We start from the raw sequence: 72,089 nt of genomic DNA, 5'->3' as shown, positions 1-72,089 counted from the left end.
GGTATGGGAGGAGGAGCTGGTAGAGGAGTGTAGGCAATTACTTAATGGTGTTGTTTTGCAGTCTGATATTTCTGACAGGTGGCTATGGGACTCCAACAATGATGATGTTTACACAGTGCGTGGGGCCTATCAAATTTTAACTACTATGGCCGATCCTCCAAGTGTTGGTGTCGGCGAACTTGTCTGGCATAAGCAGGTTCCTTTGAAGGTTTCTATTATGGCTTGGCGTTTGTTACGGGATAGGCTCCCAACTAAGGTCAATCTTGTGAGGCGTGGGTGTCTGGATGTCGAGGCAGTTGGGTGCATGGCTGGATGCGGTATTGCAGAAACCGCAAATCACTTGTTTCTTCATTGTACTACTTTTGGTGAAGTTTGGCATCATATCCGTGCGTGGATTGGCGTGTCCGGTGTTGATCCTCATGATCTCAGTGACCATTTTATTCAGTTTATTAATTGTACAGGTCACTCGAAGGCGCGTAGATCCTTTCTTCAGCTTATTTGGTTACTTTGTGTGTGGATGGTTTGGAATGAACGCAACAACAGACTTTAATAATATCCACACATCCATTGAAGGTTTATAGAAAAAGTAAAATTACATTCTTTATGGTGGCTAAAAGCTAGTAAAGCCACATTTGTGTACGGTTATCAAAAGTGGTGGTCGGACCCTATGCTCTGTTTGGGTATCGACGCACCCGGTTTTGTGTAATTACTACATTTGTTTGACTCTTTTGGGGTGACTTCTTAGCACTTCTTGTGCTAAGGAGGCTTCACCGCCTTTGTTAATATATACCATTTTTGTTTCTTCAAAAAAAAAGTTTTCCAACACCGTATATATACGATACACACTATATATACGATTTGGTTTTTTAATTCTCTCTCTCTTCAAGTCACATTAATTAATAAATTAATAATTTTAGTTATAAGTGACATATTTTTCCTCTAAAAAATGTGTATTTTTATATGATGTTGAAATACGATGTGAAATTTTAGTTGGTCGAACAACACTACTCAACTAAATTTCTGCAAAACATAGATACAATAGTTAAAATGAAGGTGTCAATACAAACGCCCATGGAAGTACCCGCTTCTTACCTCTTTTATTGTCTTTCTTTCTTTTTGTATTGTCTCTTAGACTACAACTCGATTTATTTATTTATTTTGTTTTAAGATATGTGAATATAGTTATATTAATCTTTAAACACTCTTGTAACAACTACAACTCGATTTATTTATTTATTTTGTTTTAAGATATGTGAATATAGTTATATTAATCTTTAAACACTCTTGTAACAAAAAAAAAAAATCTTTAAACACCCCATGTATTAATTTTTCCTAATGATTATATTTTTTTTGGTTACAAAGATAATAAAAAGGAAAAACCTAATGATTATTAATATAACAGTTTTTCTTTTTTTTAAATATAACATAACAGTTTCTTAGAATTCTTAAAGTTGAGAATTATTTTGATTTTAAATCAAAATGTTCGTGGCTATATTTATCATGGTGATTTTAAGGAGTGTACAAGAAATTCATTATATAGCACCTAGCTACTTTATATAACTTCCTATAAGGTTCTCTTCAAAAAAAAAAAAAATTCCCTATAAGCTTCGTTCAAACAAAAAACCACCCTATAAGCTTTATAAAAAAAAGTGTTAATACCTCTTTTGGTGCCCTGTAATATGAGCGAATTCCAGTATTAGTCCCTGTAAAAAAAAAGTTTAGATTCTATCCCTAACATTTCAGATTCTTCCACTATTGGTCCCTTACTTAAACCAGTCAGCAGAATCTGGCCACATGTCACGCTGACTGTGTAATTTTAATATTTTTTAATCCACCATAAATTTATAATTATTTCATTATTCAAAAAAAATATAAAAAACAAATTAAAAAATAAAAATCAACTTTCTCATCATTCCTCTCATCTTTCTCCCTCTCTCTCTCAGCGTCTTCCCATTCTTCATCATTCTTCTCATCCATCCCCTTCAAAATTCATAATTTAACCATTTAAATTCGCATCAGATTTGACGATGTTTTGTTTTGAAAACCCCTAACATTTTATATTTGCATCAAATTGTGAATTTTGGTTAAAGAGATATGGGTTTGGAAAAAGAACCTGCTAGAGGAATGATGAGAAAATTAAAGGAGCCTTGGTGAATTAGAAAAGGTGAAGAACCTGCTAAAGGAGTATGAAGAAGAAGAAGAAAATGAAGAACGCTGGGGAGAAGAAGAAGATGAAATTTAATTGGATAATTTAATTTTAAATACTTCAGTTCTTATTTAATTTTAAAAAATTCCTTCAAAAAAATTTAACTTTAAAATTAAAAATCATTTTAATCCAAATGGCATCTGAAACCAATTAAAAAAAAAAGAAAAAAAATAATTACACAGTTAGCTGGACACATTAGCAGATTCTGCTGACTAGTTTAAGTGAGGGACCAATAGTGGAAGAATCTGAAATGTTGGGGACAGAATCTAAACTTTTTTTTACAGGGACTAAAATCAAAATTCGCTCATATTACAGGGACCAAAAGAGGTATTAACCCTAAAAAAAATTAAAAAATTTCCTATAAGCATACCACTATTCTATACAAAGGGTTTCAATGGTAGCGAATCAAACATTAGAGTACAACCTATGACATCAATGTTTGATAATCATTTTGTGTGGTATTAGCTCGACTTAGACGCTTCTTCCTGTATCTCCATGCAACCCTAATTCTGTTTCCTGCAAGTGATCTCCAATAGGTTGATCCGTACCTAACATATCATAACAACCAAATAATTATGAGTCATGGTTTTGAAGTAGATAGTAGGCATATAAATAACACACTATAGGATTTGTATCATATATGCAAATTGTTACGAGTCCCACATTGGATGAGATAAGATTTGTATCAGATGATTAAGAATGGTTTTTATTCAAATGAAGCATGGAGATATATATGCAATGTAGAGAAGTTATAGAAAAAATGAACCAACATTCTTCATGAAAGATAATGCAGTTGAATTATAAAAGGATGAACACATGTTGAAGTATCGACACAGACAACACGGAAATGGAAGGATGAATAAATAAATAACCTTATAACTCCTTGAACACGAGGGCTTCGCAAGAATCTTGCGAAAAGAGTTGTCACTTCTTCAATGTCTTTAGCACGGAGTGAAAATGCCTCGACATTGGTTAAGCATCTTACTGTTTTGTCACTAGTCAATCCTTGTCCTTGAAGCTTTACTTTTTTACCTTCTACAAGAGAAACCACCTTGGTTAAAAGTGTTGTTTCTCAAATTTTTTATTAAGGCTATGTTGCTGATAATTGCTAGTTCTTTATGCTATCACTATATCAAGTATAGTTGTACCTTTGCTTTCAACACACTGTTCAAGATACCATCTTAGAAGTTCTTCACCACAAGCATCCCTTTCTGATAATGAACCGGAATTCGATCTTCTCCGAAGCTCTCTAACATTCCACGCACAATAAACACCATATTCTGTACGAGACCACCCTGACTTTAATGTATGTCGTCTGTATTAGTCTCTCACGAATGGCGTCTAATATAGGTTCATCCTCATCCATGGAAAATATTCGAACCTGTAGAAATGTTAGATCATCATAGAGAATTAAATCTTCATTATAAATAGTGTGTGGCTTGTTTAATATAATTGGTTTTAGATGTGTAATTGTTTTAGTTTCATTATGAATATGCACAAAGCTTTGTCTTGAAAATTGTTTGCTCATTCGACTTTTATTGGATTCCTGCAAGTTACATGCAAACATTATAGGTGAGAATTTAAGGTTCACATAACATCTGAACTAGGTAAATAAAATCTACTTAAAAGTATATCATGAACTATTTTTAAATGATTGAATGTATACTTTTTTTACAAATTTGAAGAGATGGCGTCTTATTTCTGTTTGAAGATCTTTTGACAAATTTTCTAGAACCATTTCCTCAGGAACACCCCTTGTTGCAGCCCAATTATACCGTTCAGCCTCCCGTACTCTCCTGCATAACAGATAAAGTATCCATCATTTGTACATTATACGTAATCCATTATTTGATAGATGTGTTTTGGCAATGTTGATGTGATTTGTTAAAAGAATTAGAACCTTTCATACCTCTTAAGATCTTCTAGTAACCGAAGATGACTCATCCATTGCTCAACATCACGACCTCTAAGTTGCATTTCTACCCTCCTGTAATTAGGATGGAACAAAATGTATCACGTTTGTTACAACCCTAAAGATGAAACAAATCAGAAATTTACTAACAAAGTTGCATTATTAGTCAAAACTTGCATCTTTAGATAAATTTAGTCAAAATCAATTTTTGTTATCGCAAAACCAAACACACACGACAAAGCATTGTTGTCACTGACAATTAACGGGCACATATATAAAGTAAGAGAACCACGTTCTACCTCCGTCCAAGAGCCTGAAGAAAGTTATGTATGTTTCCAATGAGAAGCGCATAAAGCAAGAGTCCCAATCCTATGATGGACATTGGAAAGAGAACTTCCCACACAAAATAGCTTGGAACTTGATTACCAGCCATAGTACTGATTTGTTGTATTAAAGATAACATGGGAATAATTGGTAAGTAATATCAAACCATTCACGTGTCATTTTGCGTTAGTTCAAGTTAGCCCTTGACATGATATTAGACAACATTTGATCATGTTTACCAAAGTTCAATCTTTGTCTTCCCCTTTTTTCTAATATTAAATGTTAAAATGGTATAAATGTGATTTTCTAAAACTGCATACGAAAATTAAAAGGAGGAAAACAATATAGTTTTGTTAATTACCTATTTACTTTTATATTGTGAGAGTTAACTTAAAATCAGGTTCAGAAATCAGGAGCAACGTGCCACGATGGAGAGCAACGTGCCACGATGGGTTGAAGCAGATCCTGAGGAAAGCACTGGAAAAATCGTGCCACGATGGAATCGTAACGTGGCACGATGGTACGCTGAAGGAAATAAAGAAAACGTATTTTCAGTGCAGATTTGTTCCAAATTTTAAGCAAAACTTTTACTATAAATATAGGCCTTGTATCAGACTATTTTGAGAGAGATAGAGGGGCTGAAACAAGGGTTTAGAAAGGCAACAACAAATCTAGGGTTTGTGTAGAGTTTGTCTCTTTGGAACAAACACTAGGGTTTGAGGGTTGATTCACCTTGGGAAACACTATTAGGATTGAGTCTCTTGGTTACGAGAAGAGGCTGGGATTTGGGTAGAATTAGGCGGGAGACTTATTCTTGTTATCCATCTCTTTTGTAACGTTACTCATCATATAGTGAAAGGGAGGGCTGCTCTCTCCCCCAGACTAGGTCAATTTGGACCGAACTAGGTCAACAAATTCTTTTGTGTTCTCTTCTTCTTTTCTCTCGCTGTTGTTTTCTACTTTTGGCTTGTGATTATAACTGTTCCATACACTTTGATTTTGGTTGCTTAATTATCCCTTGCTCCACACATCAAGTTGTTATTGGTGTGGTTTTCTCATCGGAATCCGCAACAATTGGCGCCCACCGTGGGGCAAGGGTCAAAGGATAATCAAGTATCATGGGTTCAAAGTGGGATATTGAGAAGTTTACCGGCGATAACGATTTTGGGTTATGGAAGGTAAAGATGGAAGCGGTCTTAATACAACAGAAGTGTGAGAAAGCTTTGAAGGGTGAAGGTGCTTTACCAGTCACCATGTCACGAGCGGAGAAGACCGAGATGGTGGACAAGGCCAGGAGTGCCATTGTCTTGTGCCTCGGGGATAAAGTTCTGAGAGAAGTAGCAAAGGAACCAACCGCGGCATCGATGTGGGCAAAGTTGGAATCTTTGTATATGACAAAGTCTTTGGCTCATCGGCAATTCCTAAAGCTATACTCTTGTTGTGTGCTCTACCAAAATCTTATGAATCGTTCAAAGATACCATGCTCTATGGCAAAGAAGGCACTGTTACCTTGGAAGAAGTTCAAGCGGCTTTGAGAACCAAGGAGTTGACCAAGTCCAAGGACTTGAGAGTTCATGAAAACGGTGAAGGCCTAAGTGTCTCAAGAGGGAATGGTGGAGGTAGAGGTAACCGGAGAAAGAGTGGTAAGAAGTCAAAGTCTGAATGCTTTAACTGTCACAAGATGGGTCACTTCATGAAGGATTGTCCGGAGATTAATGGTAACTCCGCACAAATTGTCACTGAGGGTTATGAGGATGCAGGTGCTCTGATGGTGTGGTGTTGTTTGGAGGATGAATGTGATGTTGGTCACCTTGGGATTGATGCCTAGTGGAGCGGTGTTCGTCTGGAGAGACGTTAAACACTCAACATCAGCCTGGAGAGGCGGTGGTAAGAATACTCATGATCTACCTGTGGAGGTGGAGTTTCAAGGTTGAAGACATAGTGGGATGTACGCATTTGCTAGTTGAGGTAGAGTACGCTCAGCTTGAGGTGGAGTTGAACACACCGGTAATGGTATGACTATGGAGGACCTTGGGTGCTATGCTCTATGGTGAGCAAGGGATTTCTTCATAAGGTTGAAGAATGTATAGCACAACTTGCGGGATTACTCTAAACGAATGCCAAGGGTGATTGGATGCAAGAAGATCTTCAAAGAAGCGGGAGATGTCCTGTGTTGAAGATGTCACGGTGAATGCTTGTGGAACTACCTAAAACTCCTAGTGTAGTTAGACTGCAAGGACTCTTCGAGAAGACGGAAGACGTTCCGATGGCTGAAGAGGTTGAGGTAAAGGCTTGTGGAACTACCTAAAATTCCTAGCGTAGTTGGACTGCAAGTACCTTCAACAAGGCGGAAGACATTCTGATGGCTGAAGGGATTAGGGTGTAAACTTGTGGAGCTACTTGGTGTAGTGGGAAGCAAGGGAAAGAGCAGCAATGATGGTTGATGTTAAATGGGCATCACTGATTTGAAGTCAAGGTGGAGAATTGTGAGAGTTAACTTAAAATCAGGTTCAGAAATCAGGAGCAACGTGCCACGATGGGTTGAAGCAGATCCTAAGGAAAGCACTGGAAAAATCGTGCCACGATGGAATCGTAACGTGGCACGATGGTACGCTGAAGGAAATAAAGAAAACGTATTTTCAGTGCAGATTTGTTCCAAATTTTAAGCAAAACTTTTACTATAAATATAAGCCTTGTATCAGACTATTTTGAGAGAGATAGAGGGGCTGAAACAAGGGTTTAGAAAGGCAACAACAAATCTAGGGTTTGTGTAGAGTTTGTCTCTTTGGAACAAACACTAGGGTTTGAGGGTTGATTCACCTTGGGAAACACTATTAGGATTGAGTCTCTTGGTTACGGGAAGAGGCTGGGATTTGGGTAGAATTAGGCGGGAGACTTATTCTTGTTATCCATCTCTTTTGTAACTTTACTCATCATATAGTGAAACGGAGGGCTGCTCTCTCCCCCAGACTAGGTCAATTTGGACCAAACTGGGTCAACAAATTCTTTTGTGTTCTCTTCTTCTTTTCTCTCGCTGTTGTTTTCTACTTTTGGCTTGTGATTATAACTGTTCCATACACTTTGATTTTGGTTGCTTAATTATCCCTTGCTCCACACATCAAGTTGTTATTGGTGTGGTTTTCTCATCGGAATCCGCAACATATATAAATTTATTTTGATACAAAAATCCGAATCTTCACAGCTCAATAATAGAGGACAAAATTTGCATATTTTTACAAAAGGCATACCTGGAACAATCGTTGGCACCCTTATCATTCCTCCATGTAGCATTAGAATTACAATCAATCAATTCCATGCATCCAGTTAGATTAGCATTACGGCAAGCATCACGCAAACATTGGTTAACCCTCTGCAAGAAGCTCAAAACATTGGTTAGCATTATAAGCTGTTTTCATAAGCTATCATGGAAACAAGCTCAAAACAACTTATGGACATGTATAAGCTCTTTCCATAAGCTTGTCCAAACAATCTCACAAATATTCAAGTGAATCAATTAATATTTCTTCTTTTTCCTTTCATTAAGTGAGATGCAAGGATATTTTTTTTTTAATGCAAGGTGAGAATTTAAAGCAAAATGTGAAATTTTAATGAGGAAGAAAAAATTTATTTTCTCAAATTGAAGCTTCAAATGCCTTTTTTACTCACCTATTGGCCAAGGAGGTACCAGCATGAACCACCAACATGGCCGGATAGCATAAAAATGAGAAGATTTATGATGAAATTTGCCTGGCTTACTCGAATATGAATCCGGTTGGAGAATGACCAATTAGCAGAGGAAAAAATCTGAATAATTTGGGAATATATTGTACAAGGATCCCTAGACGTAGAAGATTCTTAGCATAATTTGCTCCTGATGACCCCAAGGAATTTGGTAGGATAAACATTATCATTATCTGCAAATATTTCACGACATAAACCATAAACTCAATCTTTTTTACACAAATTAAAATCCATTTTCTTTCGTGTCAAATACATATCGTCAAGCACTTGTTCAATTCCACATATTATTTATTAAGGCATCAACACAACACCGAGGTAATGTGCACAAAAAGTATTGGAATGTAATCGCATGTGTCGGTGTCAACAACTAACATGGAGAGATAGGAAGATATATACTTGAGGAATAGGTGATACAACAAATACGTCCAAGAAAAAATAGCTCTTAAAGTAATGAATAGCTATTTTGTTGGGATGGTTAACTAAATCTCCAGCACCAACAACCCTTGACTCAGGAGAAACATAAGCCAACCTAAACTGCAAATAAAAACAACTTATCTTTAAACTATGAAAACACAATAAACTAGACATAAAACTCGACAACCATGTTTAAGATTCAAGACACATGCACTTTTTTCTTTCCTTAAGTAAACAGGGCCGGCTCAAGGGGGCTGCCACTAAAGCAAGGGCTTTAGGCCCCAAGTTTTTTAGGCCCGTAGACCTCATTTTTTGTTTTTTGAAACTATTCGCGTTTGCCAAATTTTATAAAAATGTTCACTCGAAACTCAAGTGGTATCTAAATGATGAATCATAATTCATGATGCAAGTTCGATTTCAATACTAGATATTTTATTGGTTATTTGAACCTTAAATTCTTTTTAATTTTATATTTGTATCATTTAAATATTAATTTATTATTTTAAGATCTCTAACATTGGTTATTTGAACCTTGAATTCTTTTTAATTTATATTTGTATCATTTCAATATTATTTTGTTATTTTAAGATCTCTAACAATTGATAAATAATTCATGTATTAAATATTACTTTCAGCGCAAGCACGCACGCACGCTCGCCCACACACACACCCTCACACACGTGCTTGCTCATGCACACATACACACACGCATACATATATTAAAAAGGTCAAGCACTAACGGTGTTGACCATAGCGAAAGATGATATACTCTAACAATGTGACAAACCAAAGTTTGATTTTTAACGGACAAAATACTCATATTTAGTGTATGACACACACACACATCATATAGAATTATTTTCAATTGAATAAACTTATTGAAATTTTTAATTAATTTTGTCTTATTCTCTCTAAACGTACTTAAGAAACCTCTATTAAAATTTTGCTTTAGACCTAAAAAATATATTGGACTGACCCTGTAACTAAAGAGAGACCAATGAAAATTCATTATATAGCACCTAGCTATTTTTATCATGGTGAATTTAAGGAGTGTACAATAGATTCATTATATAGCACCTAGCTACTTTATAACTCCCTAAGGAGTGTACAATAAATTCATTATATAGCACCTAGCTACAATATAACTCCCTATATACTTCCTTAAAAAAAAATAAAAAAAACCCCTCCCTAAAAGCTTATTCTAAAATAAAAAATTAAAAAATTTCCTATAAGCATATCACTATTCTATTCCAAGGGCTTCAATGGTAGTGAATCAACCATTAGAGTTATAGCCTATGACATCAATGTTTGATAATCATTTTGTGTCGTATTAGCTCGACTTAGACGCTTCTTTCTGTATCTCCATGCAACCCTAATTTTGTTTGCTGCAAGTGATCTCCAATAGGTTGATTCATACCTAACATAACATAACAACCAAATCATTACGACAGAGTCATGGTTTTGAAGTATATAGTAGGCATATAAATAACACATTGTAGGATTTGTATCATATATGCAAATTGTGACGAGTCCCACATTGGATGAGATAAGATTTGTATTAGATGATTGTGAATGGGCTTTATTCAAATGAAGCATGGAGATATATATGCAATGTAGAGAAGTTATAGAAAAAATGAAACAACATTCTTCATGAAAGATAATGCAGATGAATCACAAAAGGATGAAGACATGTAGAAGTATTGATACAGACAACACGGAAATGGAAGGATGAATAAATAAATAACCTTATAACTCCTTGAACACGAGGGCTTCGCAAGAATCTTGCGAAAAGAGTCGTGACTTCTTCAATGTCTTTAGCGCGGAGTGAAAATGCCTCAACATTTGTTAAGCATCTTACTGTTCTGTCACTAGTCAATCCTTGTCCTTGAAGCTTTACTTTTTTACCTTCTACAAGAGAAACCACATTAGTTAAAAGTGTTGTTTCTCTCTTTTTTTATTAAGGCTACGTTGTTAATTATTGCTAGTTCTTTATGCTATCATTATATCAAGTATAGTTGTACCTTTGCTTACAACAGATTGTTCAAGATACCATCTTAGAAGTTCTTCACCACAAGCATCCCCTTCTGATAATGGAACCGGAATTCCATCTTCTCCGATGCTCTCTAACTTTCCACGCACAATAAACACCATCTTTTGTACGAGGCCGCCCTGACTCAGAATTCTACTGCCTTTAATGTATGTCGTCTGTATTAGTCTCTCACGAATGGCGTCTAAGATAGGTTCATCCTCATCCATCATGGAAAATATTCGAACCTGTAGAAATGTTAGATCATCATAGAGAATTAAATCTTCATTATAAATAGTGTTCGGACTTGTTTAATATAATTGGTTTTAGATGCGTAATTGTTTTAGTTTCATTATGAATATGCACAAATCTTTGTCTTGAAAATTGTTTTCTCATTCAACTTCTATTGGATTCCAGCAAGTTACATGCAAACATTATAGGTGAGATTTTAAATTTCACATAACATCTGAACTAGATAAATAAAATCTACTTAAAGAGTATATCATGAACTATTTTTAAATGCTTGGATGCATACTTTTTTTACAAATTTGAAGAGATGGCGTCTTATGTCTGTCTGGAGATCTTCTGGCAAGTTTTCTAGAACCATTTCCTCAGGAACACCCCTTGTTGCAGCCCAACTATACCGTTCAGCCTCCCGTACTCTCCTGCATAACAGATAAAGTATCCATCATTTGTTCATTATACGTAATCCATTATTTGATAAATGCATTTTGGCAATGTTGATGTGATTCGTTAAAAGAATTAGAACCTTTCATACCTCTTAAGATCTTCAGGTAAGCGGCGATGACTCATCCATTGCTCAACATCACGACCTCTAAGTTGCATTTCTACCCTCCTGTAAGTAGGATGGAACAAAATGTATCAAGTTTGTTACAACCATAAAGATGAAACACATCATAAATTTACTAACCAAGTTATATTATTAGTCAAAACTTGCATCTTTAGATAAATTTAGTCAAAATCAATTTTTGTTATTGTAGAACCAAAACACATGAAAAAGCATTGATGTCACCGACAATTAACGTGTACATAAAGTATGAGAACCACATTCTACCTCCGTCCAAGAGCCTGAAGAAAGTTCTGTATGTTTCCAATGAGAAGCGCATAAAGCAAGAGTCCCAATCCTATGATGGACATTGTAAAGAGAACTTCCCACACAAAATAGCTTGGTACTTGATTACCAGCCATAGTACTGATTTGCTGTATTAAAGATAACATGGGAATAATTGGTAAGCAATATCAAACCATTCATGTATCTTTTAGAATTAGTTCAACCTAGCCCTTGACATTATATTAGACAACATTTGATCATGTTTTCCAAAGTTCCAATCACTTTCTTCCCCCTTTTTTCTAATATGAAATGTGAAAATGGTATAAATGTGATTTTCTAAAACTGCATATGAAAATTAAAAGAAGGAAAACAATATAGATTTGTTAATTACCTATTTACTTTTATATAAATGGATGGTACAAAAATCTGAATCGTGACAGCTCAATATTATAGGAAAAAATTTGTATATTTATACAAAATGCATACCTGGAATCCCCAAAACAGTGCATACACATATTTGCTGATCACCCTAGTTTCTATCGTAAGTGGTACAGCATTGGCATAGATTCCATAAGAAAAAACACCAGATGAGGAATTCAAACAATCGTTGGCACCCTTATCATTCCTCCATGTAGCATTAGAATTACAATCAATCAAATCCATGCATCCAGTTAGATTAGCATTACGGCAGGCATCACGCAAACATTGGTTAACCCTCTGCAAGATGCTCAAAACATTGGTTAGCATTATAAGCTGTGTTCGTAACCTATCATGGAGAGCTCATGGAAACAAACGCACAACAACTTATGGACATGTATAAGTTGTTTCCATAAGCTCCTCCAAACATTTTCGCAACTGGTTATATCAATATATAAGGTCAAATAAGGCTATCCAAATAGACCATATGTAACATTATAAATCAGAAGCATTCAAGTGAATTCTTTCATTAAGTGAAGATGCAGGGTTATTATTTTTTCAATGCAAGGTGAGAATTTAAAGCGAAATGTGAAATTTTAATGAGGAAGAAAAATTTTATTTTCTCAAAATGAAGCTTCAAATGTCCTTTTTACTCACCTGTAGGCCAAAGAGGTACCAGCATGAACCAACAACATGGCCGGATAGCATAAAAATGAGAAGATTTATGATGAAATTTGCCCAGGCTGACTCGAATATGAATCCGGTTGGAGATTGACCAATTAGCAGAGGCAAAAACCTGAATAATCTGGGAATATATTGTACAAGGATCCCTAGACGTAGAAGATTCTTAGCATAATTTGCCCCTGATGACCCCAAGGAATTTGGTAGGATAAACATTATCATTATCTGCAAATATTTCAGGACATAAACCATAAACTCAGTCTTTTACACAAATTAAAATCCATTTTCTTCCGTGTCAAATACATATCGTCATCAAGCACTTGTTCAATTCCACATACTATTTATTAAGGCATCAACACAACACCGAGGTAATGTGCACAAAAAGTATTGGAATGTAATCGCATGTGTCGGTGTCAACAACTAACATGGAGAGATAGGAAGATATATACCTGAGGAATAGGTGATACAACAAATAAATCCAAGAAAAAGTAGCTCTTAAAGTAATTAATAGCTATTTTCTTGGGATGGTCAACTAAATCCCCAGCACCAACAACCCTTGACTCAGGAGAAACATAAGCCAACCTAAACTGCAAAAAAAGCAACTTATCTTTAAACCATGAAAACACAATAAACTAGACATAAAACTCGACAACCATGTTTAAGATTCAAGACACATGCTATTTTTTCTTTCCTTAAGTAAACAGGGCCGGCTCAAGGGGGCTGCCACTAAAGCAAGGGCTTTAGGCCCCCAAGTTTTTTAGGCCCGTATTAGACCTCATTTTTTGTTTTTTGAAAATATTTCCGTTTGTCAAATTTATAAAAATGTTCACTCGAAACTCAAGTGGTATCTAAATGATGAATCATAATTCATGATGCAAGTTCGATTTCAATACTAGCTATTTTATTGGTTATTTGAACCTTAAATTATTTTTAATTTATATTTGTATCATTTCAATATTATTTTGTTATTTTAAGATCTCTAACAATTGATAAATAATTTATGTATTAAATATTATTTTCAACGCAAAAGCATGCACGCACGCACGCGCACACACACACTCCCTCACACACGTGGCGTGCTTACGCACCCATACACACACACACACGCATACATATATTAAAAAGGTCAAGCTCTTACGCGTTGACCATAGCGAAAGATGATATACTCTTACAATGTGACAAACCAAAGTTTGATTTCTAACGGACAAAATAGTCATATTAGTGTATGACACGCACATCATATAGAATTATTTTCAATTGAATAAACTTATTGAAATTTTTTCTTAATTTTGTCTTATTCTCTCTAAACGTACTTAAAAAATCTCTATTAAAATTTTGCTTTAGACCTAAAAATACATTGGACTGACCCTATAAGTAAAGAGAGACTAATGAAAATTATAGGACCACCCATTAGAAACATTTATATTTAAATGGTCTATCATTCTATCAATAGATGGATTAGCAAAAATTAAATTCGAAAATGTGAGTACTGAGAAATTACCTGAAGAAGAATGTTAAGGAGATACACAACATCAAATATGCTTCTAAGTAAAACAAGTGTTGTTGCCATTGTCCAGTTGATTTGAATACATTTATTATCCTACAGATAACGGATGAAAAGTGAAGTTTTTATTTTATTTTTAAGGAAAAAAAGTAAACTAAATTATGTTGGAAGATTTTACACTTAAATAAAATGAAAAGAATCAAACCTTGTGCACATAAAGTAAGAAGAAAAACAAGGGATCAACAAAAATTGCAAGCAAGCAAAATATGGCCAAAAACTTGTTCCATTGCTGTACAATTTTTGTGTGAGGGTTCATCACTCCAGGAATACATGAAGAGCAGAAAGAATAAACTTTTCGTCCATAACCTTTGGCGTCGCCATAAAGAGAATTGTGGAACTGTAAACATGAAAAACATGAAAAATGAATGATTGTTTATGTGAAAGTTACAGCAAACACGAACAAAACGTGCACAACTATATGACGAAAAAGGCGCATTCATCATAATGATTGTCATTGAAAACAATATAAAAGTAAAGCTATATAAATATGAAAATTATTGGCTACTTAAGAAACACATAAATTCTTCAAATATCTATAAATTATATTTTTAAAAGAAGACAGAATCGACGTCGTGAATACAATTTCAAAACATAGAAGTCAGTGTTTTCTTAAATTTATGAAGAAATAATAGGTCTATTAGTTTAGGAAGAAAGATACCTTGGGATCAAATATAGTGGTAGCTCTTGGTTTTCTTTGGTGAGCAACTTTGAAGGAAGTAGGGCAAGTAGTACAATAAGGATCATTACACATTCCTAGTTGTCCAGACCTCAACAAGTGTTCATTTTTATCCGTGCCATCAAATGTAGATAACTTTTCTGTGTTCTCCCCTACTTTATTTCCTGCCACTATTATACTATTCTGAAAAGGATTTCCTGTTGCAGGAGTAGCATATAGTGGACCACTCATTCGGTTAACAGGAGTTTTCCTCGCGGTATGAAGCGGACCAGTATGTCTGACAAGATTCGTTATTGAAGCACTTGGTGTGCTCGATATGTTTCTTCGGAAGGTAGAATCATGAGGTTCATCATATTGTTGTGCACGTGTTTCTGATAGAATTGGAATTTCATTTTTATCAAAATGATTCATGTTTCCTTGAAGATTCTGAAAAATAGATAAGACATCAACATATTTGTCTCCGTACAATCTCAACAATTTTAAAATAAAATCCAATTCAGCGCAAAAGTTTTAAAAGTAGAAATATAAATCATAAAAAAGTACATAATTGTGGCTTCACTCAAGTGATTAAATGAGCTCCAATTAAAGACGAATCATTTAGGAGAACCCGAGTTTGAATCTTGACCGGAATAATCACCAAACAAGTTTTACTTACCTCCCCAAACCCCAGATTTCTCAGGAACAAGAGGGTTAAGATCAAAAATATATATGAAAAGTCAAAGACTGTATGCTAGTGACAAATCCAAATGGAACTCAATGCATCAAAAGAAAGATATCTGTTCTTATATGGCCAGCAGTCAAAGCTAGAATGATGTGTTTGACTTTACATAGGAAAATCTCTGATGACATAAAAAGATATACAAGTGGAATTATTATTAAGATGGAATAATGAATACCCTTTACTTAAATCTTTTGAAACATGGAAGAAAACCAAACGTGTCATTTGACTTTCATTGACCTAAACTAACCATACAATCGTTGAAATGCAAGTAACATTCAAGTATCCAATCTCTATAGTTTTTAAAGGAAAAGTTAGTTAGTTAATTTTAACACACACATCTATGCCCTTTTTTATGCCACTGAATTTGAACCATCCTCTACTAAGCATCACTGCTTATCAGGGACGGACCCAGAAGTCTTGAGTAGTGAGCGTAATACACGCACGCACCCACATAAACATGCATGCTTGTGCACACACTACTTTAATTTTAAAATTATAAATACACATCATAATTCTTTCTAAAAAAAAATTATAATTCATAATTGTTCTCTTGCGATTTCGCATTCGGTTCTCTTGAATTATTTATTTTTTTGGTATTAACACTTTAGATTTTTTTTTTATAAACAACAATATCACAGAAAAAGACAAAACATTTTAATAAACAACAATATCACACAAAAAGAGAAAACATTGTAAGTTTATATGACCTAATGAATAGAGATTGGATCTGAATTTATGCCGTAGAAATACAAGCAATTTCACGCAGAAATTAATTCTGGTCATTTATTTAAGATTGGACTGTTCAAATCACACATAAGTTATAACACAGTTAATCAATTTCGGTCGTTGATACGAATCGAATCAAACGGCTGTAAACAGTAATTGTGTCAACGTCGTTAAAGCACCAAATCCAATTCCAATGAATAGTATGATTGGTCCCGGATATTGAGTTACAAAAATGAATTCATCTATGGAAAACAACCAAAACAGCAATAAAAAAAACACAAAAGAAAAAGCACTCAGAAAGATCAAGAGTAAAACCTGATTAAAGAGAAACCCTAAAAGGTATTTTGAAGCAATTCACGTTAAAGTGGACTCAAAAAGTGGATAGAAGTGTAAGTCTTCTGAGTTTGAAAGAGTCTTCAATTTGTAAGAAGCTGAAGTCGTTGTCGCGTGCACTTTGTTATGACCACGCGAATGTTTCTGTTACTACTACAGACAATGTTCTTTTTAGTACGCTAGATATACATATATATGTTTTTTTGGTATGCTAGGACAGACACCCATTTGTATATGTTGATGATATACGCTTTTTTACTTTTTGTAACATGAAAATTTTAATAATGTTCCTATATTTCTTTTAAGATGAATTATTGTTTTGTTGTTAACCGTAATATATTCCGCCCAAGATAGTGGGAAAATGTTAATATCACCACTGTTGGTTTTTTAGACAAGAAGAAAACATATATTACCTCTAAACAGTTGATGAATTTTGACAGGGAAAATATGTTAATATTACGACTATTAACAAAGTTTTGAGGAAGCTCAAGAAATAGATTCACTATGAGACGTCTTAATTATTGATTTTTGTTATGTTACTTTTTGGGGTTTCTTTTTTGAGGCGTGAATGCAACAATTTCATTAGTTTTTTTCTTCTCTTCTTAGCAACTAGTTTAGAGACCCGGCGTTGCCCGGGTTAGATATTAAATAAGTCTTATAAATTTGTGTACACGAATACACGTGTCAGTATATTAGATTGAATTTATTTAAATTTAAAATTATAATAATATCATAAACATAAATATAAATGATGAGATGAATGTCCAATGCAAGAATAAAAAGTGTAACAAAATCAGTAATGAATTAGTCCAAGTGGTAAGAGTTTTGGGTCCCTTTAAACATGTGGTCATGGGTTTGTTTCGTGGCTCATGCGTTTGATAGAGAAAAATCGATTGAAAGGGAAGAAAGTGGTTGAAATAATAAAATTGGTGTTTGGCAAACCTGAAGAAGGAAAAAAGTTAGATGAAAAAAAAGTTTGGGGTTTCTGCTTGTGCTCAAAATATGTAAATATGTGATTAACGAAAATTTATTTATTTATAGTTAACATTTGCATTAGAATATGCTGCTAAAAGATAACATAATAACTAATCGAACCTTTTTTTTATCAAAAAAAAAAAACTATTCGAACCTTTTTTTTCCTCAAACATAAAAACTAATTGAATGATATAGTGCTAAAAGATTAGTAATAACTAATTGAAGCTTCTTTTCCTAAAAACAAATAAACAAATTGGAGTCTTTTAATCATAAAATAAGATCGTATATGTAAACTTTGTTGAAAGTATTATGTGTAGTTTGTTGAGATATTTCTGCTACATAAAATATTAGAAATTAATTAAAAATTTAAAGAAAATATTGAATGGATAAGATCAAAAGTTTGTTGAGATATTTATGTAAAATAAAATATTGATATTTAAAAATAGAAAAAATAATAAAAATATTGAGAATGAATGTGGAAGTGACATGTGACATAAAAAACCTTACTTTATATATATAGTATTGATTATTATTAGATGTGTTTTCTTTAAGAGTTTTTTTATTGTATTTTTGTTGAGGAGTAGGCACTTTTTTTTCTTGTTAACCGATGTCCCTCTCTAGGGTACCGATTAAAGAGTCCAACATAGAAATTTTGTCTTAAGAACATAAACATCAATAGTATATATATAAAGTAAGGTTTTTTATGCCACGTGTCACTTCCACATTCATTCTCAATATTTTTATTATTTTTTCTATTTTTAAAAGCCAATATTTTATTTAACATAAATATCTCAACAAACTTTTGATCTTATGCACTCAATATTTTGTTTAAATTTTTATTGAATTTCTAATATTTTATGTAGCATAAATATCTCAACAAACTACACATAATACTTTCTTCAACAAAGTTTACATATACGATCTTATTTTATGATTAAAAGAATATACGATCTTATTTTATGATTAAAAGACTCCAATTTGTTTATTTGTTTTTAGGAAAAGAAGCTTCAATTAGTTATTACTAATCTTTTAGCACTATATCATTCAATTAGTTTTTATGTTTGAGGGAAAAAAAGGTTCGATTATTTTTTTTTTTTTTAATAAAAAAAAGGTTCGATTAGTTATTATGTTATCTTTTAGCAGTATATTCTAATGCAAATGTTAACTATAAATAAATAAATTTTCGTTAATCACATATTTACATATTTTGAGCACAGGCAGAATCCCCAAACCTTCTTTTCATCTAACATTTTTCCTTCTTCAGGTTTGCCAAACACCAATTTTATTATTTCTCATACATATACTTTGATATATATATATATATATATATATATATATATATATATATATATATATCACCCACTTTCTTTCCTTTCAATCGATTTTTCTCTCTCATACGCATGGATCACGAAACAAACCCATGACCACATGTTTAAAGGGACCCTAAACTCTTACCACTTGGACTAATTCATTGTTGATTTTGTTACACTTTTTATTCTTGCATTGGACATTCATCTCATCATTTATATTTATTTTTATGATAATATTATAATTGTAAATTTAAATAAATTCAATCCAATATACTGACACGTGTATTCGTGCACACAAACTTATAAAACTTATTTAATATCTAACCCGGGCAACGCCGGGTCTCTAAACTAGTTTTGTTTAAAATTCTCCCTTTTTCTTTAGTGTTTTAACTTTTAAGCGCTTTTGTCAAAAAAAAAAAAAAAAACTTTTAAGCGCCGTTTTGTAGACAATTTGTAGTCTTTCTCGTCTAATCTTTTGGTTAAGCTTTTTCAATAAAATTTCAATAAATGGAAAGTTCAAGAGAAAAAAAAATTATATTTATTCACTATTGTTTTTAAATTAAATATTGTTTTGAAAAAAAAAGAATTCACTAATAGTTGAATTCGGATTTGGATCAATCGATCAAAACGTTTTATTAGTTTCATCGACAATCCAATAAAAATTCCTTTAAAAAATGCATTCAATCCATCCATTAATTATAAAATTCATTTCATTCATCAATTATTAGATTATTAATGGATGAATATTCATCCAATCCATCTATTAAAATGTATATTTTTTTTTTAAACATACTTTTTTTAGAATATCTATCTTTTGTTGATGAATTGGTGCATAAAAGTTTTTCTTTTTATCAAGCTCAATTGCATACATTGTTGGCTATTACTTTTTTTATCCTATGAGTTTCTCCTGAGTTCTATTTTTTTTTTCTTCCTAAAATATCATTTTTTCGGATTATATAACCCAAAAACTTGTTTTTCTTAGATTATCAATCATATGACATAAATTATTAAGATGACATTATTGAAAATGACAAAAAATAAAATAAATGGAAAGATATAGAGAGATGGACATGATACAAATTCTAATTTTATTAATTGATCAATACTTTCGTAGTACATTTACATTAACATTGAAGCATAGGGTAAGATTTTTTTTTCTATCACATCCAAAGAAGCAATATGAGGAGGGGTAAAACTAAATTTGGTGGGAGAAGGAGACTTTATTGAGTAACCTTACACCCAAATAGAGGATGCAAATTTACAAAGTGGGACTATTCCCTTTGACCATTTATAAAAGAGAAGGAGTGAATGTGTGATGGAATGAGAATTTGTGAATGGTGGATGTGTATTTATAGGGGGGATTTGTGAAGAGTCATAGAGTGTAACTATACATCAATGCATGGCCAAAAAACGTGGTTAAGGAGTTCCTAACTAGTCAAGTATTGCTGACCAACCAAAAAAGCGTTTTCAATGACTCAATCTTTTTTTTGAAGGATCAATGACTCAATCTTGTTGACCAAACCACTGTCCACACTCTGAAGTGGTTCATATTATAATCCAAACAAATCACAAAATTGTTTGGATTATATAGTCTGAATTGGTCCAAAAATGTGTTAAAACTCGTACTTTGTAAGGTGAGGGACATTTTAGATTTAATAATCTGAACCTGTCAAGTATATGATTTTTTTTGTGGTCCACATTACAGCAACAATTTATGTGGTCCACAACACACAAAAACTTGTGTAAATTGGTGTGCTAAATATCAAACTGTCTGCATTGAAGGATCAGCTGGACCAAATCAACCATTGACTTAACCACAAAGACACAATGAGGGTGGACAGTCTTGAGTATCAACGTCCATCGACGACTCAGCTAGAGGCATCAAGTACACCTAGATGAAGCTCAGGAACAACGACGACGTCAGAACCATGCTCTCGATATTTGGTCAGCACAGTACTATAAAGGACCAATCGAGTTGGACGCTTTATTGGTCAAAGATTTCAAAGATATTCGGAAAAGCTTGATCCGATCAAGAACCTATTAAAAAATCAACGCTCTCATGGATAGACCATATGAAGATTAAATTCACTTATCTATAATATTTTTGTGTGTGATTTATTGTGTTCTTGAATTATGCCATTTAGCTTATTATGTTGTTGAAATTTTTATTTTTAGTGCATGGTGTTGAAATTAAATTTCATGTGTTCTGAACCCTATCAAACCTTTCAAACTTCTAGTATTAACACATTCTTGGATGGTTAAGATTATATAAACTGAATCCTTCTCTGAAAATTTCAGATTATATAATTTGAACCATCTCAGAATGTGGATCGTGGCGTTACAAGCAATGGTTGGACGGTTTGTAGTGTGTTTAATGTATTTTAGATCGGTTTAATAAACATTTCCTTTTACTGTTGTTACACTATAGGAACGTTTTATGGCTATAAATAGTCTTGCATTCTTTAACATTTTCATTCAATCTTCATTTTTCACTCATTCTAAATATTCTTTCTTAGTTTTTAGTTAGGAGTGGTTCATGGTACCATGGTTATTGTTGACCATTCATATGATCCCTAAAATTGCTTTGCAATTTTTCTTGGGATCGTATGATGGTCAGCAAGACTTTTGATATCAATTTATTTACTAGTTCTAGGTTTTATGAGGTTTCTATAATCCAAAAATCCTTATATAGGAGTTCAGATTATATAATCCTTATTGTCTAAATAGTTTGTTTAACCCAAATCAAGTTTTATTAATTATGTATAATACTTGGTAGTTTGTTTAACCCAAATCAAGTTTTATTAATTATGTATAATACTTGGCAAATTTAAATGAGGATTTCTTTTTATGCCGGCCCCCTCAATATCTCTGTGCCGAAGAAAGAAAAAAAGCCCACGATGAGTTAAAATTAAAAAAAAAAAAAAAAAATGCTCTAAGGAAGTTATCTCCTGAATTTCTTTTTGGGGGGCTTAGTCACATTGAGGGGTCTAAAAAGAACTGCTCAATTCAAATAACCTAAACAAATATTTCCTTGGTTTCAATTCGCTCCAGACATTAGTCTTACCAAACTGATCTGACTTCTCTTTTCTTGAATGTATCAAACTAGCAACATCTGAAAAACACATGTAATCAAGATTAATGTGCGCAGAGAGGAAACAAGTTATACTATTACCGGCGGGTAGAATTGATAATTAAGCAATGACCTGGTTGGTTGTATCACTTACTGTAGATAGATAGACTATGCATTATCTATTGCAAGGGATTTCTAATAGAGTAAATTGAAACACAGGTGGTACTTGAGAAAGTCCCCTTCTCACAACTGGTACAAAGTTTGTAGAATGTAGATTTTAATCTAAATTCTTAAACACTCATTAGCAGACAAAGTTTAAACTGTTAAGCATATCAACTAAATTTTAACACCCCTCTAAAATGACTTATATTTTTAAAAACTGTTATACACATTAGCCAAATAGGACAGTGGCTTGATCTTTCCTAGTTCCAACATCCTTCAAAAAAGTTTCACATGCATAAATTAAATTTCTTAAATTCTACAACTGAAGTTTGAATAAAAGTTTAAAAAAAAATTAGGCTTGCATTAAAGAAAAAGAAACTATATGCAAGCATAAGATTCTGTAAGATTTTGTAAGAATGAATGATGGCTCCAAACAAAGAAACAGGCTCTTTTAAACCAAACAAGTGAAGTAACTTTGGGAACAAGTAATACATATATTAGATCTAGTATAAAAATATTTCAATGTACCAAAATATATTATATTGAATACAAAAATATATTATTCAGTACAGAAATATATTATGCATGTAATTAACTCTTTTCAGCTCCCTTCGGTTGTGCTTGAGGGACTGATTGTTTCTTTAATATATTTCATTTAGTTTCTTCAAAAAAAAATAAAATATTTCATATCATGCACTAAAATATATTAGATTGTCTACCAAAATATTTCTGATTGTGTTCCAAAATATTTTAGATTAAATTCCAAAATAGTTTTGCTATTATTTAATTTATCATTTTCAAATAAAAAAAAAATATATCAAAACTTACTAGTGTGTTCCATCCGACGTGGGACTTTAACTTTTCCCTCACGAAACCTAACCCTATTTTGGAACCTATATATTTCTTTCATTTCACTTGAGGTCATTACAGCCGCACTCAAATAGTAGCTAGGGCAATGAAAACCACTCCGTTTATTCTGCAACAATGGAGGACTTGACCGCCACCACCAAACAGCTCTCGATCAACTGCGGAAACACTAACATCCCCTCAACCTTACTCTCTTCTGATGATTTACTTCACACGCCATCACTTCCCACTCTTCCATTCGACATCATTTCAGAAATCCTCCCCAGGCTACCCGTGAAACTCCTTGTTCAACTCAGATGCCTTTGCAAGGCATGGAATTCTCTAATCACTGATCTCAAATTCGCTAAGAAGCAACTTAGCATGTCAACCACTCCCTCAAACATGCGCTGCCTAAGCTTCAGCAACTACTCAAGTAAGTACATTCTCAAGTCTTTCCCCCTTGACTCCGTTTTCACCAACACAATCAGTAACGTCTCACAGTTTGAGATTACACCCACCAATTTTGGAGATTATCTTGTGTTCGATTTAGATTGCTTCATAATTGGCTCTTGCAATGGCATCCTTTGTATTGCAAACGATTCTAAAGACTTAGTTATATTGTGGAACCCTACCATTAGAAAATTCAAGAAGTTGCCCCTTTTTAAAAAGCCACAAGAGTTTAGTCACATGGACACGCATGATCTCTTCAAGCCACAAACGGATTTTAGCTTCGGTTACGATTCTTTAAGGGATAATTACAAGGTGATTGTTGTTTTCAAGTACGATAAGTGGATTGGTAGGTGGGTTAAAAAGATTGAATTAAAACTTCATACTTTGGGTACCAATTTTTGGAGAAGCATTAAGAAGTTCCCTTTTGGTGCTGTCCCTTTTGAAATGTCAGGAATATTTGTTGGTGGCGCAATTAATTGGTTGGCCTATAAAGGTTCATATCGGAGAACTTCATGCTTTATTGTTGCTTTTGATTTGGGGAAGGAGTCTTATCAAAAGGTTTTGCTTCCAAATCGTGGAAGAGTAGATGTGAGTCGCTTCTCGATCACCTTGGGTGTGCTAAGGGGTTACTTGTCCGTGACTTATCGTAATGATGTTTGGGTTATGAAAGAATATGGAAATAAAGAGTCTTGGATTAAACTATTCACAGTTTCTTACTTAAAAGATCCTAGATATTGTTCTGCCCATCCCAAGGCAATATATATCTTTGAGGATGATCAAGTGCTGCTGAAGTGTGTAGGAAATTTTGATTTTAACTATTTTGTTTACGATTTCAGGAAGGGTACTATCGAGCCTACGAATTTTCAAAATATTCTTGAAGTTTACGTTGAGAGTTTAATATCACCTTGTTCTTATTGTTAAGATGTAGATGTGATGTGATGTCACTTGAGCTTAAGCAACTGCAACCTATTTGTTAGTTTATGTTTATGTTGTTTATTTCGTACTGATTTTGATTACGGGTGACTTCATGGATTATTTTAAACTAATAGTTGATTTATTTTGCAACTTGAGAAATTGCCATTATTTTCATTTATATTATATGTGTCTGTTAGAGGTTTTTGTTCTCTCCTCATGCAGTCATGCATTGAGTTAAATGGTTTGTTGTATGATATTCTATGATCCTAAGTCTATTGAAAGTATAAAGCAATTTCAAAATTTGAACTTATGTTGTTGTTTTGAATATAGGATCATATCAAGCCACCACTAAATTCTTTATCAAATAGAACCTTCAATTATTTAATTTCTTAAACTTTGCAATCAAGACTTTTTTCACATATTCATGTAGTTTCCAATTAGCTCCCACACATATCTCATGATAGTATGCACATTTCAATCATTACTTGCTTGAAGTGCAATGAATTATATGCATATTCTTATTTAATATAAGCATACTATGCAGATGATTATAACTGTTTTTGAAGGGAAAAGTTATATTACCACACACGTGTTCATTCTATTTAGAGAAACTTAGATTCTAATTATTTCCAAGAAAGTTAAGTTTGCATTAAGATCCTATGAATTGGCCAATTATATTTAGTGACTTGTGACAGAAGGTTGTATATTATGACTATCAATTTTACATATTATCATCTTCCATGCATAGGGGTGACACTGACATAACATAATGTCCCTATGTAACTCATGGAAGTTAGATATATATATATATATATTAGAAGAACATTGAAGAGTTGAAAATCTAGACTAACCTGAACAATACCAGAGTATTGGGAAATAACTACAGTAATGTGAGGAAGAGTTATATGAATAGGCTTAATATAATGAAAACTTGTAATAGTATTCTTGGTGCAAGTGAAATGGTGTGTGGTGCTAGTGTCCAAGGATCCAAATATCCGAATTGATATTATTACCGGAAATGGAGTTTTGCTGATTTGTGGATAATTCACTATTATTAGAAGCTTGATTTATGGAATGATGTTGTGATTGATGAGGAGTAGAAATTGGCTTTTATTTCAGCAAAGGATTCATTTGTTGCTGAGTTTGATCAGCAGCAAATTGAGCAGGGTGGAATCTGCAGGATTTGGTGCAACAAACTTCTTTGTTAGGCTTTCATGCTGACAATTTGTCACCTTGCTCAAATATTTTAGTAGAAATAGTGTTTTATTTTTTGTTTTGAAAACTTGGTATCCGGTCCAATCCCACCGTTAACTTGTGCCTTGTATTTCCAGTCGTCTTTTGGTAGTAGCTTTGTTTATATGCTGACTGAGTAGGTAGTCATTCTTTTTGCAGAATGCAGTAGGGCAGGCCTTTGAGTTAGTGCATGACGTCATGTTGGACGGGTCTTGCCTAACCTTTCTTTTGAGATTACGTTATTTTCACTACGGTTGTATATTGAGCGGGGCCTTTTACATTGTCGTCTCTAATGTGCCTCTTTAGTCTTTACATTATCATTTCGGTAATGTTGGGTTGTGAGTATTCTCTTACTATTTATCAATTCGTCGAAAATAAAAGATTTTGTTTGGAAAATATTTACTCCGAATTCATTTCAAAAACAAATATGACGACATTGATACATATTCCGCTAGAGATGTTGTGTTTTAAAAAAAAAAGAATACACTCACGCTATTAAAAATCATGATGTTACACCATCTCATCACCGACTCAACATTATTTTATTTTTATTGTTCTTAAAAATGTCATGTGCAGCTCAAATGATATTTTGATTGGTATCACTAGGGAAAAAAGCATAAAAAACAATAACTTCTGATATGCTAGCAGTGTAATCGCAAATATGCAAAAAGTAACGGCAATTGCAGTGGTAGCGAAATCGCAGTAGCGCGTATCGGCTTTCATCGGGGTTACTCCAAATCCTAGATGTGTAATAGCAGTGTAGCAGCGCTATACCGTTTACCTAATTAACAGCACCGATAACTCTATAGTCCATACATTGGCAGACAACGGTTAAATTGTTAAGCATGTCGTCAACCAAATTTTAACATGACTTGTATTCTTAAAAACTGTAAAGCACTATGGACTTATGTTTGAATAAAAAGTAAAAACTTATTGGCTTGAATCATAGAAATAGGAACTATATGAAAGCATAAGATTATGTCAGAATGAAAAGATGGAAACAACATCCTTACTTCCAAAAGAAAACGTTGAGATTACCTTACACTCCACCTATTCCTGAGTCACACTATAAATTTTCAATTTTTTTAAGAAGCTAGTTGAGTTGGTTAGCATGAGCATCAAAGAGATGAATCTGTTCTATTACATCAGATCATGTGAAAGAAATATGATTCAATTTTGCATTTGAACCAGCTTGGTTCTAACATATTTTTTTATAGAAATTTCTTTTCAAAAGCATGAATGTTGTATCAAATCTTTGAATGGAACCTAAATTCCTCAACAATTAATTACACCACTATCTACCAATCTTGAATTGGTTCAGATAAGCATAAGATAAGAACTTGCCTCTATGAATGGGCCAAGTCACTACTTGCAACTCATCTTCTCCCTAATCCCCAATCTAAGCACATGTGATGTGAGCAACCTAAAATGCAAAAACCAAATTTGACATTGAAATGATTTAAGGCCTCCCTAACTTCAAAACTTTCACTGCCCATCAAAAACATCCGACAGCGAAAAAAGGACTAAAATTTCAATTAGAATAGACCAAAGTAAAAAAGAAAATCAAAATCCTAATTTATAGCAAGCTAACTTCTACAAGGCCATATTTCACTAGCTACCACTTTTCATTTCATCCCATTCTCATTCTCTTCTGCTTCCTTATTTCCACTACTTTCCTGTGGGCATTAGAATGCACGTCGCTGCAAAAAGTTGGGCTATTTGCAGGGCGGTATTCAGGTACAAGTCGGCCAGACCTATACCTGACCCCACATGCATTACAAAGTGTTTTTGGACCATCGGGACCTGCACGCCATTGCGGAGTATTATCAGCTCCACAATGATGACATTTCCTCCCAATGGTTGAGGTTTGCTTCGATTGTTCTTTGGATGCTTTGTTACTCGGCTGTTTCCACGTGAATTGACGGTTCCATGTGTCAGAAATGCCAAGGCGAGGCTTACTACGAATTATTTCCACTACTTTCCTGTGGGAATTAGAATGCACATTGCTGCAAAAAGTTGGGCTCTTTGCAGGGCGGTATTCAGGTACAAGTCGGCCAGACCTATACCTAACCCCACATGCATTACAAAGTGTTTTTGGACCAGCAGGACCTGCACGCCATAGAGGAGTATTATCAGCTCCACAATGATGACATTGCCTCCCAATGGTTGAGGTTTGTTTCGCTTGTTCTTTAGAAGTTTTGTTACTCAGTTGTTTCCACGCGAATTGATGGTTCCAGGTATCAGAAATGCCAAGGCGAGGCTTACTGCGAGACTTGCTCCGTGCACGGACAGGGAACTTCACGTGATTGTAGCCACTTAAGAGTGTAATGCTGTTGGAACTGTTATTGCTGTTGCTACTACTTGTGCTGTTCTCAACAATTGGTGCTATCTTTTGATTCTGCGAAATATCTGGTTGAATACAGGAAAAGTCATCAAATGTTTCAACAGCTGGAAATGCATCTTTGTTGGATAGCCATTCAAGATCCTCTACTGCAAACTCCTGGAACATGAAAACAAGCGGCACATTAGTTTTTGATCAAGACATTAGTATTCACACTGAAAACTCCTGGAACATGAAAACAAGCGGCACATCACATTAACTTTCGATCAAGACATTAGTATTCAAACTGAGATAGATGTGGCTCCACAACACGGAAACCTTAAAACAGTGATCACAAGTCAATTAAAACTTTGATGCAAAGAGAGAATCTGTCGTTGGCACCGCAGGCACTGAAAATCTCAGATTGCCAATACATTGATGCAAAAAGGAAGACAAGTAAAAATCTAGGAGTACTTTCTAAAATTCTACTTTGGACAAAAACAATATAATATATCACAATTCTAATTGATTCAAACCAAATCATAATACTTTTCTCTTTCATGATCACACCTCAACAAGTCAAAACTAGATAAAAAAATCAAGCAACATACTCGATAATTTTCTCACGGCCTTCCAAGCATTTTGGAAAGGTTAAACTTACAGAAAATGAATGGTTGGTATCATCCAGGTCAAATGAAGGAAATGCTTTTGTAGGTTTGTCATAATCATCCTCGCCTATGTCAGATAAGAAACTCCATAGGTCATCCACAGAATCAAGAGCCTCCATCCCTGAAAACAAATATAGAGATAAAATAAATAACTGTATAGGTAGAGCCGTGCAAACAAATATGACAAAATAGTGAAGAAAATGGCATAAAAGTGTCTAGTGGAAGAGAGTGTACAATTTTCAGTGCCTAAGTTATACATTTTATCAGATGTGTTTGTGATTCTAATTCAGAATTAGTTCCTCATCTATTCTTGCACTTTTCTGCACCTCTCTCCTAATGGAGTATGCACATTGTTTGTTTTCCATTTTCTGGTCAATATTTGCTAACTAGCATTGGTGGCATTTTTCATGAAAATTATGCAAGCTATGCTACATTTTCTAGATATTTCTAGAATACATTAGAGATTTTATAGAATAACTATTACTTGTTAAATAATGATGCATACATACCACATTTTTACTCACTAAGGCATAAGTATTTTTTTAAACGGATTAAAAAGTAGATCAACTATTACCAAAAGTGTTTGAACCCAGCCCTAAGGAGTAAAACTACCCAAAAAGAACATTTACAACATCATTTTTTTCTATAAAAAAAAAAAAATTAACAAAAACTAATAGAAATGTCCCCTCCATCTAATTAAATTTTTGTGACTCTTGAAATTGCATTTTCATATTTATCACATTTTAAGGTGATTTCTGTTCAAAATTCAGTTTTATTTTTTATTTCTTTTTTTAGAAAATTCAAAACAAATATTTAAATGTGATATCAAGGAGTTAGAATCTTCTTCATTTATGATTCTCTCCATTTATTCGATTTAGAGAGATAATGACACAAAAAAGTTTTAAAAAAGTATAAAATAATTAATGATAGTGGGGCTGATTTAAGGTAAGACCTAATATCTATTTTTTGTGTATCTCTTCCCAAATTGCATACTCTATTTATTTTGATAAATGGAGAGGATCCTTTACCGATATCAAGAGCCCAAAAAGATCCTTAAATGTTTTAAGAAAAACATAACCGAACTCAACCTTAACCACTCCCTTATAACAAACCCTAAGGAGTATTGTCTAAAACCAACACTAAGACTGTATATATTTTTTTTAAGGATCAACAGAACATAAAAATAAGGTTTAACAAAAAAAATAAGGAACAAGAATTAGAAGCAATAGAAACGAATGCGGTCAACCTTAAACAAAGACAAACAAAAAAACAATTTATAGCATATTCAGTTAACACAGAGGCAAATTAAATATGGTGGTGCGCAAAAACAAAACAAAACAAAAAACAAAGTAAAGAAAATAGGGCAAGAGAAAAACAACAGAGCAGAGATTAAGAAAAAGAAAGAAAAGCAAAAGAAACAAAAAATACCAGCTTTTCACTTTTTGTGAACTTGTTGAGACAAGTAATTGTTGGTAACTTTGTTTTTCGCGTATATATTCCTTTTTATATATAGGCAAGTCTTATTGTTTTTTTTTTTTTTTTTTTGAGGGAAGGCAAGTCTTATTGTTTAACTTTGTTTTTTTACGCGTTATTATTAGTTGTTACTTTCAAATTAGAAAGAAAAAATATTTGTAGATATTTTCGAATGGTATTTTCGGATGGTATTAAATAATGAGTTTAATGGTGGTGAATTGATGGTCTAAAATAATTTTGCACAGCACAACCAATCAAAACATTCTAAATTGCCACATAAATTAAAAACTTTGATGATGTGGCAATTCTAAATATTTTGATTGGTTGTGTGTGCAAAATTGTTTTGTACCGTCAATCCACCACCATTAACATCCTAAATAATTCAGTTTTAATTGTATTTTTCATCTCCATGATTTTAGTCATAACTGATTTTGATTGACAAATATAGAAATTTTATTTTAGTGCTAATAAGTAAGTAAAAATATCACATTTTAAATTCATTGAATAATTTTCTCAAAAAAATATTTATTGAGTAATTAATGTATCTGATCTATATTATTATAACCACACACATAAGTTATACAATAAATTTGAAAAATCAAATTTTTAATTCAATATCAATAAAAGAGGAAAAACATTGAACCGAAAAACAGGAAAAACAATGTATCTGGTTTTTAGTTACTATATAATTTTTTTCTACGATAGTAAAAAAAATAAAATAATTAGGTAATAGTTATTTTGGCCTTTGAATGTATCACGAGTAGCCACAATAGTCATTTAATGTACCGACATTTTAAAATAATCTCTAACTAGCATGGACACCCGTGCCAAGCACGGGCTAGAATGTCGTTATATTTGATGGAGGGAATATTGTGATGTATCAGGTGTTACTTAAAATTTTAGATGGAGTTTTGGTTGTATCATTATCACTTGTGTGGTTTCTCTTTATCCAAATTGTCGATCTACATCAACGTAGGCTCCCACAGAAAGCCCAACGGTAGTATCACATCCGGGTTCGACGTTGTGGGGGATCGAGAGTTGTTCTTGGTGGTGGACTACAAACACAAAGATCCTAACACTTAATGGAGAGATGTTAATGTCTCAAGTGTGAGTTAAAATTCCGTATTGTATGCAAGAGTAGATGTGAGAAACATATAAGTGAAATGACTCATATACATAATGCCTTAAGACTTTGAAAGAAGATAGGATGTGAATCTCACTTCTGTGATTGATCTTAGCTTAATGTGATAATACAATCCATTGTAGGATCCTAGCCTAATGTGATGATTTGTTTCGTTATTTTTTGAGTGTCATTTGTTTAATTTTTCATCTTAAATTTTAGTTTTTGAATGTGATTAGCTTTCATGCACAAAAAAAAAAAAATAACCTTTGTCATTTCAAATTCCTTCAGTTATGATATTTCATGGGATCTTGCAATGGAAAAATGTATATGTATGATGAGTTGACAAAATACATATTCGTTAGACATTTTAAATAGATGTACATATTTTCAATAAATCTAATATTTTGGTAGCATAATTGCCCAGTAATATTCAACTTCTTCAACAAATCCATAAAATCACTAGCAATTCATTATGTTTCCTATGCTCTCACGAATAAAACGCACACTCCTTATTTTTTTTTTCTCTTTTCATTTCTATCAAGTTCAACATTTTTAATCTTCTTTTCTTTTATAATTTACTTTATCTCTTCTCATGAAAGAAAGAAACAAACACCCCTCTATGAAACTGCCGCCAACCCACTTTTTTTTACCATGTCGTGTCTCTGACCTTATGTGATATCTCACCAGATCACATACATAATAGTCTCACACTTAAGGGAGAGATGTTTATGTTTCATATGTGAGTTAAACTTGTGTGCAATAATATACATTGAGTAACATATAAGCAAGAAGAACAATATACCTAATGTCTTAAGATTTTACGCAAAGATGTGATGTCAATCTCACTTGTGGAGTTTCTCATAGTCAAATGTGATGGTCCAACCCATTGTAGACTCCCTCAGAACTCTATTATAGTGAGTTAAACTTGTGTGCAATAATATACATTGAGTAACGTATAAGCGAGAAGAACAATATACCTAATGTCTTAAGATTTTACGCGAAGATGTGCTGTCAATATCACTTGTGGAGTTTCTCATAGTCAAATGTGATGGTCCAAACCCATTGTAGACTCCCTCAGAACTCTAAACATTAATTTTTTTTTTTTAGTTTTTGAATTTCATTTGTTTAACTTTTTATATCAAATATAAGTTTTTGGATGTTATTTGCTTGGGTTAATATGTCTTTACCCCCCTGTAATATAGGCGAGTTCCGGTTTTCCCCCCTGTAAAAAAGATTCTTTCGATTCCAACCCTGTAATATAAAGATTCCTTCGAAAACCCCCCTGAGCACATTTGAGACCCCCCAGCTGATGACGTGGCGTGACGTGGCGCGCTGAGTCACCCTTGTCTGCTGACGTGGCTTGCTGACTGTATAATTAATTTGATTTTTTATTTTTTTTATAGGGTACACGTGGCATTTGTAATTTTTTTATGTCTTTACCCCCCTGTAATTTAGGCGAGTTCCAGTTTTACCCCCTGTAAAAATTTTAAAAATAAAAAATAAAATCTGGAAAATTTTTAAAAAAAATTATTTTTTTAAAAAAATTCTGGAAAATTAATAAAAATTGAAAATAATGAAAAAAATTCCAAAAAAATTTAAAAAATTAATAAAATGAAAAAATAGATTTTTTTCGAAATTTTAAAAATTATAAAAAAGTTTGGATTTTTTTTGAAATTTAGAAGATATTTAAAAATACTGGAATTTAATTTTCAAAATAAAAAAGTTTAGATTTTTTTGGGAAGTTCAAAAGACATTGGAAGAGCAACTTGAGGTACTCACTTTTTAAATTTTAATGTCTCTTAAATAAGACACTTTTTAAAAAAATTTTAAGTAAAAAGAAAAATACATTAAAAGAAAAAGAGAGAGATACAGAGACTGGGGGGACATAAAACCTAACTCAGGTAAAACCCAAAACGGGCATACATCATCATAAATCAGACCAAGCGAAACAGCCCTAAAATATCCTAACAAAAATTCACTAATCATGAGCATAACATAGCAAACCCGCGTGCGGGGACGAAACCAGATTACAAAAAAAATATGAATAGTGAAAAACATTTGTCAAAAACAATTAGGATTTAATTTTAGCGAATGGATTGACTGCCAACACAATAACAAACCCAAGTGCCAACAACTCCCTGCTCAAGCAGCAAGCATAAAGCTCTTTCGAGCTCGATGAACCTGAGTGTAAACGGACACTTTTTAAAATTTTACACGCAATAATAATTCTTTTTACAAAAATATTCCTATGTAATTCAAGCTTCTCAAATTTTTTTCCTAAATTTTTAATTAAACTAAAATCAATTTTTTTCTTCAGATTATATATTTTCAAAATTTAATTTTCATATTGTAATTGGGTTTTAGAAAATATATATCCAGATTTTTAAAATTTTAAATACTTTCCAGTTTTTTTATTTCGAAAAAAATCTAAACTTTTTTATTTTGAAAATTAAATTCCAGTATTTTTAAATATCTTCTAAATTTCGAAAAAAAAATCCATTTTTATTTATTTTTTCCATTAATTCAATTTTTATTTATTTTTCCAGAATTTTTTTAAAAAATTATTATTATTTTAAAATTTTCCAGATTTTTGTTTTCGTTTTTATTAATTTTTTTCCAAATTTTTTCATTATTTTCAATTTTTATTTATTTTTCCGGAATTTAAATTATTATTTTTTTAAAATTTCCCAGATTTTATTTTTTATTTTTAAAATTTTCCATATTTTTTTTCATTTTTATTAATTTTTCCAATTTTTAAAAAAAAATTCGTAATTTTTTTTATTTTTTCTGAATTATTTTCGTTTTTTAGATTTTTTTTTTTAAAAAAATTTATTAAAAAAATGAAAAATGCCACGTGTCCCTATAAAAAAAATAAAAAATAAAATTAATTATACAGTCAGCGCGCCACGTCAGCAGAATAGGTGACTCAGCGTGCCACGTCATCTGCTGGGGGGGTCTCAAATGTGCTCAGGGGGGTTTTCGACGGAATCTTTATATTACAGGGTTGGAATCGAAAGAATCTTTTTTACAGGGGGGAAAACCGGAACTCGCCTATATTACAGGGGGGTAAAGACATATTAACCCTATTTGCTTTCATACAATTTTTTTATCCAATCAATATTATATCAAATACCTCCATATTTGGTCTTTGGGTGAACGAACATGCGAATGGAAAAATACAAATGTGTTATGCTGAATTGAAAAAGTACATGATTATTAAACATTTTATAAAGATGTGGCGTTTTTTTAACCGAGTCTATTTTTTGGTGAAATATTTACTCTTAAATTTCCAACACTTTTTAACTGACCCATAAAATTGTCAGTAACTCGCTATATTTCCGATACTTCCATGGACAAAACACACACTATTTTTTTCCCTTATCATTTCTATCATGTTCAAATTTCTTTTCATATTCTAATTTAATTTTATTGTTGCTAAATTTATTTCTCTCGTTTCATGAAAGATGGGAACACAAACTTCCCTCCGCAAAAACACCATTAATCCATTCTTTTAACCATGTTGTGCCTTCGCCTAATCTTATTTGACTATCAACAAATTACAGACGCATTGAGTCTCACACTTTAGAGATATATGTTCATGTGTAAATTGTGACTTAAAGTTCCACATTATTGGATGTCAAAGGAGACGTTGAGAAACATATAAGTAAGATGACCAATACACCTAATGCCTTAAGGTTTTGGATAATGATGTGATGCCAATCACAATTGTGTGGTTTCACTTAGCCTAATGTCCAACCTACTGTAGACACCCTTAGAACTCTCAACATTACGATAAACGGTTTCGTTAGTTTTGGGATGCCAATTATTTAATTTTTATATCAAATTTATGTTTTCGGGTGTTGTTCACTTTCATGCAATATTTTTTAATCAATCTCTAAGATATTAAATTCCTTATCATTTGATCTTTGGTGGAATTTAACCATAGATAAACACTTAAGTGTTATGCTGAGTTAACAAAATATGTGCTTAGTAAATTCTTTATATGTTGTTGCGTTTTTTTACCCGAATCTAACTTTTTGGTAAATTAGTTTTTTTAACGCAATCTAACTTTTTGGTAAATTAATTACACAAAAATCTTCAACTCCTTCAACAATTTTATAAAATCACTTGCAACTTACTTCGTTCTTTATAACCTCATGGACAAAATACACAATTCTTATTTTTTTTTAACCGGTATCAGTTCTCTCAATCTCAAATTTATTTTTCATCTTCTAATTTCTTTGATCTCTTCTCATGAAATAAAGGAACAAAAACACACTTTTAGTAAATTACCATTAATCTACCTTTTTGATCATGTTGTACATCGGTTTGACCTTATTTGGCTATGTCACGTAATTACGGACACAGAGAATGTCACACTTGAGGGAGATATGTTATCGTGTAAAATAAGAGTTAAAGTTCTACAATGAAAGGAATAGTAGATATTGAATAAGATATAAGGGAGATGACTCACAAACGTGTGCCTAAATAATTTGGGAAAATTGTGGTGTCGATATCATTTGTCTAGTTTCTTTTAGCCTAATGCAAAGATAGAACCCAGTGTAGGTTACACTTGCAGTCTCGAAATTATCATGATTTATTTTGTTAGCTTTTGAATGTCATTTGTTTAATTTTTTTATGTTAAATATTATATTTTGGAAGTCGTTCGCTTTCATGCAATTTTTATTTGTCAAGGCGATAACTTTTTTTATTTAACCTCTATTATTTTAAGTTCCTTCACTTTTAGTCTTTAGTGGGATATGACAAAGGAAAAACGTTTATGTGTTATGCTGAGTTGAAAAATACATGTTTATTGTACATTTTAAATTGATGTGACATTTTTAATGAGTCTAATATTTTTGGTAGAATAATTACTCAATAATATCCAACTCCTTCAACAAACTCATAAAACTACCCACAACTCACTCGTTTTCCTTGTCATTTCTTTCTAGTTCGAATAATTTTTCTAATTTAATTTCTCTCTTCTCATAAAATAAATGAGAAAAAAAAAACACATCTCTATGAAACCACCACCAAGCCACCTTTTTTACCATGTTGTGCCTCTGGCCTTATTTGACTATTTCATCATATCATAGACATAGAGAGTCTCACGTTTAAGGGAGAAATGCTAATTTGTCATGTGTGAGTAAAAATTCTATATTGCCAGCAAGATTTGATATTTATGAACATATAAATGAGATGAGTAATATACATATTGTCTTAAGGTTTTGGATGAAGATGTGGGGTTTCTCATTTTGAAACACAATACCTTGGTATATGTTCCTCATCAATATTATTGGACATCCAACTTTAAATCTTAATTTGTGGTTTGAAATATGCAATTGTTAATATCATTCAAGAACTCAATTGAATACCATTTGCTTTGTAGCTTTTTATTTTGGTCAGATTGACAAACCAAATCAAAGCTAATATTTTCCTTCTCGTTTTCTGGAAACAACGATAGAATAATATTGTTAAAGTGCTCAAATGGGTCCAAAGTTTGAGCAAGTATCCCTCGCTCTTGATTTTTTTGGAGATCTATATATTTTCCAAATTATTTGGATAAACAAAGTCAATAAGGGAACACAATGAATAAGTTTGATCTAACCCACTTGTTTTGGCCTGGGACTACTTTTAAGGTCTCGTGTTTGATTCTCTCTGTTGCCTTCATATCAATTTTAAGGTCTCGTATTTTCTTTTCAAATCCATGTATCAATGCTTCATTGATTTTCAATGGAATATTGAAGGATGAACCGGTTGTACGAACACCTGGAATTAACATGTAAGCTATGACCCTAGGAAAAAATGGTCAAATTGATAATAGATTAGAGCATCGTAAGTATGTGGATAGCAGTTCAATTTCTGCCTCATGTGTATGGAAAATATTCGGCTGAGATGAGAGAACTCGTCTTATGTATCCCACAGGTTTTCCAACTAAGATTAGTCACTGCTAAGCGGTGATGTAAGCTTTATACCAATTTCATGATAACTCGAAAAAATATCAAATATAAAATTAGTTACCAAACGTAATTGATACATTTAATTAGTATATCTAATAAACATTAAAAATCAATATTTATTATTATTAATAATAATAACAATAATATTTAAAAATTGATAATTTCAGCAAGCATTTATTTTGTATTATTTTCGACCAAAAATTTTCATCAATAAGTTAATCGATTGTTAGAGCATCCACAATGGACCTCTCCTTTTGGTTGCTTAAATGAGTCTCTATGTGCTTGTCACTTGCTCTTATAATTAATACTTAATAAGATTTAATATTTCAAACTCTAGGAGTATATATGTTACCAGAATAACTCAAGGACTTTCTCTTAGTTCGTTCCTTTTATTTTTCTTTTGGTTTTCTTTACTTTTTATTTTCTTGTTATTTACTTTTTTCTTGGTTTGGTGTTTGCCCCTCAGCTTTTTGCTTAGCTTTATTGAGAAGGTTTTGGTCCATCCCCCAACTCCTTTTGTTCTTTTTTCCTTTTATTTATGCATTTATAAAGTGATGCAGCTTGTTCATAATTGAACCCCATTTAACTAAAAAAATAAAAAAATCTCTCAAACTCAACACTTCAAAAAATATTAAATGGGTCTTAGTAATAAATAATTGTTGTGCATTTTATATTAAATGTGTAGTTTTTTAATAAATAATAGTTGTTTTCAATAAGAAGTTATTACTTTCAGTTGCTTTAACATGTGCAATATTGCATCTAAAAACCCATAGGTCTAGCCACTGTATATGTTCTACACCTACTTTTCTAGTTCTATCTAGTGGAGGTTCGGTTTAAAATTAACATAAAAAAAAAATACACATTTGTTGGCTAGTGCCCCTTTTAAAATAAATATATTTTGATTAATGTGTATATACACTCTTTACAACTTTGTTTGTATGAGAGGTAGTACAATACTTATATTATTGAGTAAACGTGTTTTATTCAAAATATTGATTGTTATAATGATTTTTTTAAATTACCATTTACATGCTCTTCAAAGTCAAATGAGGTTTGGGTTTTATCATTTTTTAAAAGTGAAAACGAACCGAACTGAATCGATGGTGTATGGTTTGGTTCGACCAAAACTACATTTAAATAAAAGAGGAATTCCCTCAAAAAAAATAAAAGAGGAATTTTTTTTCTTCAAATGTTTGTATTTATTTAATACTGAAAATAAAATATATGAAATTCCGTGAGAACATATAATTCAGAAATAAAGTTGCAATAAAAATTTAGATTTTCTTTTAGCAAAATTCAGAAATAATCATAGTAATAAAATTCAAAAAAAACTTTTGCAACGTAAGAATCTAGAATATGTCAAAAAAGAAACTTAAGAATCCAGAAGAGAAGCTGCAACAAAGAAAAATGAAACCCTAATTCAAAATTCTTATTATGTAACACTAATCCAAACAACACAAAGAAGAAAAATAAACAAAAGCCTTAAAAAGACTAAAATATACACTTATTACATATGATTCGTGGTATAAAATGTGTAAATGACAAATTACCAAAAAAACTAAAGTTTGGCCCTGACATTTAATATAGGATGCGCGGCCTTGAACTGAATATATAGATAGGAAACTACTTTGTTCTCAATATTATAAAGGTCTCTGCAAAATAATGAACACATTGTAAACAAAACCGATAAAAGAAATTTCAATAATGTTGAGTTTCCTCCCAATTAGAAGAAACACAACCAAACTGGAAGGAACTAAAGTCGATTAAACTGAGATATACTTTAGTTATAAATCCGATAAGTTCTTTGTAAATTTGAGGAACATTGAGTAGCAATATGGTCATCCACAAACAAATATATGGGAAAATAAATATGTTACATTAATAGCAAAAGAAATTTAATGAATAAGATCATATCGTTATATGATGAAAATAATGTCTCAAATGAAGCATTTTCAAAAATGATATATAGTAGACAATTATTTGGAACAAAATATAAATCATGAGAGAATTGGAACAAAATATAAATCATGAGAGAAGATTCAAGATCCCTTTCGTTTATGCCTTTCTTCAGCTTCAAAATCAATTTCTCAACAAATTATTTGATAACTAACATTCTCCCTCTTATTTTCTCCTGTACAGCTAAAAATCCAACTATTAGCAATAAAATCCTAAACCATGGTCACAAACCATGATGAAGGGGAACAGTCTGATGCAATCAACAATAAAATTTGATGAAATTGTAGGAACTAAAGGTGTTCTTGATCTTCTTACCGTTCTCAAAACCATTTTTGAAAAATAGTAATAGTGATGAGAATAGGATGGGAGATAAAGATCTGAGCTATTTTATTTCCTTTTTGTGACAAAAAGAATCATTACCTTTCACTATTTTATTTTGGTTTTAATTTGATTTTTTTTTTTGGTCAGGTTTTAATTTGATTTTAATAGGTGAGAAACAATTCAACGATAGTCTTGAATTAGACCAATTGTCAACATTCTTTTTTAGGACTGTTATAATTGTTGAATAATTTGAATTTAATTTCATTAATTGGCAGTTGATAGTTTCTTGTTTGATTTTTTTATGGGCAGTTTCTTGTTTGATTTGATATCAGGCAACTAAATTTCTAGATATGGAAGTATGTGTTGAGACTGAAATACCAGGTGCTAAGCATATACCATGTAATGGAAATTTGAATTTTTCTAGCATTAATTAGCCTGACATTAATTAGAATGAGACTATAACTTGCCACATGTACTTTTAAATGAAAATGGTTTCACTTGTTTATATTGTAGATGTAGATGTAGATTGTAGATGTAGATAAGGATACGGATAGAGATATTGATAGTTTAGCCGAGATTGTTGTCTTTTTTTTAATATAATTTTAAAATAAATAAAAAAATATGGGTATGAAATAAAGGCAAATAAATATTATCGATGTTGATGAGTGACTCAAACAACCATAAGTATGTGTTTTATCATGCAATTTGTAAAAAAATTAACAAAGAAGTTTGAGTATGTGTTGATGGCAGAAATAAATAAATATGGGGAGATAAAAATGGAATGCTTGATTAGGTGATAAAGAGTATTTGATGCATGTGAACTAATTTATCAAATGAAATGAATGAATGAGATTTGATGTTAGAATAATTTATGTGAAATAATATATATCAACGCCATGTTTAGTGAAAATGAGTGATTGACAATAGAAACGAAATAACTTAATAAATTAAATCAGTTCTTTTGAATAGGAGCAAATGAAAATAATAAAGAAAATAGTGAGGTTTAGATAAAATTCATTGAAAAAAAAAATAACTAAAATAAATTTTCTACATTTTCGCAGGGGTCGGTCTTGTTCTACAACATACATGAATAGTTTGCACCACAAAAATGGTCTTGTTCTACAACATACATGAATAGTTTGCACCACAAAAATGTAAGATAAAAATATAATATCTTGAGAACTATCAACTAATATGTTACCCAAAAATACTTGAGAATTCTCTGTTTTTTTTAAGGAAGAATTCTCTTTTATATGCACAACTTCAACGTTGGAAGAACAAAACATTGACATGCCTTTCACATATCTCTCATTATTAATAGTGGCAAAAAAAAATAGTTTTGGAATGAAGAAATCTGATTCAAAACGTCTTTCAATTACGTCGCTTCAAATTAATAGAAAAATAATGAAATTCATTAAAACGTGAAGCAAACTTTTTCAAAAGGTGTAAATATATATGGGGATGAAAACCCTAAAATTAACAGAGCCGGCAGCTAAACCTATAAAAGGGAATCAAAATTCGAAAGGAAAAAAATGGTACCTAAATCAATTTGATAATAATGAAATCAATAAAATTGAATTGGTCAGGAGGTAAAAATATTTGCATTTCAAATAAATGATATTATAAATAATTTGTACGAAAGGAAGATGCATATACAAATGATGAAAGACAAATTGACTAAATATAGGAAAAAAAAACTCAAGACTGGCTAACTTAATATGATGATGTGTTGATTACAATTTGATTGGATGATAATTAAGAATTATGTACCAACATGTAATTGGTACATATCTTGTCATAAGCCGTTAGAACTCGAGGGTATCATAGGATGAATATGTGAATTTGAACAAAATACATGGATATATACAACATGTAGCGGAGTAATATCATAAATTGAATCAATTTTTGAAATTAGAGTGATGAAAAAAATATGTTAAGAAGAAAAGTGTTTCAATAAAATAAAAGAGAGATTTTGAGAATAATTTTAAAATTTTAGTATGAATTCTAAATGATGTGAAGATGTTTGAGACGGACAAACAATATTTATAGGAAAAAAGAAGCAAGTAAGTCACATCAATTATGCCATTAATTTAGTAATGAAATTAGTAACACATTAAATAGCAAAAATAATTTGAATAAAATATTTCATTTATTTTTTTTGTCATTATAAGTCTTTTAGTCAACTTGCATAATCATGTTAATTACATAAGTCTTGCACAAATCACATAATATGTACCAATTACACAAAACATTAAATGCACCTTTCAATATAAGGATGCCATGTGTACTATCAAAATAAAATAGTGCAAATATATATAATAGAGATTGTACACTATGTTAGTCAAAATAGTCTTTTATGTTAAAATATTTCGTTCATATTGCCATATCAACCTTATAAGTATACTTATTATCATATCAACTCCTATAAGTATTTACTGTCATATCAATCTCTATATAAAAAAAGTTCATGTCAATATTGAGTGACTATTTTAACTAACGAATTGCACAATTAATGATTATTTTAGAATTTCGATACATCGAGGACTATTGTAGCCAAATTGATTATTACCCCTAAAATAATTACTACTAAATTGTAGATAGAAAGGAATCAATAAAAAAAGGAAAACCAAAACAAAAAGGAAAAACAAATTTCTCCAATCTAGATTTTTTTTTTATATGAAAACAAAATCATTCACTCGTCTCTTAATTGGACGGTAATCATTCGAGTCACCTATCAATGAAAATCACTTGAGTCATGTTATTTAATTGCAGCAAGAAGAACTACTTTATAATGCCTTTAAAAAAAAAGAACCATATATACTTCATTTAGTCACTAGTATAAGCAAAAAATTGCATTTTAATTTATTGGATAATTGATGAATTTGGTCTATATAAGTTTTTTAATTACTATATAGTTTTTTCCTACAATAGTAAAAAAAAATAGTGAGTAATAGTTATTTTAGTCCTTGAATGTGTAACGAATAGTCACAATCGTCTTTCAATGTATCGACGTTTCAAAATACAGACAATTTTAACTAACGAATTGTACAATCAATGATTATTTTAAAATTTAATTCGTTACATTAAGGACTATGGTGGCCAAATATTTATTACCCCTAAAATAGTTATTATTAAATTATAGATAGAAATTCCTTAAAAAAAATTATAGATAGAAATGAACCGATAAAAATGGAAAACCAAAACAAAGAGAAAAAACAAATTTCTCCAATCTAGATGTTTGTTTTTTCTATGAAAACAAAATCTCATCTTTTAATTGGACGGTAATCATTCGAGTCATCCTCTCGATCAATAAAAATCATTTGAGTTCCTTCAAAAAAAAATCATTTGAGTTATGTGATCTAAAATAACGGTAAACTCTCAACAAAAAAATTTTAAATAGATAAAGGTAAAATGATAATGAACGAAACTTACGAAAGCATACAACTTAAAGAAACCAAACAACAAAACCACAAGAAAATTTATTTACGACAGTACTTCAATACAAAATTTAACATAACAGTAAAAAATAAAAAATACGAATTTTTTACACTTGTGTATTTTGTTTTGTGACATCCTCTGCACTTGTATGTCTTCCTTTTTCATATGCACTTGCAAGTTGCAATAGTGCCGATTTTCTAGACAATTTTTTGTGCAAAAGATTACTTTGATATTTTAGACAAATTATTCGTGGGAGAAAAAGTTCGGTTGTGGTTTAGTAAAGGACAAGAATTTTAATTTTTCTCCTGCCACTTACCTCAAGTTTGTCATGTCCATGAAACAGTATTACAAATCAAACACTATACAACTAGATTTGTCATGTCCATTGTTTTTAAGTAGATCAAACGCACCCTTTCTTATTGATCTCTAAATCTTTATTTATAGAAAAAATTAGGTTTCATATTTTAGGAAGACTAACTCACATTATTACTAAGTAGCGGAAAGGCATGGGCTTCTTTTCTATTACACTTAATCCTCATCTTCCCTCCCCTCTTATCGTTTGAATCAAACATACATTTAACTAAAATTTCTCCCCTTCTCTTTTCTCTCTTCCATTAAAATCACTCCTTCTCTTCCCCTCGTTTGAATCAAAAAGACCCTAAGTTGATTCAGAAGTGAATATTAGTTAATTATAACCTGTTTTATGGGTGGGAGAGATATACCAATGGTTCATAGGTCTTTACTTTAGATATTACTCTTCTCACTTTTCAAATAACTCAAAAACATACTCCAACGAAAAGTTAACTACCGTTCGCCTTTTCAATTGCATTTAAGTGTCGTTCGATACTTTTTAAAGCGGTTCAATCACTTATTGGAGGTATTGAAAATAGATCCTTCTTCAAATCTATCGTGTTCAACTCAAAGACATGGATGATTTGGCATCATACTTTTGCAGCCCTGAACATGAAAAACATCATTTGCCACGGGCAATATGGTGGCTAGATTCACCCTTTTATCTCTCTTAATGGACTCAATCACCCTAATTATTTATCAGTCCTTGAGAATACTTTTCTGATTTTCTTAACCCTCAAAACTATCTGCAAGAAATACATTCATTCACTCCGAAAGAATCATTCATCTACGGATCTAAATCACACACTATTCTTATAGTGAATAAAGGTTTTATTCATAAGATCTCCAACAGCTTCCAATGTTCACTGAAAATATAGTCTATTAAGACTCTACTAATTACACACTTCGAAAGACCATTCTCAATTGGCCCTTTAAAACTCCTCTTACCTATTTGCAAAACTTAATTCCATATTTTCTCTTACATCATGTTTCCTAAAACATTATATAGTCCCTTTCGTTATTCGACCATTGAAAATACCTACTTCCTACTGTAATTCGTAACGTTTCAATAGCCTATGAGCATTATACCATTCTTGTAAATGCATACACTAGATGTTTCTTCTTCTCACTTTCAATCTTAAAATTACTATCAACTCATCTTCTCTTTATCATCAATACATCACAAAAGTTCCTAGTGAAAAATATGAATGGGAAGCATCATGGCAACTCTCAAACCAATTGAAATAAAAGGTCACATGTTTCTTTAAGGACTAATCAGTTTTTCACGGGGATACTACTTGTGAGGTCTAATCACAACAAAATAATTAAATCCTTTTTTTTTGTGGTGGCTGGGTTTGAACCATGGACCTTGCATATATTATGCATTGTCCCTATCAACTAGACCTTGCATATATTATGCATTATCCCTACCAACTGAACTAAGCTACGATTAAATCCTATCTAACAAGCCGCTAACCCCTCTTAAAAAAACCACTAATCCTTGATTTTCTTAATTCAAACCTAGAGTTGTCTACTTCTTAGGAGAACTCTCGCGATTGAGCTTACAAAATAAGGTTGACATTCTCCTTCAGCTATAGCGAAAAATATACCTCTTCAAAAGAAATATCCACTAAGCCCTGAAATCATTCTTTTCATAGCTTTCAAATTTTTTTATTTTTATTTTGTTGAAAGGTAACTAGTTTTCAATTATTATAGTCCCAAAATTCCAATCACAAACCAACCCAAAGTTGGAAAAAAAATATATTGTCCATGCAAAAACAAATTTTCTGATAAATGAAATGGTAAGATCCATCGAAAAGAAAATAATGTTGATACAATTTTTTTTGTTGATAGACGTTCGACCTAAAAATTTTATTACTTTTACTAGTTGAGTTAGGATTTGTGAACTATCCTTATTTATTAATTTTATTAGGTCTGCAGCAACTTAACCTAATAATTTCCCTCTAAAATGTTGCATTAGATTAGCATCAATTTAACCTAACAAACTAGACTTTTGACCCGTGCGTCGCACGGGTTTTCTCGACTATAATAAAGACCAATAAATAATCTTTAACCCGTAAGATCATTGATATGGTAGAAAATATTTTCTTCAAAAAAAAAAAGGCAAGAGGATAGGAATGAAATTGGTGTGCAATGCATTTTTTTAGATGGAATTTGTTAGGTTAAATATTGCAAACCTAATAAAGCAAATGGGCGGAAAAAAATTAGGTTAAGTTGCTGCAGACGTAACAAAATTAATAAATAAGGATGTCAAAAAAAAGGCATGAAATTAAAAAAAAAATCCAAAAAAAAAGTGTCAAATTCTTGACCAAAAAAAAAGTATAAAATAGAAGGATCATACGTGATTCATTGATATGGTAGAAAATATTTTCTTCAAAAAAAAAAAAGGCAAGAGGATAGGAATGAAATTAATAAATAAGGATGTCAAAAAAAAGGCATGAAATTAAAAAAAAAATCCAAAAAAAAAAGTGTAAAATTCTTGACCAAAAAAAAAGTATAAAATAGAAGGATCATACGTGATCATTGATATGGTAGAAAATATTTTCTTCAAAAAAAAAAAGACAAGAGGATAGAAATGAAATTGGTGTGCAATGCATTTTTTTTAGATGGAATTTGTTAGGTTAAATAATTGCAAACCTAATAAAGCAAATGAGCAGGAAAAAATTAGGTTAAGTTGTTGCAGACGTAACAAAATTAATAAATAAGGATAAGGATTCCATCTAAAATGCAGCCCCCCAATTTAACCTAACAAATCAATCTATATATAAAAGTTGCCCCAAGCAAACTTTGAAGCCCTAATTTTTCCTAAACCCTAATGACTAAAATTCCTATTTTACCCCTAACCTAACCCTTAATTTAGAAACAGCTGTAACAAAAGAAGAGCAAAAAAGCACGGGTTAATTCTTCTTCTTTCTCTCTCTTTATTTGAATCTCCTATTTCCCAAAACAAGGTCACGCGTTTCTTCTTCTTCTTCCTCTTATCATCACCACCGCCAACCCTCTCCCCCATCCATCGACGGCGACCACCAAACCTCTCCCACAACATATCAATAGCAAAACTTTCTACCATATCTATCCTCCATCATAGTCGTATTTCTCCTCTCATCCCTCGCCGTCGTCGACTCGATCGCCGCCGTCCGTCCTCTACCGCCTCAGCCTAAACATACTGTCGTTGTTTGCCTCAGCCTCAACAGATTGGCTCTGTTCCAATTTGGTTGAATTGTGTTTTAGTGGATTGGCTCTGTTTTAATTTGGTTGAATTGTGTTTTAGTGTTTGTTTATGGGTAAGTAAATTTGGTTGAGAGGTAGAGTGTGCAGACCGAGAAGAAAATCCCATATCACATCAAAATCTCGAAATTCACGGCATTTTCATTTGCTGGTTTCAATCCATGGCAGTTAGTTTGTTTTATTTTTTATTGTATGCTTCTTTTTCAATTTCAAAATAAACAAAAATAATTGAGTTTGGTTCTGTTCCAGTTTCATGAGTTAACATTAAACAACATAAATTTTCATCTTTTCTGTGTAATGGGTAAGCGTTGCTGTTGTTAAGAATGAAATGTGGTGTGCGGCTCTACTACTATTTTCTTTGATCAATTTTCAAGAAAAAATTCATCTTTAACCTTCTCTTTCGTCTGCTGAATTTTTTATTTGATTTTTTTGAATTTTTGAAGAAACAATTCTAGGGATTCATAGATCTTTGTGAGTATGGATTAATTATGCTATATATTTGCAACTCACAATTTCCGTTAACTTCAATCGGATTCTCTTAATTTTGCTTCCTTTAATCGGAACTCACAATTTCCGTTGACTTTACAAAAATAGACATTTTTTATTTGAACATCTTTTGAATATGCCAATTTTAGTTTCGATCCTCAAAAGAACTGATTTTGCCAAGTAATTCTTTTAGGTGGACAAATTCAGTGCAAAGTTTGATGCTGCTGGAAGCAATGCTCATATTCGTGTTGCAGCTTTTGAAAACTTTTAACAAGGTTTGCTCTAACTTTGGATAAAATAGTAGATTTTGAGTGTGTAGTATAATGTAAAATTGGTATTTTCAAACTTGGTGTGGTATTCATATTTTTCAAACTGATGGTGTTTCGGTCAGGAAAGAAGTAATTTTTGTATGTTTTGTGCTTGCTTTTGTATCTGCTGCTAGAGAGTTATAAATTGATGGTTTGTTGGTTTTGTGTCTTGGTGTTTTGCTAATGTCTATTATGTTATTTTCCCATTGAGTCCTGCTGTTTTTTCAGTATATGGCTGTTAAGGTTTGTCGTTTTGGCCGGCTGTTGCTAATGTAATCTATTTTCAACTGTGTATCCTTTCCTGTTAGTGCAGAGTTGCTGTAATTTCTATCCCAAGTCCGGTGATGCCTTCATGATTGCCTTTTTTAACTACAATTTTAGTGTTATTTTAGATTAGATTGTTTCTGTTTTTCTTTTTCTTTTTCAATTAACCAATTATACTGATGTAGGAAAATAGGAAAAAAAAAGTAAAAGCTTGCTGAAAACACATAAAATTTGCACTAAAACTAAACATACCAACTGCAGGCAAAAATGCCTAGAAAACCATATATAAGTACAAAAGAAAATTGCTTTAATCTGCATACCCGACATCAAAAACAATGCAGAATTTGGACGTTCCTCTTCAAATAATTTCTGGACCTTGGTTTGTTTGTTTTTCAATTTAGATTTGCATATTGGTGATTTCACAAATAAATGTAATTGTCCACATAAATAATCGTCCGAATTTTACACTTTGATTGCTTGGAAGCTTTTTTCTTCGTATTTATGGTTTAGGATAAATATGTTTATATGTCTTTGTATATATCTATTTTGCTTTCAACTGATTCTTTATATCTGATTTCCATTCATGGCTTAAGATGACTTTTGCTTTTGGTTGCTTTTGCTTTAGGTGACTTCTGATTCTTCTATTGTCTCTTATGATGCTGCCTATTGAGCAAAATCAAACCCTCCTTTCAAGTAAGCCTTGAAATAATCCATATCCTCAACAAAAAATTGCTTCTTTTATATTTCTGCGGATGTATTAGTTTTCCTCTATGTTCCCTTACATACACTAATATAACTTATTTCAGTATTAATGTAGGTAACATGTGCCTTAACATTGTTGACAACGGAATAATGGATTAACAGATTAAGTTATAGTGATGAAGAAGTTGCTAAAATAATAAATATCCTTTGCCTTAAGGTTGTCTAGAACCATTGTTTTGTCATGCTGCCATATGTCATTCAATAGCAGCAAACTAAATGGAGAATCTATTGCAATCAAATATACTTTTCAAAACAATCATTTAGGTAGTTAATCAAAGTGATTTTATATTATGGTATTAGAACTCTCCTTTTGAATTGATAGATTTAATTGAAGATATGAACTGTGGTCATGAATTTACTACTCATTTCAACAAATAGTTCATATGTAGCTATGTACAATTTGGTATTAGAACTCTCCTTTTGAATTGATAGATTTAATTGAAGATATGAACTGTGGTCATGAATTTACTAATCATTTCGACAAATAGTTCATATGTAGCCATGTACAATTTGCTAATAATATTTTTTATCTTCTCATATTCATATTCCACTTGAGTCTTCTTGCTCTGTTTTTGACAATCTCTACTATCATTCCTATTATTGTTTAACTTATTTTGACATCTCAGTTATTTTTTTTCCTTTCTTGAGGGGTTATTCAATTGGCAATGTAGAAATGATATAACCAAAACCATCAAATGGGAGATATGATTGTGTAATAGTGGAAACTGAACTTTTAATACTTTAATGGCTAGGATATATCACATATTTTCATATATATGTTTTGATACTGTTGTTTTACCCCCCATGACTTTGGCTTATTGTCAGTTTTTTTCCTTTCAATGTGAATGCAACGCTTTTTTCAGTTGACTCTTTTGTATCCCTTTTTCAGTTTAGTTTTTTATGCAATACTTAGATGTGCATGTGGTATGCCTTTTAATTATCTAGGTGAGAAGCATTCCTTGGCCTGATATGAGTCTATTAATATGATTTTGTTGTCCTTATAATTTGTTTTTCGCTGTTATATATTCGAGATTGGAGATGAACAATGCCATGTAGTTTAATGATTGACTCACTTTTTTTGTGAAATTCATCTTTGTGGCCATCGTGATTTTGTATCAATTTTTATTATAATGTAGGTTTTGTGACCGTTGGGTATTTCAAAGGAAAAGATGGAGTAAGTTTGATATGGATTTTAGATAGAGTGCTTGGTGACTACTAATTGAGTTATTGTGGGAATTTGCAACTTTTAGTTCTGCACGAAAGGTTGTCTTGAGTCATGCCTTTTGGTGTGTTGATAATCAAGTGGTGCGGCCTTCTTGACCGTTTCCTATTTCTTCAACGTAGACAGTTTCCTATTTTTGTGTCGTTCGCTATGACCATGATTAAAAGCCAAGGACAATCACTGAAAAAAGTTGGTATATATCTACCTCAACCTGTATTTTCGCACGGTCAACTATACGTTGCGGTATCAAGAGTAACCTATCGAAACGGTCTGAAAATTTTATTGACAGATGAGGACAACAATTGCATCAATACTACATCAAACGTGGTGTATAAAGAAGTTTTTTTGCAATTTATGAATTGTTCGGTGCTGATGAAATATAGGTGTTGCCGTTTTGTTGATACATTTGTCTGCCATCAATACAAGTATGTACTGTATTGATATTAATCTTAAATAAATGTCTGAATCATGGTCGTCAAACCTAACTCATCAGTGTGTTGCTTAATTTGTTTTTACAGGTTTTGTTTGACCTGACTGTTGCATTTGCCATCATATCTGAAACGCATAAATTCATGTTTATAGTATACTCAATGATCAATCCTTCTGTCTATATGAAAGGCTTGATGTATACAGGTATGTTGATTAAAATTTCGCATAAATCAGTTCTTCTCATATTATAAATAACTTATAATAAGGATTGCAGCAACTAATGCTTCAATTTTATGCTATCTTTGTTTTTCTTCGCAGGTTGAGCACAATTAAGCCATTGCATTTTTGGAATCATTATCATTGTTTCACCATTATTATCTTTGCTAATATATGCTCCTAATTGTTTAAGAATTTCATCTATGGTCTATTATTGACAGTTTATTACTGATAGCATCTATGGTCTATCATTATCATCGTTGGTTAATTTGTGGTTTTAAGGTACTTTCATTCCATTTTACATTGTAATTTTAAGATTGGATTTAAGTTGCTAGAACAATTTGTTCAAGCAGTTTTCTTCTTCTTCTGTGTGATGTTTTCAGTGCATGTATTGAATTGTAGTGTCATGAACAATGACATTTTGTTTGGATGTAATGTTTGCTGCCATAACTATACAATTTCCTTCCACTTGGTGTGCTCGGTAGAATTTAAATGGTATATGAAGAACATGTTTTGTTGGCATGCAATGCAATGTGGTCTGAATATGTTTTTTGTGGTCTGCCATAACTATATGATAATACTTGCTAATTGTCAAGCCTAATGTCCCTTGCTTATTTTTTCTTTGCTTAGTTCATTTTTTGTAGTTTAGATGTGCATGATAGTATCTGATGGTAATTATGATTTTTGCTTGGATAACATGCCTTAATTAGAACACTAAGAGAAACGCATAATGAGTCTTATGAAAAAAAATGGTATAAGTTTAATTTTCAATGATAAAATTTTCTAACCAGTTAATTATGTTAGTATGAAAAATTTAACTTTGACAACAATATTCAATTACATTGTTGATATTTGTTTTAGCTGTGATTTCACAATGGTGATTCTTATTACATATGAGATGGGTTAGTATAGCTTGGTTGTTTGAGAGGAAGGTCAGTTTTTGATCTTTCAAAGTGTTTATTATGCATTGATTTATTTGCATAACAAAGTTTGCTAATTTATTTATCTTGCAATAATTTACAGGTAAAAGCTTTCATATTTGAATATGTTCCAAGAATCAAGCACCAATAGAGGGAAGGAATCATAGATTTAGATGATGAGGTTTTAATAATACGAAAATGAGCCTACAAGTGTTGTAGAATACTTATGTTGCGTTCTTTTCAAAGAAGTATAAGTGTTATTTAGTTATGTTATATTAGTAGTGTAGTTTTTTTAATGTCAAAGTCAATTGTGGAATCCGAAATAGTGTAATTTCTGTTTGCATTTGTATTTATCAATTGACCTCTTTGTATAGCTTGCATAGGATCATTGACCTTTTTGATTAACTTGATTGCAGCTTGCAAGAAGAAATTGATTATAATGTGTTGTTGACCGGCAAGCCAAGCAATCCAACTATCTTTAATTAAATTTAGTTGAAGCATTGTAAGTGATATGAGTTATTTATACATGTTACTAAGATTGGACATCAATTGGTCGCATGAAATTTAATGAAAGATGGATATTTGTAATGTTTCATTGTATATTTGGTATTTCCTTGATAGTTGTTGATAAACGAATTTTCAAATTCAAAACTTTCTGCTGAATTTAGTTAGAATGAATAAAATAATGCAGGTGAAGTCATCCCAATCCCAATATTATGAAAGATAAAGTTTAAGCATTGTGCATATGTGGAGTAACTTACCTCTTTTTTGAAGGAATTAGTCTAGGTTTGCTTTGATCAAATATGATATAATGTGTTCAAATGTCTTATTTAGGAGTGCGAGTGGATTAAGATTATATGAAACCAATGACAATAAAGTTGTCTATTCTATGCTATTATTTTTTTTTTTAAGGATATTCTATGCTATTCATATCAATTAGTAATAAAAATACATTTTACATGTGATGTAACTCACCCATGATGGACGGGTGTGCGATCGAGTTGAGTTCTGAATGCTAAAGTTAATAAAAAAAGATAGGAAATCATATGCTTGAAGGAAATGTGATATCATTGGTGGGAGGAAAGATTTTGAGGTTATCTCTAATACTTTAAAAGAAGGGATGAGGATATCTATAACCAATGAAGATAGTGACAATGCTACTATAACTTCAAATATGGTCAAATATATTAATGTTAATACAAGTAATATACGGTTTATTTAACATTAAAATTTTATATGATATACTTTATTTTTATATATTACCGTCAACATGACCCGTGCGTCGCACGGGTCGTTGGTCTAGTTCCCTTTAAAATGCAGCAATCCCTAATATTTATCCTCACTGATGAGCTTTTCATTCCTATCCTGTTGTGTCATCGTTTGTATATATCTATTGTTTCTGTAGATTTTTTTTTTTGACAAGTTGTTGTACACTTATTTAATACGTTTGCAACCAGAATACACTAATTTCCATGCAAACTTGGCTACCATAATTTCCATGCAAACTCGGCTATATATAGCAAACCCTAAACCGTGTTTCTCTCAAAAAAAAAACCTAAACCGTGGTAAATTACACAGCTCTTCAACCAAGCACACATCTTCAAAATAAAACCTAAACAACAGTGTTTCTCTAAAAAAAAAAAAAAAACCTAAACCGTGGTAAATTACACAGCTCTTCAACCAAGCACACATCTTCAAAATAATTAATACATTGTATAAGATCTCTTCTATTATTGAATTCTATACTAGATTTTTGACCCGTGCTCCGCTCGGGTTTATTGTAAAGGGATTGACATACGAATAATAAAATGCAATATATAATAGGTAACGGTGAAAAAATAACACGTGATAATCCATAGTAGACAAAATAAAACACTTCATAAAATGTATGACATCTGAAAATATTATAAAAGAAAATTCGGTAATCCTATCAATAATTCAGGTATATATAACCAAGTTTACATGGAAATTAGGGTAGCCGAAAAAAAGTATAAAATAGAAGGCATCAAACGTGATCATTGATATGCTCATAGTTTCTAGAACAAACGTGCAGCATCAAATAAGTGTAGAAAATATTTTCTTCAAAAAAAAGAAAAGGCAAGAGGATAAGAATGAAATTGGTGCGATGCATTTTTTTAGATGGAATTTGTTAGGTTAAATAATTGCAAACCTAATAATGCAAATGAGCGGGAAAAAATTAGGTTAAATTGCTGCAGACGTAACAAAATTAATAAATAAGAATATGCAGATATGATATGTATTTGGTTGGAAAATTATATTATTACTTTTAGTAAATATCAAAGTGTAATTATTCTTTTTAGAGATGTACGTGTAATTTAGAAATTCTATTAATTGAAGTGACTTTGTTTTTCATGTTAGTAGAAATTTAAAACAATTATTACGAGTCAATTTTTGATGTTTAACTATAAAAGTAATAAATAAAATTGACTCGTGCAACAATATAATAATATTGTATTCTTTTTATCTTTTTTCTTTATAATTTAAAAAAAAAGAGAAGATAATGCCCCAATAATATATTATGATAAAATAAAATAACGGTCTTTAATTGATTAGTTTTTCAAAACTATAATGTAAAATTTGATAAGATTCAAGTGTCATTGAAGGACATAGTAAGACAAATTTGATTGTAATATTGTATCTTTAATAATCTAATTTGCGTTTATTGATCGACCCATGATCTTACGAGTTAAAGATTATTCATTGGTCTCTATTATAGTCGACAAGACCCATGCGTCGCACGGGTCAAAAGTCTAGTGTCTATATAATTTCTAAAAGAATAAATAAATAAATTCTAAATCTAGGCGTAGCTAAAATAAGGGAATATTTTTGTACCAAAAATAAAGGGAATATTCTCTTTCGAAGGAAAAATAAGGGGGAATTAGTCACTTTAGTCCCTGAATGGGAGAGGATTCGTCACTTTAGTCCCTGAATGAAGAGAAATTGCAAAACAGTCCCTGCATGGTCAATTTCAGGGACTAAAGTGACTAACGGAGTCTACATTTATGGACTAAATTGACTAACGAAGTTTGCATTCAGGGACTAAATTGACTAACAAAGTCTACATTCAGAGACTATTTTGCAATTTATCTGCATTCAGGGACTAAAGTGACGAATCCCTTCCGATTCAGGGACTAAAGTGACTAATTCCCCGAAAAATAAGGGAATATTCAATCACCAAAAAATATTGTTTTTCTCTCTCCGTGGAAGAATATACATTCATCACGCCGCACAATAGAAAGGAAGGAAAATCTGTGAAAAGGAGAGAAAACAATAGTATCTCTTTACTTTTTTTTTTTAACAAACTAAAATGATATATTATAAACAACAATAGATCACCCTGCACAAGGTGTGCATAGGGAAACCCACCCAAAAGTATTTACACAAATTAGGTGCTACCCTACAGAGACGCCTGTCGAAACAGATAAAAATAAATACAAAAGAGCACCCATACAAGGGATTGGATGCCTCCACCAATCATGATAACTATAATTAAATGTTGCTTGATTTGCTTTCAGCCGTAAAAACGAATTGAGTTTCACTTTCTCGAGCAAACCATCCGGAGAAAAAACCGCATTTTGGAAAATACAATTGTTCCTCGCTTTCCATAAAACCCAAACAGTAGCAAACCAAATAGTTCTAAGAAAAACATAAGTAACTCTAGGTAATCCTGCCATATTAGTGAACTGGTTGTAATAATGTCGAAGATCAGTATGCATCACCGAAGAAATACCCAACCACTGCCAAACCTAGTACCAAATAGAACTGAAGAAAATACAATCCACAAACAAATGATTCACTGTTTCCGGATGTCCGCACCTTGAGATACAAGTCACGTTCTCTGGAGAAATCACACGCCTGTGCAACAATTGTCTTTGGTAGGCAGACAGTTCCGAAAGAGACGCCACACAAACATAGACACCTTATAAGGAATCTGTTTATGCCAAACATCTACAAGAAGACTTCTATCCAACAGTTCGCCTATGGAAATAACAAGTCTGTAAGCATCTTTTACGGTATAACCGCTATTGGGGTCTGGTAACCATCCCCATCTCTTTGCCTTTCAACATAATACACCTTAAAATGAGTTAAAATCCTCTCCAATTTTTATTCTCTCTATTTATTTTAGGAAAATTCTAAAGAGTGTCCTTAGGACATTGGATAAGAGGATAAAAATAAAAATATTGTATTGAAAAATGGTGAAAAATGGTGAATTTAAATTTTTAAAAGTCAAGATGTATTGTTGAATCTAAGGACACTTGTTAGCATAACCTTTTATTTTATTACCAAAGTTTTCTAGCAGCACTATATCCTATTCACCTTCTTACATGACTGACTATGGCCTTGGGGAAAAGTATCACGAACTTCACACACATTAGCATATAAAATATATGTGTTTGATATATGATGTTGATTATGGAGCTAGCTTGTTTTCCTTTATTCTGTTAAAAAAAAAAACACAAAACTATTGGTATTGGTCCCTGCACTTTGTAAAAATATTGGTATTGGTCCCTGCACTTTGCAAAAATATTGGTATTGGTACCACGTGGCATGAAATGATTGGGCCACGTGGCACTCCATTAGTTTTGTGTTTTATTTAACAGAAAGTTAACAGAGGGACCAATACCAATATTTTTACAAAGTGCAGGGACCAATGCCAAACAAAAAAAGTGCAGGGATCAATGCCAAAATCGGATGAAAGTGCAGGGACCAATGACACATTTAAAGCTAAATTATATCCTTTATCCAATGTGTCGATGTGTATCTTTAGTTTTACGGTGATAAAAATTGATTATGCAAGATTGATTTTGGTTAAAAATGAGTTGAACAATAAATTTGAGTGTAAAATTCAATTCTAAAATTAAAAACTCCAATTTCTAGTTTCATGTCAAAATCAGTTTTACAAGAAATCAATCAAACATATTAGAATCAATTAATATAGACACATGTATTGATATATGAAAAAAAATCTCTATATTGATATATGAATAAAAATATAGGTTTATATTTTGACATATTACAATGATTCACAATTATAAATTATAAATTATAAAAAAAAATCTCTATATTGATATATGAATAAATCGGACATATGTACAATTTTTGCATATAAATTATAAAAAAAAATCATATTATAATCAGTTTTTATATATGTACAAAACTGAACCTTAAATACACATTTATAATTAAATTTTGTTATTTAGAAATGACACCAAACATAAACTATTTCTTTTAAATGAAATAGATATCAATATATACAATATGCTTTACGCGTTGTCTCTAAGAGAAGATTTCTATGAGTAAAACAAAACTAAGAATATTTACAAGCTAAAAAAACATATAAAATCATTGAAAACAATGAGAGATTGTAATTTTGATATTATTTCAAATAAAAATATTAAATTGGAATCATATAGTCAATCTGATTTATTATTCTAATTTTTTGTATTTGATTCAGACCGTAACGTTCACAATAATTGTAGTAAAATCATACAAAACCGCACAAGTCAATTTTTGCTTAACAGAACAGAGTTTTTTTTGTTTTTTTTTTAAACCAAATTGCTTGGGCTCCGGTGGCAAGAAGCTTCTCCCAATGACGTACCCGGGGAATACCAGGTTTGATTCCCAGAGGAAACAATGCTTTGCCAGTGCGCATGCCTCTACGCATGAGCCGGATTAGTCGTCCACCTTTAATGGGTCGGAAACCGGTGCGAAAGCCAAAAAAAAGAATCATAGTTTTTTTTTTTTTTTAAGGAAACAGAACAGAGTTATTTTTATTTTATTACTATCTGTGTTGATTAAATTCAAGACGTAATCCACACGCAAAATATATAACACATCTGTGACTGGTTCACATATACCTTCGATAGGTAAACGACTAACGATTATGATTTTTTCAACAGTGGACGACCTGTGACTGATTCAACATTCGAATTAATGTATTAAGGTTTTGTTTTTCAATCCTTTTTTCTGTTGACCAAAATTTTGCAATCCTTTTTTAAAGTATAAATCTAATCCTATCTTGTTTTTTAAAAGTATAAATACAATTCAATTTTGTAACCAATAAAAAAAAAAATTCCATTTTATACCTATCTAGAATAGAAACTATCTTATATTTTACTCTGTGTTTCAAAATATATGTCCCTTTAACATATTACATAATTAAAATGTAATTCTTTTTAGGGTAATTAAAATAGTTAATTTTGTTTGAAAAGACAAATTATAACTTATTTACAAAATTATTTTTTTATTAATATTAAGGGGGGGGGGGGGGATTATTTTTTATTAATAGTATATGAAAAAGATAAATAAATTTGTCAAAAAATATATATAATTAATTTAGCTTCAAAAATTGAAAGTAACAATTATTTTGAGAAGGAAAAAAAAGTATGTCTCATTCATATTGTAAACAATATATAAAACGAGGGAGTAACCTACTGAGCATTGCCATACAAATGGAAACTTGTTCAGTGAATCAATATAATTTTGTGAGGAAAAAAAAGTGAATCGGTGTTTTTGGTTTTGATCCTCCCTTTCCCAAGTGAATCCATTAACAAATTAACAAAAAAAAGTTTAGATTCAAACTCAAGTCACAATAACTCAATAAACCCATAATGTAGTTTTATGGTTTTATTAATGCAAACTTATGTATGCTACTCTTACTAGCATGTCCTTCCACTCGTGTGAGTTTGATTTGTTAAAAAACAAGGGAGTGAATTAGACAAAACAAAAAATTGTACTTTGTTTGATTTAGAAACTGATCGTGGAATTGGATAAAACAAGTAGTAAGAAATCGAACAAAAACATGAATTATTTGTTCTTCACTAAATCACGAGACACATATTTGTCTAGAGTACATATAGTCAGAAATACCAAAATATCGTTTTGACTTTCCAACATACAAAATATTATCTATCCATCTCTCTCTCACTCTCTAGTACAAATCAGTCTTGTTTTGACCTATCTCATATTGTTTTGTGAATCAAACACACTCGTGATGTCTTTTACTTGCTGTACTAAAACTTTTTTTGTGTAACCTAATAAAAAGAAAGGGAACCATGTTCAAACCAACCAGGATCGGTCTAGATGAAGGAATTAATTTCTCACAACATAGCAAACCAATATGCGAATCCATGCTATTTATGATTAACTAAAGAAAAAACGTTGAAGTTTTTGCTTTACCAGCTTGGCCATGTGACTTATTCAAATTTGAAATTTTCATTGCAAAACCTTTGCTGAGATCAGAAATTCTTCTAGCCAGGCTTCTTATAAATGTTGTTTTTCTCATGATCTATATATTTGTTTTGATGAAATCTCTAAGTTTTTAATAATAAAAAAGTGGATAACATTAAATTATACAGTGATCGTTATCAAAAACTTGTTACCTTGATTATATAATAAATTAAGAAATTACAAGTAGGTTTTCCAATAACTGATGTTTGAATCAGATGCATTATAAATAGGACACTCTAGTGAACACAAAACATCACAACAGAAGTTATAATTCAACCTTCATCCACATACATCCTTTTTACTTGTTTCGAAATGGCAACAATACCATATATGGATATTCTGAGTTATATACTTATCTTCTTGTTAATATTCATTGTCACACAAGTTATTTTCTCACTATTTGCAACCAAAATGAGAAACAAAACAAACTCAAAACTTCCACCAGGACCTTTCCCTCTTCCCATAGTTGGAAACCTCTTTGTAATGAACAACAAGCCACATAAATCCTTAGCCAAACTTGCCAAAATTTATGGTCCAATATTAAGTTTAAAGCTAGGTCAAGTAACAACCATAGTTATCTCTTCGCCCGACATGGCCAAAGAGATACTCCAAACACATGATTCTTTACTCTCAGACCGAACTGTACCACATGCTTTAACCGCTTTCAACCACGACCAATTCGGTGTGGGATTCCTTTCTCTTTCTCCTCTTTGGCGAGAGATGCGAAGGGTATGCAAAAATCAACTATTCTCTAATAAGAGTCTTGATGCAAGCCAACATCTTAGGCGTAGGAAGATAGATGAACTCATCAATTATGTTTCTCAATGCAGCCTAAAGGGTGAAGCAATAGATATGGGAAAAGTAGCTTTTGAGACTTCAATTAATTTGTTGTCTAATACTGTTTTCTCTGTAGACTTTGCTAATAACAAGGATTTGGTTATGGATATGTCGGAGACGGTTGGATCTCCAAACATGGCTGATTTTTTCCCATTGTTGAGGTTGATTGATCCACAAGGCATCAAAAGGACCTATGTGTTTTATGTAGGAAAGTTGTTTGGTATCTTCGACAACATAATCAATCAGAAGTTGAAATTGCGAGAAGGGGATGGTTTTGTCACCAACAACGATATGTTAGACTCGTTGCTCGCTGAAGAAAACAAAAAGGAGTTGAACAGAGAAAAAATTCAACACTTACTACATGTATTTTCTAATCTCTTACTATTTACAATCATGATGTTTGATCTCTCTTTCTTTTTTCCACTTTATCTGCATCTATCTGAATGGACTTGGATCCTCTCCGGTCCTTAATTCTCTCAGGCTAGTCCGTTGGATTTATCTAACTGCGCGTGCATACGCTTATCATATATCATACTTTAAATTTTAAAAATGTTTTAATAAACTATACCATGAATCCTTTTCTAGATTTTATTCACTATAAAACTTGCAATCTAATGGTTCGTTTATAACAGGACCTACTTGTTGGGGGAACTGATACAACTACATATACATTAGAATGGGCAATGGCTGAACTGCTTCACAATCCAAATGTAATGTCAAAGGTTAAAAAAGAACTTGAAGAAACCATTGGAATAGGAAATCCAATCGAGGAATCAGACGTTACTAGACTCCCTTACTTGCAAGCAATAATAAAGGAAACCTTACGCTTGCACCCGATAGCTCCACTTTTGCTCCCTCGAAAAGCAAAAGCAGATGTCGAACTCAATGGCTACCTCATTCCAAAAGGTGCACAAATCTTTGTTAATGTGTGGGCTATTGGTAGAGACCCAAAAGTATGGGACAATCCAAATTTATTTTCGCCAGAGAGGTTTTTAGGAACAAAGCTTGATATCAAGGGACAAAATTTTCAGCTCACGCCGTTTGGCAGTGGAAGGCGAATTTGTCCCGGCTTGCCTTTGGCTATGAGGATGTTGCACATGATGTTGGGATCATTGCTAAATTCTTTTGATTGGAAACTAGAAAATGATATGAAACCTGAAGAAATAGACATGGAAGATGCAATACAAGGACTTGCCTTGAGAAAATGTGAATCCTTGAGAGTTATTCCAACCAAAATCAGTAATTGAATGCCATACATATCAACTTGTAATTCTTTTACGTGTATTTCAATTCAATAATTGGCCTCTGTAAGGAAATTAAACATAGTAGTGTGAGTAAACATAGACATGATCAATAAAAAAATGGTTTGACCAAGCCCACCTAGATGATCAATAATAGGCATTTTTAAGGTTTATCAAGTTAGTATGTGAACAATCATGTATCATTCTTTTAATATAAAACAATACACTAAAATCTTGTCATGTTATTATTTATAGTAGTATTTGTATTTGAATGACCTTTCAAAAAAACAAAGTCGGTCTATTTGAATGAGTATATGCTTTATCCTGGAACATCACAGTAGCTACAGGTAATACAAAAAATTTCATGGTCCCCTCACATCAGCCTAATAATAATATATAACAATATCTTCAAAATTGTTCAGACTAAGACTAGTTTTTGTGTACTGGAACACTGAACTCTGCTCGTAAAAATTTGATATACCAACTTGACTGATGGAAGATACATTCAAAGACCAAACTAATTAACTATCTAAAAACACGTTGGAAGACCAAAGTGATCAATGAGAGACTATAGTTAATGATGTTTTTGTAATTTTGGTATATAACACGTCGGAAGCCTCTTACCCATCACCAGTTAACCTTGACAGTGGATTTTCATCAAAGCTAATGTAGCACTGACACTTAATATTGACAACAACGCATGCAATTACATTCAGTCACTTACGTTCTCATGTCATGTCCGATGTATGTGCTTCAGTGTTTCATATCTCGTAGAACCTTATTGATCCCTTGCTTACATAATAGTACTAAAATAATCGAAGAACAACTAATTACCAGAAAATGACTTTATAACTTCAATTAGCGCTCAATTAGAGAAAGTACGTATGTCACATAGGCTTAATAGTTGATAAATTTAGTTTTCCCAAGAGTAGGTAAAAGTATATTACTTGCATAATATGCAGACCATCACAAAGACAAACCATCCAGGAAAGCTACAATAAAATTCCAAGGTTGGGCATACGCAATACTACTATTCTTGATATACCCAAGTATTGAATTCCTCAATGCAAACAAACAATTTTTTGTACATTCAAATGCAATCCCAAAGTCCTCGTGAGCTTAGCTCAGTTGGTATGGACAATGCATAAAATATGCAAGGTCCGAGGTTCGAACCTCGGCCATCACCAAAAAAAAATGCAATCCCAAAGCCCATGGTTCGCAAACATGTACTGTGGTTAATCGAAACAATCCGCAATAATAGGAGGAAGAATCTACAACAATAGGAACAATATTGAATTGAACACTATAAAAAGACATCTTATCTTGACTTTATATAAAAAAAATATATTGTGTTTTGATGTATCATCTTTTCTTTCAATATTACCCTTTATTTAATTATTTTTTACCATTTCAGCGTTTATTGCTAATAAGAGGGAAAAGATGTTAGTGGCAGTCTTTATGAGTATATTAGAATGGACATCAGAAGCCCAATCCTCTTAGATCTGTGTACACAAAGCTGGGAATTGGAAATTCATCACCACGACTATTAAAGCATAGCTCACTTAATCGTGTCAAAATTGTTAAGTTGGACATATTCATGTTGGTTCGAACATCGGTCTTGCAATTTTATGTGTTGTTAAGTTGGACACCTTTATTTGGTTTGTACATCGACATTGCAGTTCTATGTGTGAAAGTATTAATGATGTTACCACTTTATCTATAGACAAAAAAAATGACAAAGTTTCATGAAATGCATTGTCTTGTATATTAATCAATTTTAATTACACAGAGTTAGGGGAAGTTGTGAATCGATTTTCGCATGTTTTTTGATTATGCGGTGGTTGTAATTAATTTCTTAGTTAATGTGAATTGAAAGTTAAGTGATTGATGTTTGAATTTAAATGAAGTTAAAGGAATTTTAAAAAATAAGGTCTAATATTCATTTTTCGTTCTTGAATGTGTAACGAATAACCACACTAGTCTCTCAATGTAACAAAATTACAAAATTGTCTCGGATTGGACACTCTGGTAGTCAAAATAGTTTCTGAAACAACTATTTTTAATTAATTTTAATTGATTTTATATGCCTGAGAGATTATTTGATTAACATAATGTATAACCGGAGACTATTTAGAAATTACACCATATTGAAGAAACTATTATAACTACTCATTATGTATCTCGGTACAAAAATGACTATTTGCCATAGAAATAATTTGAATTGTGTTGAGAATAAAAGTTTTATGAATTGCCTTCTATATCTAGTGAATCATTCTGACCAAAATTGTGAGTGTTTGAAAATATCTCCCTTCGAGTTTTATTAGAAGTTATTTGAAAAAAGAATTGTGTTTTATTATTAATCATTTTACAATAGTAATACATGGTTAATGATATTTTTTCTATCATACTTCTTATAATTTACTCTATCTTTTTTTTTTTTTGAAGGTCGGAGTTTGAACCCTAAACTTTAACTGTATTATGCATTATCTCTACCAACTGAGTTAAATTTACAAGGACAGTTACTTCTCTATCTTCTTTTTATTCTTTTAATATATTTTTCTCTTGTCATTAATAAAAAAATAATATTATAAAATCATTCATAATTTCTCTTTTTAAAATAAAATTAAATATATTTGCTAATATATATAGAAATGTCAAAACGATTTATTATAAAACAGGTATGAAGGAACTAACGGTTAATTTTGTTTTTTTACCATGCAAAACTATTAAAAATACACGCCCAACATTAATTATCCCTCTTTCTCTAACCAGACGCACACGAGGGAAACGAAAGGGGTAAATCAATTTTCCAACAACAACAACACTCAAGAATCGCAAAAGCTATAATCGATTTTAAAGTGAATAATCGCGTTTGTAACTAATTCGCTACCAAACAACCTTTCACCACCGCCATGTCCTCCGCCAAATCCCGCAATTTCCGTCGCCGTACCGACACTAACTCCGACGACGACACCCCAACCACCGTCCCTTCCAAACCCTCTGCCCCTAAACCTAAAAAACCACCCAAACTTCTCAGCTTCGCCGACGACGAAATCGACGCCGATAACGAAACCCCTCGTCCACGCTCCTCCAAACCCCACCACCACCGCCCCAAACCCTCTTCTTCTTCCTCTCACAAAATCACTACTCACAAAAACAGAATAGTTTCACATTCTCCTTCACCTTCACCTTCCAATGTTCAACCTCAAGCTGGTACCTACACCTTAGAAGCACTTCGTGAGCTTCAGAAGAATACAAGAACCCTAGTCACTCCTACAACCGCTTCTCGTCCTATTTCATCTGAACCCAAACCTTCTTCTGAACCGGTTATTGTTTTAAAGGGTTTGCTTAAACCGGTGACGTCTGAACCGGAGTCAGATTCTGAAGAAAACGGGGAATTTGAAGCGAGATTTGCTTCTGTTGGGATTAAAAATGGGAAAGATTCGTTTTTTCCTGGTGAAGAGGATATTAAAGCAGCTAAGGCTAAGAGGGAGAGGATGCGGAAGGCCGGTGCTGCTGCACCCGATTATATTTCGTTGGATGGTGGAAGTAATCATGGCGCTGCGGAGGGGTTGAGTGACGAGGAACCGGAGTATAGAGGCCGGATTGCAATGTTTGGTGGGAAGAAGGGAGATGGAGAGAAGAAGGGTGTTTTTGAGGTTGCGGATGAGAGGTTTGTCGATGTGGTGGTTGATGAGGAGGATGAGGAGGAAGGATTGTGGGAAGAAGAGCAGTGTAAGAAAGGATTGGTGAAGAGAAGGGATGAAGGGTCTGCTAGGGTGGGTGGTGGTGGTGAAGTTCCTGTTGTGCAAGTTGCTCAACAGCCCAATTTTGTTGGTCCTTCTGTTGCAAATGTGTATGGTGCAGTCCCAAATGTTGTAGCAGCAGCATCGGCGAATACCAGCATTGGGGGAGCAATCCCAGCAACACCGATTTTGGATGTCATTCCTATATCTCAACAAGCTGAGATTGCAAAAAAAGCTATGCTGGACAATGTTAGGAGGCTTAAGGTATGAATTGCTTATATCATAGTACCAAACTCATTTGTATCAGGCTGAGCTTTTGGTTACTTGTCTAATTAATGATCTCATGCACATGGTGTCTACACTAATTAACATTTTATTTTTTTGATTGTGAATTATGATCTTAGTGATATTGATTAAAGTGAAATAAGATAAAAGTTAGAGATCTAGAGCCATTTAATGTATCATATAAGTGACTTTGGCATCAAAAGAATCATAATTGTGGTTTTCTTGGTAAGAAAGGATCAAATTTGCCTAGTGTAGGTTGAGGGGTTCTGGCAATTGGTCTGATGAATCATCCTGTTGATAATTAGATATTGATATAGGGTTGTAAGTTACAGTTGCTGTCATGCTTGTACTGTGACTATTAGGGTTAGTTGGCTGGGATGGCAAACTGTCGATGTGCTTTGCAATCAAGGCATGAAATATACATGATGTGATTGTAGTGACCATTGCAACTCAGATGCTGCGGCTGTATCATGTGATGCAGTCTGTAATTGACTGCCTTGATTACATATGATAAAAGAATACCCACACACACTCTGTTTGTGATCCAGAGCCAGAGGGTTGTAAACGCCTGTATCATATGATGCAGTCTGCAATTTACTGCCTTGATTACATATGATAAAAGAAAGCCCACGCACTCTCTGTGATCCAGAGCCAGAGGGTTGTAAAATATGATGGTTAAAAGAAAAGAATGGCGATAGTTGTTTTAAGGGACCAATAATATAGGCTTAACGTGCACTTTAAACTATGTTTGTGCTTAAATGGGTCAACTGCAGTCTTTTGCAAACATTTATGTTGTATATGATTATGAATAGGTAAACAGGTATTTGCATGTTTTCAATTTTTCACACAAAACAACCGTCAATAGGTACTTGCTTTTTCATGAAATGTATACAGCTTTATTTTTCAGATCCAAATATGGTTTATGTGACAATGTTATGGCGTAATTTGCTCCATGTAGCTGACCCCACTTAGTGGGATAAGACTTTGGTTGTTGTATACAGCTTTATTTTTCTGCGGATTTATATGTTTTCTTAATTGCATTTTGTGTCCCCCACAAATGACAGGAATCACATGGAAGAACAATGTCATCATTGATCAAAACAGATGAAAATTTGTCTGCCTCCCTTTTGAAGATTACTGATCTTGAAAACTCATTAGTGGTAGCTGACGAGAAGTACAGATTTATGCAAAAGCTCCGAAATTATATCTCAAATATATGCGACTTTTTACAGGTAAGGTAACCTTATTTCGTGCATTCTTCCAAGTTCCTTATCTTCCTTCTTAATTAAATAAAAGTGGGATTGCGCCGTACAAAATTACTTATCGAAGGTTATTTTTCCCTGTCATAATATCACTAGTATTGCTTCTTTTTGTTCTTCTATACATCCTTCTATTTTACTAATGAAGTAGCTACATTGATTTTGATGGTAGTGGAAAGGCTTTGTGGAGATCTGCTACTTATAAAGTTTCTTTGCCTTAAGTCCTTTGATCTATTTTCTGTTAACACGTGCTTGTCTTTGTATATACTTCTTTCTTCTCTAGTAAATATTTCTTTGTCCACAACGACTGAAAATAAACACTTACGAGTTTAGGCAGGTAGGCATCTGTGAAATATGTACTGATGAAGGGGGAAGTTAAATTAATAAATGAAAAAATAAAATGTAATAAATTTTTGATGTGCTTATAAGGAGGAAGTGTCCATTCTAAATTGGTTGATGTTGCTATTTTTGTGTGGTGAATTTGTTGTCCAAAGTGGTAGGGACATGTATGTATTGTGACAAATTAATCATATAAGAATTCAAGGCAAATGAAAACAACATTCTTGCCTATGTAGGATGGAATATTACTTCTGAATGTCAAAATTGCAATCTGACAGGCTCCTTGACAGCAGAGCTTATCACTTTTATGTTGTCCTCTTCATCTCCACTATCATTTTGTAATGACCATTGCTCCATTCCATCTTAATTCCTAGAATAAACTCATAGCTTTGTTTGGGTAATCTAGATACAACTCTTCTAGAAGTCAGTAGGTTTCTCATCCAGCAAATATGCCAAAAAAAAAAAGTGCTGTTAAGAACCTTTGCTCAAGCCAAAAATTTGAGTCCTTGCTACTCTTTAGTCTATGTATGTATTGTGGATTTTCCTATTTTAGGTTGCTGATGGAAGAATGTAAAATGAGGATTTTAAGTGTTGGATATTTAGAATTTTGATTAATTCCCTTGCTGGACCTATGGCTTGAGAGATTTAGACCCTGTTTGGTAAAAAATAGCAGATAGCGGATAAGCTAGCTGATTTAATATGTAGTGTTATGGTAAAATTAACTATTGAACTAGCTGAAAATTATACAATGATGTAAAAAGGTATTTTAATTTTTTTTTTTCCAATTAAGATGATGAGGGTAAAAATAAGAGAGAAAAAGAGAAGTTATAAGCTTGTAAATAAACGCTACAACTACAAGCTCATGTGACAATGACTGTTACCAAATAGTTATATGAGCATATAAGCTACCCGCTATAAGCTCGAAAATTGGCCTTGCCAAACAGTCTTAGGAGTTGAAATGTACAAGCGTTTAAAAGCCTCTCCTCATTCCTTTCTATGTGTTGCTTTTTATGAATTGTTTGTTACTATTTATCTATCATTTGTAAAGTTCAAAATGACATTAACTATGTCCTTACCTATTTATTGGAGACAAATAAATGAAATGAGGTAATACAACAAATAATTTCATGGTTATCATGGAAAAAACAAATAATTTCATTAAAAAAAAAAAATTGATTGTATTGGCATGTTTTGATAATCTTAAAGCAACACATAAAAAGGAACAGAGGTAATACTTGAAAAACATATGCTTCTATTAAAGTTGAAGAATATGTATTTTCTCACAACTTGATATTTAACACTTGAAACTCATTTACCTGCTTGTAACTTTTGCTAATGCATCTGCGGGGTATTATTTATTTGAGGCTAATACTAAGGTTCTATGTGACTTTAACTTTCAGCATAAAGCTTACTACATTGAAGAACTTGAAGATCAGATGAAGAAGCTTCACGAAGATCGAGCATCAGCCATTTTCGAAAAAAGAGCCACTAACAATGACGACGAAATGGTTGAGGTAGAAGCAGCTGTGAAAGCTGCAATGTCAGTTTTAAGCAGGAAAGGTGACAACGTGGAGGCTGCCAGAAGTGCAGCTCAGGATGCATTTGCTGCTGTCAGAAAACAAAGAGATTTTCCAGTGCAGTTAGATGAGTTTGGTAGAGATTTAAATCTTGAGAAACGGAAGAAAATGAAAGTGATGGCTGAGGCTCGTCAACGCAGGAGGTCTAAAGCTTTTGATTCTAAAAAGTCGGCATCCATGGAAATAGATGATCATAAAGTAGAGGGTGAATCAAGCACTGATGAGAGTGATAGTGAGAGCCAGGCATATCAGTCACAGCGAGATTTGGTGCTGCAGGCTGCCGATGAGATTTTCAGTGATGCTTCTGAGGAATATAGTCAATTATCCCTGGTCAAAACAAGAATGGAAGAATGGAAAAGAGAGTATTCGTCAAGCTATAATGATGCTTATATTTCCGTGAGTCTTCCACTGATCTTCTCTCCGTATGTAAGATTGGAACTCCTGAGGTGGGACCCACTTCACAAGGGTTTAGATTTTCAAGATATGAAATGGTATTGACCTATTCTATATTTTCCATTTTTAGTATTCTTTCTTGAATCTTTTTAGGGGAGTTCTTGGCTTACTGGCTTGTTTTGCTTAGCCACTTCATTACACTTCATGTGGTTATCGTTTACCTTCCTTGAATTTATGGTAGAGTTTTTTTTTTAATCTCTCTCTCTCTCTTTATATTTAGGTATAAATTGTTATTCACTTATGGATTGCCTGAAGATGGAAAGGATTTTGTTCATGATGATGGAGATGCTGACCTTGAGCTTGTCCCAAATTTGGTGGAAAAGGTTGCACTTCCTATTCTCCATTATGAAGTTTCCCATTGCTGGGACATGCTTAGTCAACAAGAGACAATGAATGCTATTGCTGCTACAAAGTTGATTGTGCAGCATGTGTCTCATAAAAGTGAAGCCCTTGCAGATCTGCTAGTTTCGATTCGTACACGTCTAGCTGATGCTGTTGCTAAACTTACGGTATGGTCAATTAGCATATACATTACATTAACTAGTAAAGCAGTATATGGTATTTGTTTTGTTCATTTTCTGGTGGTTTGCAATGTGATTTATATACTATATATTGGGCTTGTAGGAACTAGTAAACTAGTAACGGTGAAACATTTGATGATAAAATTTCCATCTTGTCTTGTGTTGTAGGTCCCTACATGGAGTCCACTAGTACTAGCTGCTGTTCCAGATGCTGCAAAAATTGCAGCATATCGATTTGGTGTGTCTGTTCGACTACTGAGAAATATTTGCCTTTGGAAGGACATATTTGCAATGTCAGTGTTAGAGAAGCTTGCTCTAGATGAGCTTTTGTACGCAAAAGTTCTACCTCACTTTAGAAGCATATCAGAAAATGTTCAAGATGCAATAATAAGAACAGAACGGATTATTGATTCCCTATATGGCGTTTGGGCTGGCCCAAGTGTCACTGGAGACAAAAAGTATGTTTATAGTACTTTGTCAAAGTTTTTGTGAAATTGGTGGTGGTTGCATTTTTCCTTTGATGAGACATTTGCATATTCTTTTCTTGATACTCTTCTTATCATGTTACTGTCGGTTAGAATACCAGAAATAACTTGGGGGCTAATGGGGTGGGATATTCGTTAAGGGCCTACTTGACACCTCCATCGGGGTTAGGGGGATTAGAGTAGAGGTTGTAGGTTTAATTAAACTTCTTCCTAATTGATTTGCTTCTTTGTGGTTATGAAGTTGTCTAACTCAAGTATGATCTCAAATACTGTGTGATCTTATTATATGTAGTGCATACAATAATAGTATTGCCTCTTCATGTGTGTTAATATAATTTTGATCAAATCTAATACTATCCATGTCCTTCTCTATTTTTGTTGCAGCCGCAAATTGCAACCTCTGGTGGCTTATGTGCTGTCACTTGGAAAGATTCTGGAGAGAAGAAATGTACAGGAGAGTGATCTAGCTCGTCGATTAAAGAGAATACTTGTTGACCTCAATGAATATGATCATGCCAGGACCATGGCCAGAACCTTCCATCTCAAGGAGGCATTATGAGTTTAGGAATTTTTGTTTTCGTTAAACATAGTCTCTTGGTATGTTGGGGAGTTCGGCCCAGGGTTAGCCTTCTCAAGTGAGTACTTCAGATAGCCTTTTGACCTTATCAGGAGTATCATGATTTGCATCTTTCACTCCCAGAGTCGGCTTTGTGTATGAACTTGCTGGAACATATGAAACTAATTGAGGACCTTCATTGCTTAATTTGTCACTGCAACGGGTATGTCTTACCAAGAACCAAAAATGCATATGTACCATCTCACTTTCGGGGTGCAGTGGGAAATTTTTTATCTTGCCACTTTTTTCTTCCATTGCTATAACTGTGATCCCTAGAGAACAAATTTTGTAAAATTTTCCTTTCTCTACTGTGATTATTTAGATTACATCTGATACTGAAATTAAAATATGATAAAACTGTTATATAAAGTCTATTTTGAATCAGGTTCGAGTGGAGTTTATTTCCGGCAATGTGTTTAGATAGTTATATTGTATCATCATTGTAAAATCTCATAATAATACTGGGGTACAATTTAACCAATTTGTAGCAATGGTGTTCTCAAGAAATGTTGAAATTCAATTTCGAAGCCTTAAGCTTGAAGGCAGGGTTAGAAAGGCTCTACTTTGCTTTGCTGTATTTTGACTCTGTTGGTGATCATTTACACAGAATCTGTATCTCCTGCAGACAGCAAGAATGTGATATGTAGCCCAGTTTGGCGCACAGTATTTATGTTCTTGAGGTGGCTGGGATTTGCCTGCAAGGATTTGAAGCTGGCTTCAATTATATGTGAATTTGTGATGAAATTCGGAGCATTTGGTACGAGGTCACCAAATGTGTCTAATTCTGTTTGTATAATTACAAAAGTAATTTACTTTAAGATTACTACTTCAATTAACATAGAATTTATGTTGAATATATTGTTTATAAAAGGCTCATCACCAACCCAATAGAACTACCAATTAGGGTTGAGGGATGGAAGGACATGTTATATCCAACCTTAACCTGTTTTAAGTTTTGGTTTGGTAATTCTGTAGACTCTAGCACGTCCCTAGACTACAATGTTTTGGAGGGTGCTAAACTGGATCAGATCTACAAATGTTTACAATATTTTTTTTAGGGAAGACAAATGTTTATAATATTTAAAAGCTGTTGAATACCTCATTAAATTAAATTAGAAGTTATCGAGTAGATAAAATCTACAAACTTATATAAAATTTGAAAATTGTCTAATGCTTGGTCAAGTAATTTCAATTCAATATATAACGTTTTAAAGGATTTGTCTGAATTACACATTTGGTCCATTTGTTTAATCGCAACCTCTACACAATCAAATCTCAACCATTTGATTAATCTAACCACAAGGAAATTGAATAGAAAAAGATGGAAAAATTGCAACATCCAAAGCCATGTTCTCCCTCTCCCGATATTAGCAGTAGCAACTTATCATTTTCCCGCTCGACATCACCAATCTACCAAGCATGTTAGCTGCTCTATGACATCACAGTCACCTTCACGAGCTCGACGCCATGCGTTGCACGGTACAATCCTTCGAGTCCACTAAATCATGATACCAAAACCAAAATCTTGAGAAGGAGGCACAACAGTGTAGGCTTCCATGCCTTGCTTTCCGCTTCTAGAAGCTTTTTTTAAGGATGATTCCATATGGTTACCAAGGACGGTTCCATATGCATAAATATATCTTTATAGAAAGTTGTAAAATATTAAATACATTCACTAATATTAAAAAGATAACGATTAGATTAAATAAGAGGTAGAAAAGTCTTTTAAACAATAACTACACTTTCAAAGTTATAAATAAAGCAAATTTTTTCCGATTTTTTTTTTTATATTAAAGACCAAATGGAGTATAAAAATAAATAAATGAGCGTTGTTATTTGAACGTAACAAATTTGATATCTTACTAGTATGGAAACCCGTGCCAAGCACGGGCTAGAATTTCGTCATACTTAAGAGAGAGGATATTGTGATATATCAAATGCAGTTCAAGCTCAATATATACAACAAATAAATGAAAAAACTCATACTTAAGTTTTAATATTTTGGATGAAAAGTTTGTCAAAAAAAAAAAATATTTTGGATGAAAATGTGGTATCATTCTCACATGTGTGGTTGAACCTTCTCAAATGTGTCGATTCACACCAGTGGTTGGTCCTTCAGAAGGCCTAACAGTTGTATGATATCTCAATTTAACATTGTGAGAGAGTGCACGGGCGTGGTTCTTTGTGGTGGATCACGAACACATATAGTCTGACATTTAACAAATAGATGTGAATGTAT

At 32.4% G+C, this 72,089-nt stretch overlaps 5 protein-coding genes, 1 long non-coding RNA gene and 1 pseudogene across 16 annotated transcripts; 4 read left to right on the top strand and 3 right to left on the bottom strand.

The window, feature by feature from the left end:
• Positions 1-2,609: 2,609 nt before the first annotated feature.
• On the bottom strand, positions 2,610-9,349 carry LOC146919024 (putative cyclic nucleotide-gated ion channel 20, chloroplastic; annotated as a pseudogene).
• A 256-nt stretch (positions 9,350-9,605) lies between these two features.
• Positions 9,606-15,445, bottom strand: LOC146919023 (putative cyclic nucleotide-gated ion channel 20, chloroplastic). Its single transcript, XM_085712287.1, has 12 exons — positions 15,016-15,445; positions 14,503-14,694; positions 14,295-14,393; positions 13,243-13,380; positions 12,770-13,018; positions 12,182-12,412; positions 11,699-11,844; positions 11,402-11,479; positions 11,159-11,288; positions 10,619-10,871; positions 10,343-10,505; positions 9,606-10,014 (listed from the first exon to the last, which is right to left on the bottom strand). Exons 1-12 carry the CDS (start codon positions 15,442-15,444, stop codon positions 9,891-9,893), a joined length of 2,232 nt encoding a protein of 743 aa, XP_085568413.1. The 5' UTR covers position 15,445; the 3' UTR covers positions 9,606-9,890.
• Positions 15,446-23,314: 7,869 nt separating this feature from the next.
• LOC146919022 (F-box/kelch-repeat protein At3g23880-like) lies at positions 23,315-24,578 on the top strand. Its single transcript, XM_085710554.1, has one exon. It carries the CDS (start codon positions 23,315-23,317, stop codon positions 24,545-24,547), a length of 1,233 nt encoding a protein of 410 aa, XP_085566680.1. The 3' UTR covers positions 24,548-24,578.
• A 2,802-nt stretch (positions 24,579-27,380) lies between these two features.
• LOC146919021 (GATA transcription factor 1-like) lies at positions 27,381-28,881 on the bottom strand. Its single transcript, XM_085710553.1, has 2 exons — positions 28,756-28,881; positions 27,381-28,274 (listed from the first exon to the last, which is right to left on the bottom strand). Exons 1-2 carry the CDS (start codon positions 28,879-28,881, stop codon positions 27,405-27,407), a joined length of 996 nt encoding a protein of 331 aa, XP_085566679.1. The 3' UTR covers positions 27,381-27,404.
• Positions 28,882-46,162: 17,281 nt separating this feature from the next.
• Positions 46,163-52,479, top strand: LOC146919020 (uncharacterized). 8 transcript variants are annotated; one of them, XR_015011323.1, is made up of 8 exons: positions 46,163-47,394; positions 48,317-48,384; positions 48,498-49,398; positions 49,590-50,100; positions 50,194-50,308; positions 50,423-50,602; positions 51,182-51,742; positions 51,932-52,479. It is a non-coding gene; the product is annotated as an uncharacterized LOC146919020 (long non-coding RNA). The 8 variants fall into 8 exon arrangements; XR_015011329.1 differs by lacking the exon at positions 51,932-52,479 and having other exon boundaries at positions 49,590-49,864; positions 49,965-50,100; positions 51,182-51,789; XR_015011328.1 differs by lacking the exon at positions 51,932-52,479 and having other exon boundaries at positions 49,590-49,868; positions 49,965-50,100; positions 51,182-51,789.
• Positions 52,480-58,743: 6,264 nt separating this feature from the next.
• Positions 58,744-60,814, top strand: LOC146919019 (geraniol 8-hydroxylase-like). Its single transcript, XM_085712284.1, has 2 exons — positions 58,744-59,691; positions 59,961-60,814. Exons 1-2 carry the CDS (start codon positions 58,804-58,806, stop codon positions 60,573-60,575), a joined length of 1,503 nt encoding a protein of 500 aa, XP_085568410.1. The 5' UTR covers positions 58,744-58,803; the 3' UTR covers positions 60,576-60,814.
• A 2,582-nt stretch (positions 60,815-63,396) lies between these two features.
• ILP1 (GC-rich sequence DNA-binding factor-like protein) lies at positions 63,397-70,785 on the top strand. Of its 4 annotated transcripts, none has more exons than XR_015011321.1 (7): positions 63,397-64,579; positions 65,665-65,832; positions 67,599-68,266; positions 68,449-68,737; positions 68,918-69,207; positions 69,619-70,013; positions 70,476-70,785. XR_015011321.1 is itself a non-coding variant. In XM_085712283.1 (6 exons), the coding sequence occupies exons 1-6, from the start codon at positions 63,482-63,484 to the stop codon at positions 69,791-69,793; spliced, it is 2,688 nt and encodes an 895-aa protein (XP_085568409.1). In that variant the 5' UTR covers positions 63,397-63,481; the 3' UTR covers positions 69,794-70,234. The 4 variants fall into 4 exon arrangements, 1 of the variants encoding a protein (XP_085568409.1); XR_015011319.1 differs by having other exon boundaries at positions 70,458-70,785; XR_015011320.1 differs by having other exon boundaries at positions 70,339-70,785.
• The last annotated feature ends 1,304 nt before the right edge of the window (positions 70,786-72,089 follow it).

Source organism: Medicago sativa, chromosome 5 (genome assembly GCF_051527215.1).
Source record: "Medicago sativa cultivar Bolivia chromosome 5, Bolivia_mono, whole genome shotgun sequence".
NCBI lineage: Eukaryota > Viridiplantae > Streptophyta > Magnoliopsida > Fabales > Fabaceae > Medicago > Medicago sativa.
This window is presented reverse-complemented; position numbering and strand designations above follow the sequence as displayed.

What these genes read in the sequence shown, in the direction of transcription:
- LOC146919023 (XM_085712287.1), bottom strand. Translation starts at nt 15,444, where the DNA reads ATGAATCATTTTGATAAAAATGAAATTCCAATTCTATCAGAAACACGT. An exon ending in TTGTATCACCTATTCCTCAG is followed by an intron (nt 13,019 to 13,242) that starts GTATATATCTTC and finishes AAATATTTGCAG; the next exon opens with ATAATGATAATGTTTATCCT. An exon ending in CACTGTTTTGGGGATTCCAG is followed by an intron (nt 11,845 to 12,181) that starts GTATGCATTTTG and finishes TCTTTAATACAG; the next exon opens with CAAATCAGTACTATGGCTGG.
- LOC146919022 (XM_085710554.1), top strand. Translation starts at nt 23,315, where the DNA reads ATGGAGGACTTGACCGCCACCACCAAACAGCTCTCGATCAACTGCGGA.
- LOC146919021 (XM_085710553.1), bottom strand. Translation starts at nt 28,881, where the DNA reads ATGGAGGCTCTTGATTCTGTGGATGACCTATGGAGTTTCTTATCTGAC. An exon ending in ATACCAACCATTCATTTTCT is followed by an intron (nt 28,275 to 28,755) that starts GTAAGTTTAACC and finishes TTCATGTTCCAG; the next exon opens with GAGTTTGCAGTAGAGGATCT.
- LOC146919019 (XM_085712284.1), top strand. Translation starts at nt 58,804, where the DNA reads ATGGCAACAATACCATATATGGATATTCTGAGTTATATACTTATCTTC. An exon ending in AAATTCAACACTTACTACAT is followed by an intron (nt 59,692 to 59,960) that starts GTATTTTCTAAT and finishes CGTTTATAACAG; the next exon opens with GACCTACTTGTTGGGGGAAC.
- ILP1 (XM_085712283.1), top strand. Translation starts at nt 63,482, where the DNA reads ATGTCCTCCGCCAAATCCCGCAATTTCCGTCGCCGTACCGACACTAAC. An exon ending in ACAATGTTAGGAGGCTTAAG is followed by an intron (nt 64,580 to 65,664) that starts GTATGAATTGCT and finishes CACAAATGACAG; the next exon opens with GAATCACATGGAAGAACAAT. An exon ending in ATGCTGTTGCTAAACTTACG is followed by an intron (nt 68,738 to 68,917) that starts GTATGGTCAATT and finishes CTTGTGTTGTAG; the next exon opens with GTCCCTACATGGAGTCCACT.